General features: G+C 40.3%; 1 protein-coding gene across 2 annotated transcripts; it reads right to left on the minus strand.

Annotated features, from left to right (window-relative positions):
- Positions 1-39799: 39799 nt before the first annotated feature.
- On the minus strand, positions 39800-60448 carry rnpc3 (RNA-binding region (RNP1, RRM) containing 3). Of its 2 annotated transcripts, XM_080050185.1 has the most exons (16): positions 60360-60448; positions 59519-59675; positions 59374-59421; positions 59112-59221; positions 58853-58942; positions 49904-50015; positions 49153-49221; positions 48032-48174; positions 47394-47519; positions 46885-47027; positions 44552-44737; positions 43117-43211; positions 42825-42883; positions 41896-42028; positions 40121-40198; positions 39800-39949 (listed from the first exon to the last, which is right to left on the minus strand). In XM_080050185.1, the coding sequence occupies exons 2-15, from the start codon at positions 59669-59671 to the stop codon at positions 40130-40132; spliced, it is 1536 nt and encodes a 511-aa protein (XP_079906311.1). In that variant the 5' UTR covers positions 59672-59675; positions 60360-60448; the 3' UTR covers positions 39800-39949; positions 40121-40129. The 2 variants fall into 2 exon arrangements, with proteins under 2 accessions (XP_079906311.1, XP_079906312.1); XM_080050186.1 differs by lacking the exon at positions 58853-58942.
- Positions 60449-62254: the final 1806 nt, after the last annotated feature.

Here is a 62254-nt window from a genome sequence, read left to right on the forward strand (position 1 = left end):
GAGTAAGAAGACTACCTACCAATGTTAACACGAACAATGAAATAATAAAAAATATTTTTTTTATAATAAAACAAAAACTGCAAACTCTTTACAATCTTTCTTGGCCTCACAAAGAAAATAGTTTTAAACAAAATGCATCTTAAAAACCTTATTGGTGCTGGATTGTTGCTCTTTTCTAAGTGTTGCAGATTATAAACAGATTATAATGGCTTTGAATGTTGCTGGGGGCCATTGTACAGAGGTGAGAGAAACAGATTTTTTTTTCTTAAAAAAAATAATTTAAGGCTTAAGATTGTCTTAACATTAACTAAAATGCTCTTGTAAAACCAATAACATGCTTTAAATGACACAGATTTATAAAGGTAGGTTTGTTTGATTTTTGTCAGCCATTACTATTGTGCAACCAGTAACAGTTGTCAAGAATCACTGATATGAGAAGCAGGACAAAAGACTGTCTTCCAATATTAACTGCTGTTATGTTTGAAAGTAAACCTATTTAAAATTGTAGATGTTATTAGGGATTAAGAATAGAATGTCTGGAGCACAATTATCCCCTTTAAATGAATGAATTAATTAATTTAAATGTATCATTATGTCAAATATATGACACTTGTTATCTTCTCACGACCTCCAAAACAGAGTGTCCACAGAGAAGGGTTCAATCATTCATATGCAATAAAACCTATTAACAATGTACTTTAATGATTAAAAATTGTATTTTTTTCATCAAAAGCAACACTAAATAATCTCTCATATCAATAAAAACTGTTTTTCTACAACACATCCATGTTTTATAAGGTTTCTAAGTGGTGGGACACTTTTTGTCACCACCGTCAGACAATCCATTAAAATGTAATAAAAGCAGGCAAAATAAGGGCCAGCTGTAAGGACCTCTTGTCACATTCTACCTCTGCAGAGTACATTAGAGTCAGACAGGCTCTGATATGTGTTGTAGTTTTAGAATATTTTTCAGATATAGTTGTCAACTCCGTCAGATATGTGTCAACTCCGTCAGATTTATATAATTTTTTTAAATAATGATATTTCATAGTTGTTGAGTGTTTGGTCATATGCGAAAATCTAACATGAGAATGTGTTTTGAAATTTTAAACACATCTTGATTGCTGTTAATTTTAAAGTAAAAATTCTATTACACAGTTCAACTGAAGAACGTAGAGGAAAATCGATATAAAAAATTCATATTCATATACATGATTTTGAAAATATTTTTTGTGGCCTCTGTCAGTCTTGGTGAATATTTGTGATCACTATACATCTCATGGGTCTAGCATGAATTGAGGGAAAATTAATTTGTGTTTTTGGTGTCTGACGGTGTTGACACAAAATAAGGAATGGCAAGGTAAAAAGCCCATTTTGATAAAAAGGACAAAAGCTGGGATGTTGTGTCAAAGCTTAGCTCAGTAGCTTAGTATATGTTGGATACATACATGTTATTTAATTTGCCTAAACATAGGGTTTGTATTTTTTCAACATTGCACCCTGTTTTGTCCCATTTCTCAAGAATCACCGATATTCTTATTTTGATACAGTACACAGTATAAGTGCAGAAATAAAACCATTGAAGTTTATTTCCTAGAGATGGAGAGCAAATAATATTTTATAAAATCAAAAGCACATGCCAGCATTATTTTCTGTGTGAGACTTTTCAATGGAAGAGGCCAAAATTCACTTTGGGCCATATTTGCCTTAAAGGTGAAGTGAGCGATATATTTAGGTTAATATAAGTATTAAATCGCTCTATAGTCATACAGTGATCACTTATATACTGTAGTGTGCGCGTTTCATACCTCCGATCTCTCCGTCACCCGCTCTGGATGTAATCGGCAAATTAAATTGTTCGGGGATCCCGAAAGTAGTATCCAATCAGAAGAAGTTAACGCTACAAACCGGCACCCGTCTCACTGACGGTGCACCTGCAGAGCAACAGATGGGTGAATGTTTATTCGCCTACAATGGCGGGGCAGGTAAAAAATCCTTCCCAATGTCTGTTTTGATGGTTTTTATCATGTTTTATCACACTAATGGATCTGAGATGATGCTAGATGACTCGCTGCTTGAAGACCGCAGTGCATTAATGTGGTGACGTAGGGACGAGCGAGGGGACTGCTAACTGCAGTAACTGACAGGAAGTTAGCTAAACAGCACCTTTAATTTGCCATCTGTGTTTGTTTAGAAGGGGGTCCTCTGGATTCAGATGAGAGTGTCTACAAATATTCCTCAAATTCCTGCTTTCAAAGTGATTGAAGGCCCAGAGATGACTGACATGTTGGGGGGGGTTGATGTGCAACCATTTTGCATTCACACAAAAGCCAGCAGACATTAACCCGTGTGTTGCTTTCCATCTCTGACTCAACTGACGTTTACACTAACAGTTGATATCTAGGTAATCACTGATCATTAATTTAGAAAAAAATACCAAAAAGCAACATTCATTTGCATAATACAGCAAGGACATAATTAGCAGCTAAAAAGCTGTATTTTTAAATGAAACATCTCTTAATGTCATTATAACATTTAGAGTACCTCCAACAAACACAATCACACAGACTCTGACTACAGGTCTGTGAAAAATTGACTGGTTTCTATTTTCAAGTTTCAAGGTGAGCACTGTCGTGGAGGCATCAGGTTTCTTATTACTTGGCTTAACAGGCTCCCTTATTAAGGATTCTAGTTGGACGCATCTTCTCGGAGAATCCTAATTAGTGTGACTTTAACAAAAGACAGAGGATTGTGCCATCTGCCTCACATAACGAGGATTCTTCCCTAATTAAAAACACCTAGGAGAGCAGTTAGGAAATAATACCTGGTTAGGTTTCTGAGGTTAGGGAGATCTAATGAACATGAAAATGAGTAAAAGTGCTATAAGTTCCCCTTTTATAATGGCAGGTATGGACTCTTTAGGTAAACATATATGCATGACAAAACTATTTTCCCTAATTAGGTTGTTAGACACCTGAAATATATGATAGACCAATACTTCTGGCCTGGGGCTTGGACCACACACATGAATTGAATATAAAATATAAACATACATAAATAGAATAGGAAGGACACAGGAAATCCTTGCTCGTTAAGGGAACCAATCAAACAAAAAGGCCGATAAAGCTATTGAATCCAAAACATATTACATCATCAAGTGACTGGTAATAACAGGTTATTGTATGCCTGTCTTATTACACAATGGACTGGCCAACATAATTCTACTCAGTGAGAAGCAAAGCAAATCCCTGCAAGTCCTTAATTGATAGTCGAGGCTAAAACATTTTCCACTTGAAAGGGTAATTTGTTAGAAATGAATTTGTCACAGACTGCTTAGTCCTCTGTGCATGTCATTATAAGGGGGAAAAAGTGTCAGAAGCTATCGGGCCACATCGGCGATCAATTTCACACAAAGGGTGTATTCACACATGCCGTGTTTAGTTCGGTTGAAACAAACTCAGGTGCACTTCTGCCTTCGGTGCGCATCTTTCAGGCAGGTGTGAATACAGCAATCGCACTCGGGGGCGGACCAAACAAGCGCTCCGAGACCCAGCTGAAGAGGTGGTCTCGGTGTGTTTCCAAACGCACTCTGCTGCAGTTAGTTTGTGGTATGAATTTGTCCGGACTCGATCCGACCCAAATGCAGGAAGCACTGTGCCTTTTCTTTGTTTTCTTTTTTAATAAATTGCCGTCAGCTTCACATTATGGGAAAGTGTTGTTGTCGCCATTGTTAGGACGATAAGTTGTGGTTTGACCGGGAGCCCAGAACAATGTATTACATTTGATCGAGAGGACGCGTAAAAATGCTAAATGTGTTCAGCGATCAGATGAAGAAGATGGGAGCGTCTCCCGCACAGTGCCAACAGGTTCACGCTGCGCAAGAAGTGTGTGTTTTTATTTTGCTTCCCATGTACGGGACCGTCAATACTATCCCCGTGTCAGTTTGGAGCTGAACTGCGCCGAATTGACACCCAGCTGATACACAGCTTAATCAGCTGAGTGTCGGCAAGAGCCTATTTTTCTCGCGAGCCGCACGTCCAGCAGCAAAAATACAGTAAAAATTATATTTCACATTGTAGACTACAAGCCACATAACGTGGCATTGCCGTAGGGCTACATATTATAACCATATGAAACAACACTAATTCGATTTTTTTCTTCTTTATTTATAGGCTAGATGTAGGCCTTTTTATTATTTTTAACCCAATATTATATCAATTATATATTTCACAGTTTTTACTTTGTTCTCCCTGCTTCTCTCCACCCCAGAATGTCTGTCCAATGAATGAATGACCTCAGATCATGTGTGGTTTTGCTTCGTAATGCTAGTTCATTTACAAAAGGGGCAATATGAAAGTGGACCACACCAAACAAAAAAAATCTAAACTCCATTTGGTCTGGACCAAAGCAAGTGAACTAGCAGACTTTCCCTGTGTGAATACACCCTAATTCTACATATTTCTTATAGGATGACAGGAGGGGAAATAAATCTCACATGGTATTTTGTTGATAATAAAACCACCAGGAAAGGTGGCCGACCAGTTGCTGGTTCGATCCCCGGCACCGGACAGGAGGGTGTTAGTTGTAAGAGGCTGGTATTACGTCTACGGTGCCCACCATTTCTACCTGTGTCCTTGAGCAAGACACTTAACCCCAAAACTGATCCAGAAGCGCTGTACTGCGGCTGACCCTGTGCTCTGACCTCCTCCGAAGTGTGGTAACTTGTGAGGGGATATGTGAAAAGACAAATGTCAATGTAACCAACCATTGACTAATAAAGTAACTTAACTTAAAAAGGTACACATGAGCATGTGCTACAAAGTGCTATTAAAATCCACTCACTGTAAATTGAAAAGATTTACATATTGCCCTAAATAGAATATAATAACATTTTCATAATAGCCATCATGTTCAAAAGGCATTTTTGTTTGAGTTATCTTTTATTCTGGCTTAAATTCTACCCTGCTGCACGCACGCACACACACACACACACACACACACACACACACACACACACACACACACACACACACACACACACACACAGAGCTAATGCCCTCCAGACACAGGTTTCATTTGAGCACATTCATTACCTTTTAATTGCCTCTAAATTGCAATGTGACCCATCACATCAATAACACTATCTTTGTAACAAGAGAAATGAACCTCAGCGGGGTGACACTGTGTATGCGTGTGAGTCTGTGTGAATGCAATGCATGCAAGCAAATAATTGAATGTATGATATTTGTGAGTGGGATAGGTGTGTTCATGTGGAGCAGTTGAATTTCTAAAAAGATGGACACATTGTGTGCAAGGTACAGAGAGTAGCTGATTATGTGTGTCCCCAGCTGGAGAAACTCAGCGTGTTTTGAAAGGAGCAGATATTACCACGATGAAGTTGAATCAAAATGTGTTTCAATTTAATCCAATCTGATTGCACACTGTTGTGCCATACCTAAGATATCCCACAATGCTGATCTCAGACCCTGACCTTCAGTCTATATAGAGGCGTCATCCTGCTGGCTGAAATCCGTATACAAGAAGATTTGATTAAAAATCATTGACAATCCCCAGGAATTTACCAATATTATATTCAACATATTATCTCACTAGAATGCTAGACAGTAGGATTTGTTGAACCAAGAGAACTTCTGCAGAGTTTGCACCTGGCTGGGTACAGTCATACTCCTGAACTAAACAAACAGCTCTCAATGGGCGTTCGAAGGAGCTATGCTGTCCAGATGTCACATTGCTAACATTTTAAATTCAAGACTAGTCTGGACCAAACCACTATTTGGCCCACTTCACTTCCTTCTTAAGATTCTTGCCCCAGTCACAAATAGGCTTTCTCTCAGGCACGCTTGAGGCGGTCTTAACACGATGACGACAGTGAAACGACGGCGGTTCATTGGTCTGATGGGTTTAAGGTCTACCCAATTGAGTGGCAATTTGATCTACTTCCATTGATCAAGGCTCTTCAAACACGGAAATGACAACGCTGATTCCAGACTTCCAGACTCTTAAATCAAATTGAGATTGACTGGCAATAGCCAGGCTAGCAAGTGTATGCAGCATTGCTAAACTATCATGGACTCCTGCCAAGTTCCACCAGCCACATCCTGCGTCTGTCTTTATCCAATTACATTCCCACATGGTCGAGCCATATAAGTTGTGTTTTATTTTGATAAGACGCAGTTCATAGAGTTGATTTATTTTTGAATTTTTCCTTGAGTTTTTTTGTTTTGTTTTGCGACTAAGCAACCAATGAAATGTCCTCCAACTAATGACCTTTCTTTCTGGTCGACTAACATTTGGACGACTATAAAAGGGGCAGCCCTGAAAATAACCCTTCATTTGGGACAGGCGACTATCGGAAACACGTTAAGTATTTGTCACACAAAACTCTCTCAAAAAAAAAATCCAAATTATCTTGAGAAGCTTGTACAATAGCTCATGATCCAAAAAGTCAATAGGTTCTAGCAGCATAAGTTAAATGCAGGTAACTTACACTCACCGGCAACTTTATAGGTACACCTGTTCAATTGCTTATAAATATAAAATATAATGTAATACAAATATAATATAAAAATGCATTTAGGCATGTAGACGTGGTCAAGACATCATGCTGAAGTTTAAACAGAGCATCAGAATGGAGAAGAAAGGGGATTTAAGCGACTTTTAACATGGCATGGTTGATGGTCCATGGCAGGATGAAGCCATGCTTTCATGTTGTTTACACCAAATCCTGACCCTACCATCTGACTTTCACAACTGAAATCGAGACTCATCAGACCAGGCAAGACTTTTCCAATCTTTTATTGTCCAATTTTGGTAAGCCTGTGCGAATTGTAGCCTCAGTTTCCTGTTTTTAGCTGACAGGAGTAGCACCCCAGGCGTCTTCTGCTACTGTAGCCCATCTGCTTCAAGGTTGGTTGTGTTTTGAGTTCAGAGATGGTATTCTGCATACCCTGGTTGTAACGAGTGGTTATTTGAGTTACTGTTGCCTTTTATTATCATCTTGAACCAGAATGTCCATCCTTGTCTGACCTCTGACATCAACAAGGCATTTTCGTCCACACAAATGCCACTCACTGGATATTTTTTTCTTTTTCGGGCCATTCTCTGTAAGCCCTAGAGTTTCTGAAATACTCAGACCAGCCCTTCTGGCACCATCAACATTGTAATGTATAAAGTCACTTAATCCCCCTTTATTCCCCATTCTGATGCTCGGTTTTAACTTAAATAAGTTGCCCTGTCAAGGTCCACATGCCATTGAGTTGCTTTCATGTGATTGGCTGAGAAGCTATATGTTTTAACAAGAAAATGAACTGCTGTACCTAATAAGTGAGTGTATATTGTGGCAATAGGCACTGAGTTTACAGTCCCTGAAGCAATCCCTCAAATCAAGCTCCTGCTGTGTAGACATCTACTCAGAACTCTGGCCATGTTTGGTGTTGCTAGCCACAGAATGAATTAAGTCTAAAAGAGCCTTGTCTGAAGAATGTGGCGTGGTCTGAGGGTTTTTTAACATGAAACATAACCGGAGCCCCTTCCTGTATCTAAAAAATTAATGTTAACTAAGGTGCAATTAAGTGGGAAAGCAGTGTCACCTGTCATTGAGAGTCTGGTGGGAAATCTTCAGTTAAGCTCTGCTTTTCTTTTCCACTCAGTCCGTCAGCACTCATATCTCAGTGTTTGACACTGTGGTGACAGGCAATTGTTCAGCATAGACCTTTAAGGGATATCTTTGGTGTCAAGATTCTGATACTTTGATGCAATCTTGTAAACTACATTGCAAGTACATGGTTTGCATTTATGAAATTTAGTTTGAATTTTGCACTATTTGAGTTAAGGACTTTGTGCTTTGTGAGGCGATTCCTCACAACTTTCCAGATATCATCTGTCAAAAACTATGTCCTGTGATATGACATCCTTCTGATGAAGACTGATTTTTTTTTTAAAGTATGTTTCCAGGGAATACCTCAGATCAGATAGTGAAGAGAACAGATTTTTGTTCATGAAAGCACATACTGTATCTGCAAGAATATTTGTACTGTATGGGTGCGTTTGATTTGCGCTCCCTAACTGCATGTTATTGGCACCTGATTTACTAAGTCAGGAGGTAATTGCACAGTCAATGGGACACCTGTGTGTAAAGCCCCTATCTCACTAGGCAGCGACTGTGTGCGACAAGTTGGAGACACAAAATTGCGAGAAAATATGCACATTAGCAACAATTGTCACTTGCAGTCTCACTGAATTGGTACTTACGACACATTTGCGAATGTCCTGGACAAAACTTGCCGGGAGCTCTCATATATGTCTTGCGAACGTCTGGAGAGCGTCGCTCGAACGGAATGTCAGTCTCATTTTTGTCTCAAATCAGTTGCAATTTATTTCATATGTCGCCAAACCCTCACAAAGTTGTCTCACTCTTTTTGCACTTTCTGACTCGCGGAGACTACATTGAGAAGGGTTAGCAACTCACACCTGCGACCACTCTGAGACTATTTTGAGAGAAAAAAAATTTGCACACATTTTTTTAACATGTTCAAAATTCAAGCGACAGGACTGCAAGGCTCTGCGAGGAAAATTTAGACCCCCGCAAACGTTTCAAGACAGTTTAGAGACTCCCTCACGAATTCAGTCTCCAACTTGTCGCAAACAGTCGCAGCCCAGTGAGATACAGCCTTAAGATTTGCAAGCTCAGGAAAAGGTGACAATTATTATAAAGTACTGCAATAGCAGATAGCAAACATTTTAAAATGGTTGCAATTCAAAATTAAACACATGCATCTCCTAGGGCCCTGATACTACATCTATTTAATATAAATTCAAATGGGGTATTTTCTAATAGTGCTTTTGTAAATGAAAAGAATAATGGTGCTTTTGCCAGAATCGTCAAACACTACTGACTGTGAATTAGCTAGTCTTGAATGATTAACCTCGGGCTTATATCTAATTTCCCACAAGTACATCCTGAGACCTGCAATATCCAGATGGCTTATATGGATAAAAAATAAATTGCGAAGGCTTCTATTTTAATGAAAGTTAATCTCACTGTCTTAATTTTACAGAGAGCCAGGTACCTTGTCATCATGGCATCAAAAGTCACACAGTGAAACCACATGTCATATGAGGTCTTTAATTTCAGGAGTCCTAGTCATTCACTTGGCTCCAACTCGTCTCTAGAAACTGAACAGCAGAATGACTCGAGAAAAGTGAAGCCCACAGCCCTGTAGATCCACCAGGAAGAGGAAATGGACTCATCAAAGCCTTCGAGCTCTTTGAAGGTACCTTCCCAATACCTTGCAAGACACTGAGGGCAAAATGAAATACATTTCAATAATCTCACTCCTCTATGCAACACACTGCACCGGATGCTGGCATCATGTAAGACTTCAAGTATTTGCAGAAAATATACTAAATGTTAAAAAAAGAGTAGAATAATCTTGATGATTTGCGTTTCACAGGCTTTTGTCTTTAAAGTAACGTGCAACTGTTTATGTTTATGTGAAAAATAAGAAATTTTTACAGATTCCATGTGGAATTATTTCACAGAAAATGTTGAGAATCTCCCCTTAAAGACACGTTGTGCCCCATGTAGAGGTGTTGATTATGCTAGCACTCAGCAACTGTTAGTATCTCATTATTTTTTTGTCTAGCCCTCAGGTTTAAACAAGATTGTCTAATATTTCAATCTTTATGACTTCAGTTTCCACACTTAATTACTCCGGGCAGTAGTCCCCTTCTATATCCATCCATTCTCATAGTTACTCTGAAATCGTAATTTGGATCTTCCCGAACTATGTGACACACACACACACACACACACACACACACACACACACACACACACACACACACACACACACACACACACACTGACTAAGTAGGGAGTTGAATATTTTATTCATCACCATTATTCTCATCCTCCAACTCTGGAAAAAAATTGCATTGCCGGAATCAGGAATCATCCATGAACCAGGGAATGTGATAAAAAGGACGTTATGTACAGTATATATAGATGATACATTTCTATACCCGGGGAAAACAGCTTTTTGAATATTTCATCGAACAGACTTCACTTCTCTGGCTAAAAGAAATAATTCCCTTCCTTCTTCGAACACAGTTCCAGATCAGTTCATTGCTTCATCATCCTTGTAATGTGAATGTTACTCCATACATACTGTACATCGGTTGAGTAAAACATGTACTGTTCCTTCTTCGATTTTAGAAGTAAAGTAGAAGTCAAGACTTCACTTTGCTGATGGAAATTGCTGCGAGATTGTGGCAACACATCAACATCAAACAGGTGTTTATAAATCTGCTGCCTCTTGGCTCAGTGCCTGATTTCCATAAAATGATGCATTAACATTTTCAATGAATATTCAGACATTTGTTATACTCACCTACTTGGTCGGTCTTGTTAGTTATTCAAATTAAATTATAAAAAAATGCAGAATGGTATTGCATCCCTAAGACAGTGCAGTGTCCTGCACATAGGCAACATATGGTATTGGGACCAGTGCTCATTCAAGTGGTTGATTGATTGGTGCAACGTTGCCATTGGACTGTCAATCACACTTTTGCTCCATTGAATGAGAACACCAAAATCAAATCAATCGAAAATATTAATATTCATGACAGATCCATGTTTTTCTTCAGTTTTTTTCATGTTGTCCTTGTTCTCCATCTCACCAACTGCTGGGTTTCATGTGAATGTCAGGATAACGTACAGTTCGACTCCTAAGTACTGCAAGTTATTTTGATGGAAGATGCTTGTTATGCATGGTTTAATTCATCCTAGTTTTCTCATTTATCCTGCACCAATGGTGCCAACAATAGCAGATATTGTAACATAATATTTGTCGAAACATGATAGAATTCTGTTTTGTTACGATTCAATTAATATAGGCCTATTCCAAACTATTGTTCACTGTGTGAGTATTTGATGGAAGGGTGGAAGGAGTAGTTGCTTGAATGACACTACATGCAAATTCACCCGATCGGTCTAGTATCATGGCCTGCTAGTGGCATGCACTAGCAGGCCATGATACTAGACCGACATGAGGCAACCTGTGACAGCTCCCATGATTACACAGTACAGTGATTATGCAGCCCTATGCCCTGTGAAATGCTTTCTTTGAGGCCTTGTAGCCTAGCACAACTGAGAGTCACAATACCGAATAACTTACACCTGAATAGTCTCTCTCTCTGGTCTGTTGTGACAGTAGACAACATTTTGCAATTCTCATGATGGGTCTATTTGATTAAAATAGTTCCCTACTTTTACGCAACAGCCCCACCCCTCATTGAATACCTGTGCACATATGGCCCTACACTGGCTTGTATGATACAGCATGAGGTGAACTTAAACATCCCCTCGTCTAGGCTTTCTGGGGAATTTATGTTCACGTTATCTTGCACTGCATTTTTTATGTGTGAAATAAGGTGATGAGAGAAAATAATCTGCAATTTAATAAATAACAAAAGGCTGCATTTCTTGCCAGTCAGTGATTAACTATCATTCAAGAAAAATATGTATCATTATCCATACAAGGATGTATTGCCTCAACGCAGCATGAAAGCCAAATGTGGCTCTATCCTGCTTTAAATTTAGCTGAGAAGAAACAAAACATTGTAATATTTTTTTCAAATTAGTATTAATTTGCTCAGAAATACCAAAACAAATACCAAAAAGACAAATAAAAGGCTATTCCAATTGGTGCTTGGTGTAGCCTGTACTACTGTGGCTTTAAGGGCATGAAATCAGTGCCATGAAAAAATGCCTTCATGCACACCTACTCGGGTGTAGCGGTTAGAGCATCCTCCCCATAGAGGCTCGGTCCTCATCGCAGCACACGCGGGTTCAAATACGTTGTTCTCTGCATGTCACCCCCCTCTGTACCCCATTTCATCTCTGTCCCTCCACACTGTCAAATAGCCTATAGCATTAAAAAGTGGTAGGAGATGATAAAAATTTAGATTTTTATTAGTAGTACACTATAGTTTGTATTGAAAAGAAGGTTTAATTAAGTACTGTTCCCTAAATAAGTAGGCAGTTCTCCCTTGAAATTATGTAAAAGGTAACACAATACACACACAAATGTATACTGGATTTACATTTTAAGGTTTAAAAAATGACTGACATACAAATTCCGCCTCATACATTTTTCGTGGGCTTAATTGTATATGTTGGCTTCATCAAACATCAAATTCTTGGTTATCTGTTTTCTATATTTAAAATAAAGTTGTTCATGTCCACAAATCGAGATTCAAATAGGCAGAATAACAAGTCACAATTGAATGGTTATCAGTCTTTAAGGCCCCAGAGCCAGTACAGTGGCACTGTTTAACAGTTATAATGAAAAAAATGCATTCAGAAATGGTTAGATGCAGTTTTGTTGCATTCCATTTTCCACCCTCCATCCCCATCCCTGTGATGGCAATGACTCTACTTTTTTCCCTGCCTTTGGGTTCTACTTTACCTCGTCACTTGCCAGCAAAAAGAAGATAAGAACATTTAGAAGGAAAAGTACTGTCGCCTTGAATGGTTAACATGGGAGCTGTAAAGACAAATGTTATCCATCACATTGATTAAATTCCTCTTAGATGGTGTCCTTGGCCAAGTAAGTTTGTGGGAACTGTTTCAGTGCTAACAGCAGTCCCAGGGAGAGTTGGTGGATTAATTAGAATTGTACCAAATGGCCAGTCTAGTAGGAGTAAATCTTCTCCCTGTTAAAATACATGTCCCGCTTTCTTCCTGTATTATTTACACTTACAGTGTAGCTTATTTTTTTTTAAATATGAATTAACCATAGAGAGGTATGCTGAGAGCATGAAGCCTAATTTCAGCATCACAAACACACTATCTCATATTGTTACACACATTGGACCTGCAAGAATAGGAGGAAGCTGTCTAGATATAAAGCATATACACAATATGTAATGTAGAATTTCCCAGCTGCTCAAAGCACATCTGAACAGAAAAAAAACTGTTATAATTGTTACACTGCCAACTTCCAATACCAAAATAATAATAATAATTACATAACAGGGAGTTTTCTACTAATTAAAGTTCTGGTACAACGCACAAGCCAGCTTTGGCTTGTGACGGAATACAATCAGCTGCTGTTAATTCATCTTACTCATATTCTCGGGAATGGTTCAAAGAAATGATTTCCTTTACACGATTAGTCGCTGTGCCAAACTCAGCGCTAGTATTCCAAAAGGCACATCTTATCGCAACCCCAATCTCCATTTTAAGTGGCCCCAGGTTACGTTTATATTGAATTAGCTCACATCAAAGCAATTCCACACGACAAGCCTTTTAAGATTAAATACTGCTATAATTCACTGATTACAAACAATTTACTCCATTGGGATACTGTTACCTTGATGAAAAATGATAAAGATCCTATTTAGCATTGAAAGGATATTGTAAAAAAACAGCACATTTGAATAGAATGAAATATGAAGCTGAAAGCTGGCAAAGTGCCAGTGATTGCAAGGATTTAATCAAGAACATTACATTTACCATGTAAAGCAGGCAGCAAAGAGCCAGCAAATGAAATCACACACTGTGTCATAGCTTGCTAGGCACAGTGCAAAGATGAAAGATGAAGAGTTAATGACAGTGGGGAGGCATTTAAACAGCTGTGTTGTCAAAAAAGAACAACGACACAAAGGAAGGGTCGGCATCAAAGATGATATTAAGGCTTGAACCACAATGACTTGATTTATGGTTGTAAAAGGCAACGATTTAAGGAAAACCATGGGCAAATCGCCTTTCTCAAAAGGCAAATGGTATTAACTGCCAATGAGAAACAAATGCAGATCGATGCGTACATGACTTCCAGTACTGTCTTCAGAAGATGGATCACTCAGCTGTCTAATCGGTGCTTTGGTATGAGCCTTGAATATTTGTCAGAGTTGGTTATACCACGAGTCACTTGGACAGTCGGCATCAGTTGTTGCAGGCATTCAGTGAGATTGATTCATTTTGAGGGAAAATTGGGTTCCACCAGTTGCCTAATCTTGATAAATGTGACGGTTTGAGGGAAGCCGAAGAAAAGAGCCCAGACAGATTATTACAGATGAATATTTTCTGATACTGGTGGCAAATACACATATACATGTTAGGAACAAAAACGTACTTGGATTAGCTAAGTACCATAAAAAGCCTTGTCTTCTTTAGCTATTCTCCTCTTCCCTTGTCATTAAGCTGCCAATCAGAGTAAGGGAGTGGCTTAGGATCCCATCAATCAAGCTGATTGGGAGTGTCAGGAAGTAGCTGCTATAAGCAACTAAAGGTTGCGCCTGTTGCAAACACCATTTAACTGACACAGCATGTTTAGCCAGCATGATAATTAGTGCAAAGTCCTTGCTCATCTCCTCTCAAGCGTCAGACTCACTATAACACAAACTGCAAATGGCACAGAATATGGTGCAAATAAATGGGTTTCAAATGCCAACACTGATCCTGCACGTACTATTATACTATACTGAAAGATATTCAAACTAAAAATACTAATATTTTGTCCTAGTATTGAATAAGTTCAAAACTGTCAAACACATTACTGCTGTCAAATGAAAACTGAATATAAACAGCATGTTTTTTCTGACAGGAGGATTTTGGCTTCTTCCTCCCAATAAAGGATTCTGATATCCGGCATTGCTTGTTAACGTGGGGAATCGATACCAGCTAACAAATGTTTGCAAATAAATCTGTAGGGTCCCAAGACTTTATCAACATCCAAAAAAAGCACTAATTCTCTCTGCATGCACACACACTAAAAGGGTAGTGCAGTAGTGTCATTTTTGAAATACTACCATTCCTTAATACAGCTAAGTTAGTGAGCCAGCTTGCGATCATGTAATGTATATTACACATAGGCTTACACAACGTAAACATCCTTATTGTTTGATTTTTCTTCCATGTAATTAGGGCAAAACACTATAATTAAAAGGTGCTCTGAGTAATTTTCAGTTTGTGTTCATTCATGGGCCCCCTTTGGACAAAAGCGGTAGTGTTTTTACTATGCCAGCTGTTGTTCCTGGGTTAGCTTACCAATGACACAGGCATTAAGCAAATAAGATACAAATAGCATTCTTTGCACTGATGGTCTCATTTGCTGCTACATATAATGTATCAGAGGAAAAATTTGACTGTTTTAGAAATATATATAAGTTCCTCGTAGCAACTTAACTTAATATGAAGTGGTAAACCTAATTGCTCAATTAAAACAGTCCAGCCCAAATAAATGCAATGTCGCCAGCAACCTTTGTTTCAGGTCATTTCCCCCCTTTCCCTCCCCACATTCCTGTCTACTTTCTAGCTTTAAACAGTCCGTTAAAAAAAGTAAAAATGTCCCAAAAACATATATTTTTTTAAAGTCTAGCACAATAAGGGAACTTCTCATCCGTCCTGAAGCAGTTATGAATTGGACCACGAGAAATAGCATCCAAAAAAGAATAGCAACATATCAAATACAGCATTTCCTAGTCTAGAGGAAAGCTTATTAATGGTCAGCTTAGACATTACAAATCCTTTATCCCTTCTGAAATATGACTTCATGGCAAAAGTTATGATCAAAAGCAGTTAGTGGACTGAGCTTTCAGTGTGTCCCAAAGTGTGCTCCAGTAACCGGCCACCAAAATCCACAAAATAATTGTATATACACATAGAAAACACTACATAAAAGCAGACCATGAGTAATGAAAAATAGACCTTGCACAAGTCCAGATCAATCATGTTACATCCGTTACTGACAAAAGATGAAGTGAGATTGTGCAATTTCGATTATTGTGGACAATACTGCAATGCGATATAATAAATAAATAAATCAATAAATGATAAGTCTACTTGCTTGTTTTTTTAATACAGGAGGTAATTGATAGGTATGGAATATGTATTACTAAATTGAAAACATAAATATAAAGCAGCATTGAAAATACAAAGCATCTGATGGGCTGATCAGAGGAGAGGAACGCTTGGATTCACGCACACATTTATTTACAGCAAATCACAGCCTTTTGTGCCGTGTGTCCATGCACAAGCTAACATCGCTAATTGTGAAGCACTACTGCTGACGGGCAAAGCGGTCGGTCGGTAGTCAGGGCGGGGGGCGTGCTTTGTCTAGGCAGCCGCCTAGGCTGTGCAGGAAACACTGATTGAGACTATTGCTTCTCTGCTTTTATCTTGGAGCAATAGGAGTGACAGTGAGTATGGCATACTCAATGCAAATAGTAAACTTTCATGGCAAACCTGGATAGATCAGCTCACTTTTGCCTGATTATAAATGAAAACAATGCCACTAAACACAGTTTTAAGACACTCATTTCTTCTCTTATCAAGGTTAGAGTCTAGGTAGTTTCATAACTGTAGGGCAGGTACTTCAAACAGTAAAATCAAGATTATGAACAGAGCTTACAGCCACAGAGGGAGCAGGTTTGCATTGATTACCAGAGTGGCCAGCTTGAGTAGAGAATATGACCCGAGCCCCTGAGCCATCTCTACATCACTCCTTCCTCCCCTCTCAGCTGAACCAGTGCTGTCTGTCTCCCCGAGTTGTCAATAGACCCTGATGGGCCTTTTAGACACTTATCAATATTTAACCAGCCTCCCCCATTGACTCAGCAATCACTGCCTAATTGATTTGAGATTGATTATCATCAGCACCATAATGGCAGCGTCGGTCAGCGGCAAATGCTGATAAAAAATCCTTGGTGTAAAATGAAATTATCTTTTCATACAACGATTGTGTGAAGTGTGTCTGTGTGTTTGTGTCTGTGTGTGTGTGTGGTCAAAGTGACTGCACCTTGTCGAAGTAAAAACCTTTCAGACGTGTGTAGTCATCCTCCTCCTCAGCTGCTTCCAGTAAAACATCCTCTGATGTTAATGGTGGAAAGAATGGTGCGGATTTCAGCTCTGCTCGGTCTTGTACACACTCTGGAAGGGTTTTCCGTCGCAATAGTGGAACCTGGAACCTCAGACACAAATTCACACGAGACAGGTTAGTATGCATTTTACCAAGAGTGAAGAGGCATGGTCATACAAGGCTTTTAGAGGATTTAAAACACAAAACACAGAGGTGTTGGAAAACAGTTGTGTATCAAACAAATTAAAATAATTAGGCTATATCATATTCTCTTAAAAGAAAAGCGCTGTCAAAGCTGCATCTTTTGGCTGTGAAACAGCACTTTCCCAGTAAGCCAATAGTTATGCCAGTAATGGTCAGAACAAACAAATCAAAGCTTCCTCTAATGAGTGTCTGCGAGTGTGTATTATGTGTGATCGAAGAGCAATGGAAACTCCTCAAATGCAATAAGCGGCAGCCAAAGCTTTAGATGTTTCTATGATTTCTGGACAGCATGACTGCTGACATCTGTAATTTCAGCCTAAATGGCTTTCCCTTCCCATGTCTTTATTGTGGATGCAAAAGTAGAACGATTGAATAGTTTGTGCAATATTTCAATTCATTTTTGTGGTTTTGATGCAGAAGCAACTGATAGTGTGACCACAGTACTTTTAGTTCGTTTTCTCTGGTCTGCATCATACCAGAAAAGATTAAATCAACTGCAGCTATCCACACTGCCTTATAAAAATTGAAGATATAGTGGTAAATATGAATCACATGGATATTATGTGGTACAGGGGTAAAATAAAACACAACCACAACATGTTTGCATCACTCAAAATCTGAAATATTTCAGCATATTTAGTGCATTTTTCCTGAAGCTGATGGGCATAAACTATTATTATTTCTATAAGTTTAAATCAAACTATATTTGAAGACTAAGCATAAGTGTTAGTTGCTGCACTTAACTTAATAGTAGGCCTTCTTCCATTTAGTAGGTTTTGCTATATTTACATATTGTGTGTCTACCATTGTTGCAAAGCTGTACTAATACAGCCTGATGTGGGCAACCGACTTTCACATACTATGAAACACTCTCATGTGCAAACACATATCCTCACTGCACTTGTGAACCTGGATGAAAATTAAGATTCAGTTTAAGACAGATGACCGTTTAAATGTGGAGTCAGCGATTCTGGAGAATGCTTGTAGTCAAAAATGAGTGAATATCTCCTCATGTCTGTACTGTGTGTGTGCTGAAGAAAGAAATCCATTGTTAATACACAGCCTAGGCTCCCTAAACTGGTATAGAAAAATTGTATGTAAACAAAGGGTCCCGCTGTAGCTAGCAACATGCCTGTTTACACATCCCAGCAGATTGTTAGAAATTCACAGAATTTTGAGAAAAAAGTGATTTTTGACAACAAGAATTATCCAGATTCGCTGACTGCGACTTCAAGTCACTGCCATGCTAAAAATATCAAACAATGAATAAGCTGTAAGCTTTATTACAGCCCATTACTACAAAATATTACTTATATATAATATAATTGTTTTTGCAGCATTAGCAAAGGTTAGGGTACATAGGAAATGTGTTGAATTCTGCCTCCCTTATTCACCCATGTTCTCCCTGACACCTTTCTTCAGAAGCTGCTGCAAACAATAAGCAAAATAAACCAAAATAAAATAATAAAATTAATGGGGTAATTATCCTGTCACAGGCAGTTAAATTTTGCACCAAGTTATTGCTAGGTGTTAGCTTTGAAACCATGCTATGTGTTTCAAAGCTAACACCTAGCTTAACACCGACCACGAAACCAAATAGGCTACAAACAAAGAAGCCTACCAATTAGGGGGGAAATCGTCATAACTTTATTTAAGGCAACATTACAACCAAACAAAAACTGTTATTACATTGTATAATGTGCAATGTCGAGTTTATTCACATGAAATGAAGAGGGAAAGTTACCTCTGAACTCACCCAGCTGACAAATCCGAACACCACAATGTCACGAAGTGTTAAAGAGAGATTGGAAGGACTCCTGCAGCAGGAATAGGTGTAATTACAATTAATTAAGTGTCCATTTTAATTAGCTTTGCAGTGGTTGAATGTAACTAAATAGGCTACCTTTACTGGACTGTACTGTGTTTAATCTGTGAGGCATGTAGCCTACTCTCTAGTCAACATACTAGCCTATTTATGTTACTCTTTTTACTTTTACTTTAGAATCTGCTCAACTGCTCAACTTAACCGTAGGCTACTAGGCCTACAGCAGTTACCATCAAATATTGTGTGTGTAAAATCTAAAGCTGCAGTTTTAAAGATTAAACAACCGCATTTAAATTGCTGGATTTAACTCTACTACTGGATTAAGCTGCATACACATTATTAATAACAAATTATAATGAAAATATAATGTACACCTGTGCGTGTTGTGCCTTTACGTCAATGACATATTATAATGACAAGTTTAGCCTACTTTGCTGCTTTTTAAAGAAGACATTTAAAATGTTGTATACATACAAAATTTAAAATGTCTACTATGCAGCAAATTAGGCTAAAATTCACACATCACATTAAAGAGGCCATTACTATTTGTCTTTTATAATTTATTTATTTGGTCAAGGGAGTCCAAGAGATGAGGCAAAATTGGAGGTGACTTGTAAATGTGTAAAAATGCTGCTCAGTGTTTTTTTTTTATTTATTTTTTTTACGAGCATTTGTCTAATGAAGTCTAAATGATAAAGAACACACGGGCCATGTGTTGTCAAACCTAAATCAACAAGTTAAATTGAAGACGTTCCACAAATCAAGGGCAATATCCCTGCCAATCAATTCGGCAGTACTACAAAGCAAAACAACAATAATCTCTTGTAAGCATCAAAAGATTAAATAACAGACAGCACATTAGCACATGATGATGATTGAGCTTATTTCTTAGTGCTGAGTGCATACACCGGTGAAGTAGGCCTATATGATATTTACTCACAGAGCAAAAGGTGAGGAACAAAGTAAGTGCTACTCATTGCTCCTCTTTGAACATGACAGCTTAGAAGGGGGTGGCTGTGAGGACCAATGCAGGTCATTAGCCTGCTAGAATTCCTTCAGCTAATTTATTTCTGAAGTGATTATGACTGCACGATGGGCTAATTAGGAACATTTTACAAAGACTGTTTGCAAAGCATTAACTTCCACTGATTAAAATACGGAATCCTTGATGAGTGCTCTCCTGTGTGTTTGACGGAAGACCTCGTCTTATCTGTATGCAAATTCAAACACTACATTTACAGAATGGTATTTTAAGAATGAAGAGCACTGTGCATGTCTCAATTACTGTAAAAAGATCTTCCAATTTTGGATGAGTAATGAGCTTTTACAAACAGGCAATAGTGAGCGCGTCTTCCCAACTGTCAAATCTTTTGTTCAGACACTTAAAAAAAAAAAGGCTTTTTATGTCATGTTACTTTTTTTGTCCAATTTTTTTTCTTGTCTCTGACCTTTTCTGCTTAACCTATCTGCTTACGCTGATTTGATTTTGTCCATTTTCCTCTGCTATCCCCACCCCCCATATTTCCCTTCTCCTGCTGTCCTTTACTTACGCCATCTTTAAAAGTCATCTCAGGTTAGATGGAATGTCACATCGCTCAAGTGTGCCCTGTGGGGCAGCTCCTGTTATTTTAAGGGGTCATGTACATTTATCCAAGCAATGAATAAAGGAGCACCCAAAGGCTGGAATAAGAGGCCTGAGCAGAGCCACGGATGAGAAGAAGAAAAAACATTTACTTTGTAGGTTTGAAAAAAGAACCTTTCCAAAAAGGTAACAAGGTCAAATATGGCCTCCACCTGCCATTAGCTGACTTTTGGCTTGGCTAAATGGATTGTTGGCTGTCCACCCAAGAGTGGTGCGATTATTTTTTTCAAGGAGTGCTCAATCTGTTTGAGTGCTATCATATAGATGTGTGCGAATGTTTCCAGTGGGAATAAAACCAGATCCAGACCATCACAGCACACTAAAGCTCCACTAAAATTCACACTAATTAAATTCTTTAAAGGTCAGCAGCAGCTCCTTAAGCTGGTGTGACACCTATCCAATTGTATAAGGGAAACTCTGAAGACACAGATTCAAAACTGTTCTTTCTGAATAAATGCCATCTGAGTGCCTGTTTCTATCAGGATTTGAATCTGCTTGACCCCTGTTTGGTTAAAAAAAACACTGACATCAAGTTGCATCATTTACAGTATGTAAACATTTGAATTCACTCTGATATGTAGGCTACTCATGTGCACCCACACTGAAGAGTGAAAGAAGGTAAAGCATTTTTCTCTTGTTTGACCATTAGCTGCTGCCTGGAATGCTTGCAGTGGGTGTAGTGCTCATTAAGCGGTGATATAAGGCACAATTTCATAATGACTAAAGATCTGTTGTCTGGTAAGCACTAACAAAACGATTGATTCCTAGGCAGAGGAAGAGGCGAGGCCAAGCAGAAAAGGGAGAACGTTATAATGAGAGCGTGAAGGAGGGAGGGAGGGAGGGAGAGGCATTTAGTTGGCAGACAGTTTCCTGATTCAGCCAGGCTGGAGAGCAGGGTTAGCTGTCTTCTTCCATGTACCTCATCTATCACTGCCCATTTCTAGGAGGCTCGCCCGTTTCCCCACACCACACACACAGATGGAAGGGAGTGAGAATTCAATCTTTCCTCTGCCTCACAGTCATCTGCAGAAATGCATTCGTTCACCCTTCGCGGCAGGGCCCCAAAACCTGCCAATAATCGTCCACCGGGGCGAGAAAGAACCACTGCAGGTAGCAAGCTTTCCCCATCTGATCTATTTCCAATCTGCAAAGTCCCACAGGTAGATTAGGGACAAGTTGCTTCCAGGAGTATCCCACTCCTGCTCTCGCGAGGAGGCTGCTCTCGCGAGGCTAGATTGATGACTTCACAAACCAATTAGAACTTGATCTGATTGGGCATTTTTTAACAGGCTCCTCCCCACTGAGATTGGAGGAAGGCCGGACTGATCTGCGGGAGAGAAACACGTCAAGCTTGCTGGAAACAACCCAGTGAGAGCGGTCAAAGTAAAGCTGGTTTGAGATGATAACCTGCATGTCACCATCTATCGATCTAATATCATGCTGAGAAACTGTGGGCCAATTTGTAAAAAAAAACATTATCTGTGATCAAGATACAACTAAGACAAATCGTCTCGCAGCAAGTTGGCACACAGCAAGTGGACAAACTGGGATGCAAATACTTTCTGAAATGATATGGCTCTGTGAGAAGAGAACGCATTAGCATAATCTCCAGCAAACTATCGTCATCAAGATTTAATTTCTATATGTTTTAATTTGTGTATTTATGTTGACACAGGTTTTCAAATGTTGGTGCAAGCTGTCGTATCGACATCTGCTGCACGTCAAAAAAAAATGTTGGCCTGAGAGCTATTGAAAAGGGAAATCAATATGAACATGTAGTCTGACTCTCTACACTGTGAAACAACGGGCTCATCATTACTCCTTCCGCGCAGCACATCTCCCCACATAAAGACGACCTTTTCACCAGCACTGTCTGAATCAGGTCAGAACAAGGGGACCATGATCACAACCATGATCCAACCCTTTCAAACAAAACTATCTCCCTCTGGTGAATGCCAACACAAGTTTGCTGACATCCAGACTCTTCTCTCTCTCTCTCTCTCTCTCTCTCTCTCTCTCTCTCTCTCTCTCTCTCTCTCTCTCATTCATTTGCATAATCCCTGTGACACTCCGATTAATAACTCCAGTGTGATTTGCATATCTATGCCTGAAATTGAGGACAGACATTCACACAGTAAATACAGTCCAGCAAGAAACAAACTGTCGAATGTGGTATTATTGGTGGGGGCGAGGGATCTCCGGGGAGGAATATGGAATACATGTGGAATATTTGTAGGTTGAATCAGACACAAGTGACCACGTGCACGCACGGACACACACACACACACACACACACACACACACACACACACACACACACACACACACACACACACACACACACACACACACACACACAGATACACACACCCCTTTCAGGGTACTTTTAAACTCTCCATCGACAATCCTTTTCCTAAGCCCTTGGCCCCAGCCAAACACTGAAAGGCTGGGAAAATGGAGACCTTACTACTCCAGCTGTTCCTGGTACGAACAGTAGTTTAAGAAGATACAACCCCCCCCCCCCCCCCCATACAATGACAGAGGCAGAGCACTGGTTAAACCGTTCCTTGGCCAGTGGATTCAGGATTAGGGGTGAAAGGCTTGTATTTGCTTCAACAGTGCCCCCCAGTGGCAACAAAGATGGGCTCTTCATGACTTCTGCTTAATGTACCATTAGATCATTGCACTCGGCATATAATATCAACTAGTTCAATGATCATAAAGCAATTGTATAGGTTTCTGAAAATGTGTACTATATTGTGTATATTGTATATTACATCATGTTTTATGATATGGAGCCAGTGGACCGTCTGACATGAATAAAATTCAGTTTAATTACATGCATAATCAATCAAGACATAAATGTCAAAAGCGCTCTTAAACCAATACTCATAAAACACTTTTCAAATTTCATGCAAGTTGATTAATTAATTGGTTTCAATGGAGAGCTTAAGTTTACCAAAAATCTAAATGTTTCAGTTGATTCCCCTCCTCAACATAACCTAGTGCTTGTTTATTTGGGAGATTTTGTCTTAACCTCAGGCAACTTTTGTGATTCAAACTGAATACATTTATCATCAAACCCCCATGAGTGAATCTCCCCACAACTGCATAGGCCCGACACGCTTGTGTTGGGTGAGTGAGTTGTACATAAGCTTCTTCACATGCACACAAATCCTCGCTGCCCTAGGACACCAATGGCTGGAAATGACAAGCCTGCAATGAGGTAATGACATTTCCTCCTGCGTAATGTGGCCAAAGGCATCTCGCTCTCTTTCTCTCTGTCTTTATTTCTCTCTCTCTCAGTGGTCGACAGAGATATCTGGCCAGACGGGGTTGAAAAGCCCCGCTCTAATCAGCAGGTACAGCTTTCACTGCAGCTCAGGACCGAAGCACAGAGTAGCAGCTAAATAATTGAACAGGTGCAATATGTTGAGGCAGGGTGGGGCATGGAGGAAAACTCACCCAGGATGTCTGCAGTGTCCTCTGCTTGGGGTAAAAGTCATCAAATGTTGGTTTGGGGAAAATGTCAAAGTACTTGTCTCACATTGTGTGGTCCAGAAACATGCTCCCTTCCGCTCGATTCCCCCATAAGGCACCGGCTGTGAGCAACTGCCCTTTTATTTTTTTCTAGCATTTCTCAGATTCTCCACAAAAAAGGTCCATTCACGGCACATTTTGGAAAAACGGATGATTTATCAGGGTTAGGGGAAACAAAAGCATTGTTTTTGCATTTGTAACTTTCCTTCCAGGTTGGTCATCTAGTCATTGGGTTGCCATGGCAACAAATTTAGATGTCATGCTGGCATTTCACCCTTGTCTTACCTCATGTGAACGACGACTTCACGGCTATACTGATTCCGGATTTCACGGAGAGGGTTGTCAGCGGTGGGAAGTGAGGGAGAATAAGTGAGTGTGTGTGTGTGTGTGTGTGTGTGTGTGTGTGTGTGTGTGTGTGTGTGTGTGTGTGTGTGTGTGTGTGTGCGTGCGTGCATGCGTGTGGGTTGATTGACCTTGGGAGACTGTCCCCAGACAGGGTTGAGAGAGAGGGAGGGATGGATTCAGTCTGCTGTATAGCAGGTATCCAGGCCCTTGGCTTACACATGGCGAGTGCCACAGCTGCACTCAGCTGAAACCGACGTGGTCTATTTGTGAAGGCAAGGCGCTGCCCTCTGACACAAACAACAACACTCCAGTGTACAGCTACAGGTATCTCTGTGGACAGCACATTAGTTCAAAGCGGCTCAAAGATGAAGCGCCCAGGAGACTTGAAAATCCGGGAGTGAGAAAATAATGGGAAAGTTTCCAAAGAAAGACGGCTTAATGCAGAGAGTCAAAACAAAGAAAAAATGCACTATGTGCTGCTTAATTTCACCTCTCTCATTTTATTCCAAATGAGCCACACTGTAGGAATCAGATTTCAGTTTCAACTCTGAATATAATAGTTTAATGCACCTTCAAATATCGGAAACCTTTCAAAATGTGCGTTGCTCAACATCCCCTTATTTTGAATTTTAATATTAAGTCATTGTAAGTTTGAAGGTCTCTGCCCATGATCCCATTATTGTTTTACATTTTCATACTATGTTGAGGAGCATTTTGACGCTTTTTTAGCTACTAAAAAGATGGAAAAAGGAAATGTAATTGCTCCCTGGATTGTAGTCACTGACAGCATGTTTCCCGGGGAGTGAGGTGCTCACACACACATAAAGCACTTCTTGTCTAGTGCTTCAAGTAAGTGTCCCCTTTTTCCATATTTACTGTGTTGGCTTGAATGCAAGACATATATTTTCAAGAAATGCATTTTAGAAGTCACCAATTACGCGTCCAAGAAAAATACTGGCTCTCACGGAGATGGTAAATGGCACATAAAAGTTTTGGTGCAAGTAGTTATTTTCTTAACCTGAAGAATTACACATCCAGCATCTGTAGATTTTCACTGGGACGCCACTATACTTAAATAAATAAATCTGTGTCAAAGTCTTCTGTGCCATCTCTCCCTCCAAAAAAAGTTTGACAATCAAGAATCAATCAATCAACTGGGGCGTTATGGCAGAATAAAGCGTTTCCTCTCAAGAATGCCCATCAGAAAAGGCATTGTGGTGGAAACCTCCTGTGGGCCCACAAAGGTGTCACAGTAAGCAGGGGTTGTCATAGGCATGTCACTGCTGGGTGGTTTGAAAGCATGACAAATACCCTCTCTCTGGGGGACAGAAGGAGGACGAGTAGTGGTGAGAAGGAGAGAGGGAGTACGTTGACGTATGTGTGTGAAGACCTTAACTCACTTTAACCTGTTGCATCAACCCCTTGTCAATCCTCCAGACAAAAGATCTCCATCCACGTAGCCTACGCTTTTCCACCTCCAGGGGTGATGGCCATATTATAGCTTGACAAGCTGTGCCAAGGGGGAGAGCCAAATCTTTGCCTAATTGAATGCTTTGACAGTTTAGGTTCACTCACACTCCAACCTATATGGAGACAGATTGTTTGACTGAATGGGATTATTGTGGGGTAGAGATTCCATCACAAAGTCATTTTGGCAGACTGAGGGGTTCAGATTCAGTGTCACTTATAGATGACAGGAGAGCGCCTTTGACACGGCTGACAGCTACGTCTTAAAGGCAATATCCACCTTGAGGAGATTTAGAATAGGCTCCTCCTTCATTTTTCTGTGTCTTTTTAAGCTGCATCTAAGCTTCACAGTTTTTGGGCTGCCCGAAGTGGCAGTGACTGATGACATTTGAAGTCAAATCCAACACATTATTAATCTGTCCACTCCTCCTCTTTCATAATGCTGAAGCCATATAATTTCGGCAAGGGTCGTTGATTTCTAGATATTAGTCTTCAAAGACAATTTTGTCTTACAACTCTTGTCAAACACACAACGTGCAAAGGCACACATTCATCCATCCATCCATCCATCAATCCATCATCATAGCCCAAGGCAGTCTTATACTAAAAAGTATTGTTGTTGGTTATTATTGGTCATTTTTTGCCTCAGAAATGTGGACTCAAGTTTTGTTATATTTGATGAAAGAGCATCGTTTAATCACGTTGGTGTTCAATTGTTACGGGCACTTACCTCCCGGACTGTACTGACACAATCATTTATTTTAGGTTAAGGCAAGACGTCAAGCAGTTGTCAGTTTGGAGACTTTTGGCTATTTTACATCCTTATACTATTATAAATAAATGGTCTAAAACATACATCTTGGTATTTATGTTTCTATACCTTGTCTGTTTGAGTCTGTATATTTATCGGCCATTATCTCAACTTTAGTTTATTTTCTCAATACTCTGAACCAGAAATCTCAGCTTCTCTTAAGCACTTACATCAACTAAACTTTACATAATCATTATTAGCACTATACTGAAGGTCAATACAGAATGATGTGTTCATATGATTTTAATTGTATGATCTATGATACATTTTCATCTTAAAAACATAGAGAATGCCTCTTTAAGACAGAAGGTCTTTATAAAAAAAAGAAAAAAAGGCTGTATCTTAAATCTGTCCTTTAAAAACTCTGGACACCAATATGTTGTAAAATGAATTAAAGATTTGAATTCTAAAGATATGCAAATGTAGGCATAATAACGGCAAAGTTCTATAGTTGAATTTTTTTCTCACCTATTCACCTGCAGTGTGTTTGGCGTCTGTGTGTCGCTTGGTATGGGATTGATGCTTTTCCCTTCTGCAATACTACTTTCTGATACATGGTGATGCTTTCCAACTTATTTTTTGATCAATTATTTGTAATACCAAACCCCTATTCAGATCTGCTCCCCTGACAGCAACTAGAACACTGGCTTATTTGGGTCCATATACAATGTTTAAACCCTCTCTCTAAGCAGCCTCAGGCCACGGGTACACTTGCATTTCTGGACCCTGAAATTGGCCTGCCACCTTGTGCTCAAATTCAATGTATTACCAACAAACTAACTACAAAGAATGAGCCTTAAAAGTACAGCGACATTGATTATTCTCGTATGTCATCTTTATACAATGCAAGCCAAATTATACAATGTATTACCGTCAGGCTAGTGAGGCCTGTTCATTTGCAAAAACAATACAAGAGTTAAAAATGCAAATGGTAAATTCCAACAGAAAAGAATATTCCATGAAAGATCTTAAAATGTCCGAAACAATATAACTGAATAAACAGATTATCCAAGCCCCACAGATAAACGAGGCATCATTATAATTTCAATAAAAGAATAATTATATCTTGTATCACATGAAAGTACCATCTACAGCAAGAATCCTTCTCCTTGAGCCAAGCATGTGCTATTCTGGGTGTGCTGCTTCTTCTTTTTTCCTGTCAGTTTTGATAAGAGACCAGTGGAATAGATTATGCTTTTCAGGGGTCTCAGGGGGTTGGCTCGGCTCCATTTAGAATTCATTTAGTCAGATAGCCTCCGTGGATTATCCCTGTTTTTCAGAGGCCTGCATTTCTGACAGGTCATTATTGTACACCACACTGGGACCTACTGCAGAGAGCACCATGTAGTGACCCACCATGCATCCCCAGCTCTGCGCAGCAGTGTCCATGTACACACACACAAACTATCAAACATGCCGGACAGGGGGTATGAGATGCCCACTCGTCTGATGTGCCTGTAGTTCAGTGGTATTCAGAATGGCTCTCCATGATCATTACTGATGCTTTGCGAAGCCAGGGCCAAGGAGAGGACTCCACTCACACTTACATACAGCATGTTCAAGCTGGGAGCAATAAGCAGAATGATTGTTGGACAAACCTGAAACCTGCTTTTAATTAATAGGAAACCTAAGTCAAAATGGAAAGAAGGTGGGAACTGAGGTTGACATCAATGTCTTTCATACATTTTTCCATAAGAGCATAACTACTCTGTGTTTCAGTGCATATTTGACATACTGTCTGTGGATGCACCTATGCTTGTCTTTCCAATCCGTTCCTCAAAAAAGTCAGGTTTAGGACCATGTGCAAGTCAAGTATATTACAATGCAACGTTGTTGTTGGTTCTTTCCAAGTGGCCCACCCGCTCATTAGTCATTATACGAAGAGATCAAAGGCCAAGAAAAAATCTCCACCAGAAGTCTTATCTAAAATGCATTAACCATCAGATACATATGTGTATTCCCATTGGCAGAGCATCCAGTTTTAAAGTAAATGCTGAGATGATATCTCAACAAAATAATAATTGTACCAGTTGTATGAGAATGTCTTGTAACTTATCATTCGGTGATCCATGTTGTGCCTAGTAACAAGAATAATTGATAATAATAATAATTCAAAGGTAAATGATACAGAAGATTAAACGCACGGGAGCTTAATGTTCTCATGAAACGATGACTCTGAGAAATGGTCCGCGTTTACTTTTTTCAGCTTTGCAAATAATTTTTTTTAAATTACACTTGGAAAAGCAGACAACAGGGACTCCACTTTACCTCTCATAAACTAAAATGATGTGGGCTTTGACAAAGACCTGACCTGCAGTAGCTGTCTGACAGCGAACTGGGGGACAGACTTTGCTGGAGAGTATATGTTTTCTATCTCCACAAACTGGAGCAGGATCAAGAACCGCAGCAAACGGCTCGCCATGTCCCTGAAGTAATGGGCAACCAGTCCTCCCCACAGCGCGCCTTGCTTTGCTGGCTTTAGCTCCTAATTAATAAAACAGCAAAGAACCAGGATTTATGTGAAGGCTTAATGTGGGTGGGGGGGCATACAAGTAGGGCCTTTCAATGTGCCCTGGAAGTATTAACAAATTATCTGACTCCCATTAAGGAGCATTAGAAGAGACTTTCCAGGGCACCACACAGCTAATATTCACAGCTAATTGGTGTCTTGGCCGAATGTCTATCAAAACCGTGATAATAGAGCAGCATTACACAGTGCTGCCATAGAAATGACAAGCTATCTAGACGGGATTAATGTAAACAAGTGAGACATTGTTGATGATGAGATTCCTGGCTGCAGAGGGAATATTCACTGAAGGTGGAGTGCAGAGAATTAAGCGGTGAGAAAAACTACATTGGCCCATTGAAAATTGTGTCACTGAGTACACATGGAGGCGCCTGTTGAATGTTGAAAGGAGTCCAGGCGGAGGCTCACTCCGCAAGGTCACTGTTTCTGAATCTTCCTGGTAATTATTCTTGATACAAGGATTAATATCTAATTCAAGGCGCAGGCCCAGGTGACTCTTTTGTTATTAACTTTGCTACAGTGGGGAAACCTTTCAGGATTATTTCAATTCAGTGATTACTTTTTGGCCAAAGAGCTGATTGCACACAGCGCTGGTAGGTTTACTCACCACATTGATTTCCCTGCCAATATTGAGGGTAGAGCTCCCAAGACATACAATCCCGCTCTCTCCACTATGCTCTCTGTAAATCTTATTAGAGATGGAAGCCGGTGGAAGCTCCTTCCCCGCACGATACTGGGGAGAAGCACAAGGTTAAAAGTATAGAGACAAGTTCAACTGAGGTTGTAAAGATTTGCTCTTCATCTAACTTCTGCCATTTAATTAGGAGGGAGGGAGTAAAGCACATAAGACAGTAAGCGATTGTGACCATCTTTCTCAGGTGATAAACAGAAGATTGTAGCTGTCCGACTAGCAATGAAGGAGATCATGACACACATTATGGTAAATTGACAATTGACATTTAGCTCTGTTCAACTTAATCATAGTTCATTATCCAATACTGAAATTTACAAATTCCATTTTCAGAAAGTAATACAAAAGAGAAAAGAAGATAGATAACACTGGTTAGGCCTACATATTGCATGCTGATTTAAGTCCTTTGTATTAATGTTTGTTAATTTGAGCCTGTTCTATGTTCTCTGCTTTCAAAGTGTCTACTCTATCCCTTTTCCCCCATTGTTATCTTTACTAAATGTTAATACTATAGCCTACCTCCATGACTAGCACATAGCGTACAGCCTTATCTCACTTCCTCTTACGCATATAGCATTAAAGCCTAGCTAACATTAGGCAAAGGTCATTCATCCAGGTACACTGCTTGTACTCTACATGACTCTGGCTCTAGCTAGTAAATTAATATGCAACCATGTTTAATAATTAAGAAAAGATTGTGAGTGTCCTACAGAAAAGGTCCAAACAATGAAGACATGAACAAACAAGCCATGCCCTTGACAGACCATAGCAGCCTCTTTTGGCTCATTGTTTGGTTGAAAGGCCTGCATTAACTATAAATGCTACACTCTAAACACCCGAAGGCAACTGTCTCAAACAACATACCGGACGAACCCAGTGTTATGCTTTTTTTCCCGGTGCAAGAAAATAACAAGAGACAGAGACTATGTGGCGAAGATAGTAAAATACCTAGATATTCTGTCAGAAGTAGGTGGAGAGCAGAACATACAGCTAAAACGAGAGTGAATGTTGGACTTCCATTTGTCTGAAGGCAGCCGTTCGCTGTCACATCAGCCATAAAAACTTAACAAGCCGCTGATATGTGGTGGGTGTGCATGTCAGTTTGTTTTGATGCTTTTCTGCCCCACAGTGGTCAAAAGTTGATTCATGCGGCTGTAATAATAAGTCCCACATGCAACAGAATAACACAGCGTTTCCACACTAGGGATAGGCTATATTTGCGCTCTTTACACTCTCCAAAATCGTCAGCCCTGTCGTGCACTGTAACTACAATCCCCAAAACAAGCCAAGGACAGGGTGCAAAATGTGACACACACACCAACACACAAAATGACTGAGTCAGGTCCCTGTTGGATGTTAGCTAATGATACCATCTCATGTTAGATGGATAGCCAGGCGGTGTCTCACTTCAGAGACGAAGGCCAGCTTGGCCATATTACAAGCACAACAGCATCACCGCGCCACTGTTTGGCATGCTGCTCGGCCTCTGCGCGTTAGTCACAAAGAGTCACCCGGGGAATACTTTCTACCTCCACTGATCACCGGCCTGCACCTCCTGGCCCTGAGAAATCAACAGACAGGATTTATAGATTTACCTTAGATTGGCTGTCCCGCATTTGTACCCCCATAAATACTTTCACAGCTTTGCTAATGCCACTGTTGGGAATAAACAAGGTTATGGTGGACAAGATGAGGCTGAGATTTAGTTGGCAACTCGGACAGCGCAGGGCAGAGCAATGAGGAAGGAGATGTAATGAAAGAAAAAGGGAGGAAGCAACTTGCATTGGGGATGAACACTTTATAGCTAAGCAGGTTGTGCTTTTACATACCGATACAGGTTTTACAAAAAGATCTTGTGATCACACCCTTTCCACTGCATAACTTGTAAAGGAGTGGTCCCCCCTCCTCAGAAAAAGCACAACCATTGATACCTTAAGTGGGACGACTGGACAATTTTTCTGTCACTTTGTGTAGACCTACTCATTAAATTGGGGCCTAATGTTAGCAAGCTAATATGCAATTAAGGTTAATAAATAACCCCTCCTGGCCTATATCAAAACTGATTACCTTGGTCAGAATTCTCATCAAAGACATTATAGATGAATTATTCAAGCACATTACTTCACTTCCGTTTAAAATGCTACTCATTCGGACAACTTCATGAAACTTGCAAGGTTTAAATCCATCAAATATGCATAGGCAAGCCATCACCTGCTCTATAATGAATAAGCATACCTTAGAATTGACACATTTGCTCTCGGAGAGACTTGTCAGACTGACGGCCATTCATACACTCTGGAGTTGACGAAGCATTGCGTGTCTTTCCACTATTTGCTCCTTCAAAGTCAGCAAATGCTGACAGTTAAGTTGGTTCAGGAAGGAACATTCACTTAGGGACAGCTACTGCTCATACAGTTCCAACAGAAGTCAACTAAGAAGGACAAAGTGATGGTTTTCAGAAAAAGCTCATGAATGCCATGATCTAATGTGTCCTGTTCTGTTTGCTTAGATTTACTTTAGTCTCTTTGAGAGAAATTGGATGAATTGCATGAATAAGCACATAAGGAAAACACCAATAAATGTCTCAGCAGGCCACCAAGGCAGCTATAAAGCACCATGGGGCAGGAAAACCCCCCTCGCACGGCAGGTACTCATTATTTAAAGATGAACATTCGCACCGGATTTGTTATTGATGTGGCTGGAAGGCCCACAGGGTCAAGGGGATATAAAGCATTTTGCTTTTGATAACTCCTCAGCCTACAGTGTACAGAATGTGATTATAATTTACCTATAGGAATTAGGGCTGTCAAGCGATTAAAAAAATTAATCTAATTAATAACAGGCTCTGTGATTAATTAATCGAAATTAATCGCATACTTTTATGACACTTTTATACCTGTTTATAAACAGCTGTATAGCCTGCTACAATTTGTTTCTCTCTCTCTCTCTCTCTCTCGCTCTCCGTCTCTCGTAACTTCTGTCTCCACAACAGACAGCGCTGCACTGCCACAGATGCCTATGCCGATTCATTCACCATCGTCGTACTCATAGGCAAAAATATTGACACACACACACACACGGGGCGGGTGTCCGTTTACGCGGGAGACGAGACAGCTAGCAAACAAAATTGAGACACACGGAGGAAGATTGAGAGATACTGTTTTGAACCTATATTGTTGCACCACTGAATCAATAATGCACAGACACTGCGGAGAATAAAGTAAGATGTCTTCCTACCTTCTTATTTTCCCAAAGCATCCCATAAACCGTCCATAGAGCCCTCGGCCCCGCCCTTTCCTCTGCTTCTCTCTTACTTTTCTCCCTTTCACCCGTGCGGGCTGTGTATGCAAGCTACAGGTGCACCACTTTTGCACCGGGTCAAAGGGCATTATAGAAGTGCGATTAATCTGCATTAATTTTTTTAATTGCGTTAATTTTTCTGTGATTAATTAATCGAAATTAACGCGTTAATTTGACAGCCCTAATAGGAATGTATTTATATTTTCACATCTTCTAACTGTGGTAAGTTATTAAACAGAGTCCTTGGCTGCCAAGTCAAATTCTAAAGTCTAGTCTCGGACTGGTAACGGTGAAAATAAATAAAAGGTGAGTGTGTTTACTTTTTCTGTCGAGGGTTAATTGAGAAGATTGATTTACTTGTCATGTTTGGATGCTAAAAATGAAGCTATACTCACTGGAAAATGGGGGCAACTACTTTCTCTGTCCAAAAGGTAACAACATTTACCTTCTAGCACCTCTGAAGTTCAATCACTATAACACTTTAGAACTTGTGTCGTCTTAAGAAATCAAATAAGAGTATTTTTCAAAATGTCAAACTATTTATCTTATTATAACATTGTGTACGGTGTTTGAATGGGATTTCATAAGCCCCTATATTACAGACCTTGCCTCTCAGTAGGCTATAATGCTTTAACAGTGATACGCAAATGTTACTCTATATTAATGGCTGCGGGGGCAGAGGCAGAAGGCAAATAATTACACCCTCTTCTCATGATATAAAGAAGATGCGAAGAATATGACGTATGCACTAGCAAATTAGAAAACACTGACTAATGGGACATAAAGCTGTAAGAAACTTAACATGTTGAATAGGCAATACACGCTGGTAACGTAGGTTTATGCTGACATTCAGAAATATATTGTGTGTGTATTATTTTTGGAGCAAATGCTTTCAAATATGTTACCATTTAAGTGTCAGCACAGATTATACAAACCCAGAGTTTAATATTTCCACCTCTTATTCAAAAGAAATGGGGGCTTATACAAAAAATGTATTCTTTGTTATTTTAGGCCATAAGACAGGTGGCGAAAGAGAAGAATAAACTGTTTCCATTCATAATGTTTCACTACCACTGTAAGGTTGACACAACTAGTAAGGTTATTATAAGCGTACTCATAATAACTTGGGTGTGCACTCTGTGGCAAAATACACCATACAGTGCAGTAGAACTCACCGACCGATAATCAGCACCTGCTATTTGATAGTTTAGAATGTGCATGATTGATATTTTTTTATTTATTTTTTTAAGATATTTTTTTTGGCATTTTTATGCTTTATTGATAGTGTAGAGACAGAGTTGAAATGGGGCAGAGAGGGGAGTGACATGCAGAGAACGACCGCAGACTGGAATCGAACCCGGGTCCGCTGCTGGCTGAGGCCCATGGGGGGGACGCCCTACCAACTGAGCTAAGGGCGCCCCCATGATTGATATTTTAAATGGTACTAAAATGATAAAGAATGAAAGTGTCCATGCTTTCTGCATGATGCCGATTTTAATGGCCCTTTTAGACATTCAAGTTGATTCATATTTGACTAGGAAAGCCCATTAAGCTGCATGTTATAACAGGGATTTAAATAACCAAATCCATTAGTTGCTTGCATGTATTGCTGGCCAAACATCAAGCAACCAAAAATCACTACTTTGCTTAAAATACTCTGGCTGAGACAAACTTATGAGCCAAATTACCAACACGTGTGCATTGAGAGCATATTTAATAGAACGTATTAACATTTTTGAGGCAAAAAACACCTTAATAAGTCTAAAAAACACTTGGTTCACATGTCATCTGTTAATTACAAACGCAAGAAAGAAAAAGTTGTTAAAACGGGCAATTTTCTTTTAATTATCTTCAAGAATGCAGTACAAAAAAAAAACATCTTCACACTAATTCTATTTCAGCTTGCAGAATTGGGCAGCAGGCTATTTATAGCTGGGGATGAGGCCACATACTGAGAATGACACTTACGTTTTGTAAAAGTTCGACCCGTTCCACACTAAACTGAGTCTCTCCGGGTGTTCAAATGAAGCAAAGTGTTTGTTCAAGCAGAGCACTTAGGTCACTTTAGTATGAGCTGATTGGCAGCGGCTGTTTCTTGCATGCCTCCCAATCCCTGGATCCTCCCTAGCTGCGAGGCTGACTAGTACTTGCAAGCAGGTGTGCAGCTAAGCCATTTCTACCAGACACTTCTCACAAATGCACAGTGGGACATGCTGGTTGAGGAAGTGGATTTATGTATCTCCATTTGAACAATTCCTTACATTTTACTCAACTAATTTAAAGATCCTATAGGTTTATGACATGGACACCATTTTTAATTCTTTCAACTTCTGCAATTTTGGCATGCTGGATGTCTCGCCATACAACAGCACCCATTAGACACGCCACTGTGGTTGCTGAATTGATCCGAAATTGACCCAGAATACAAAAGTGACTTGATTTAAGCTGCAGAATGCGTTTTCAGTTTTCTCAACATAGTAATCTTTAACTTCCACTCATCATTAGAAGCAAATGCAATATAATCTTAAACTCTGTAATTGGATGTTTTCTTTGTAAAATGCACCTTGGGAGCTGTAGTTAACTCCTACTGTGAAGCTTTTATGCCCACAGGGTTTGTGCCTTTGACTATATATGGAAGAAACAGGTATTTTCGGATGCAGTTGTTTATCATTTTTGCCGATAATTCAACTCATGGGGATTTTAATGTGTCTTTTCAGGGAGGATAAGTTCTCCCAACAGAATCCCTGTTACTTCAGATTCTTTAAGAGCTATACCGTTAAGAGCAAAACCTTTCCCACTGAATATAACTGTATATCCAATTGCTGCGAACGGTCAATTCCCTATGTGAAGTGTCTCTGATTGGACACTGTGTCCCCGATGTGACAAATCAAGACAGCTAAACTGTAGCAACGCGACACACAGGCTCATGGTAACCAAGTTTATATGGGGGTGGACTGACTCACAGACTGACAGTGTGTTTTAAACTAGCTTGTGGGTGCATTAAAATTCAGTTTCAGAAATCTGTTTTGCACCAGATCCAAACAAAGACTTGTCAATACAGCAGGTTAACGCAGAGGTTGGCGTCCTGATAGGAGGCATCTGGAGATGCCTTATGGCCAGGGGCATGTCGACGTTGCCTCGAGCGTTTCTGGTATTTTCTTTCACATATGATTATGAGTTAACATTGCTATCAATTAGTGAGAAGTAAAGCTGATCCCTGCAGAAAGAAGAGAACAGCTCCTCCAGGGTTTTGCAGGCTTTTTTGTGAGTGTTGCGGCCAAAAATGCCTGATTTTGCAGCAGCGTTCTCAAAAAGGTTTCAGTGAAAGTTGAGATGTTTTGAGGCTTTATTTATTTTTTCAATAACATTGCAGGAGCAAGTGAATTTTACAAAAATAGTTGCAACTATTTTTAATGTTCTATGTAACTTTAAGTAGCCTACTTGCTAGAAATAATAATCTTAAAATAAAAACAATTATATCCAGAAATGTTGAAAAATTCCATCAGAAACCCCATCCTAAAGACCTCAACACTTCATGCCCTGTGTAGGTCGACATGATGCACCCAGCAACCCATGCATGGGCTCCATCCAGCACAAACACACCTGGCTGAACCAAAAAGTAAGAAATACATTATCATGTTATTACTCCTGGGTAGGGGCTGCAGTATTAAACGGAGCCGGAGCCTGTGTGTGTGTAGAGGCAGGGCAGAACATACATCTTTATCTGTGTCCACTTACAAAAGGTTATCTTTCATATTGCTCAAATGTTGCCTGATAAATGTCCTGGTAACTCTCAATATTTCCAGTGCGGGTGGCACATTTGTCATCGTTGAGATGGCGGGCAGAGTAGGGCACAGATGGGAACCCCCTCCCTCGCGCTGGCGTTGACGTATGAGCTGCAGGTGGAACCAGATGAGCACGTGTGATTGATAACCCCCTCGGTGTGCCTGGATCTTAACCAGAAAGAGGCTGAACTTCTGAGCAGGGCTGGTGTATGGGACTTAATGAACTACAACAGATTTGACAAGTTGATTACATAGAAGAAAACTCAGGAGGAATACAATGGATTCGCCCAAGCACACACACCGTAATCTGAAATGTTCCCGTTTTTTTGGAAACCATTTGGGCAAATCAGCAGATTAAAGTTTGTTTTTCTATTATACAGAAATAGATTATGTAATTATTCAATTATGGAGATTTACCCTCTCTGGAGGATACAACAATCCCACCCCATTAACCCACCATTGTTGCATCTAGCCCTGTTCAATCAACCAGTAGCTACACAGTCAAATGCTTTTGCACAAAGGGTATGTTTTACACTGTTCGTCGTCACAGAATGCATTACACTCTTGACTCAAAATTGGTGGTCTGCAAAATGGCTTTGTATTGAAAGATCGATTAAAGAAAACAGAGGGGATTGATATTCAGGATTATTTAAGTAAGGATAAGAATAGTTGGTCAAATTAATCAAATTACATGAAGGTTTTCACAATTCAATTCAAGATAGACCAACTTTCTTTTCCCCCACAAAGTCAAATTCCGAACAATAACATGTAACAACCAAGGCTACATGAAAACATATGCTGATGATATACCTGGTTAGCCACAGAGCAAGTGGTGGCTTTTGTCTTGTCAGTTAATTAAAATTGCCTTGTTTGGTTTCATGTTAGTGATGTCATTTGCATATTCATATAAGGATAAAAAATTGAGCAGTTCCATTTTGAATCTTGAAACCCCAGAAATGAAAATTTGAATGTAACTTGCACAAAATATACAGTATGTGGTTCAGAAAAACTGTGCAAAGACTGAGGAAATAGTCAGATAAAATAAACTAGGCTACTAGACATTCCATGTGTGCTCTGAAAAGTATTTGCAATTTAAGTGGGTTAGCTGTCTCAAATTCGTCCTTTAACAGTAACGCAAGGAATCTAGGCTGCACTTTTATAACATGCATTGTACATAACAAAAAATAAAAAGTTTATGTTTTAGACACAAATTTAGAAAAGCATTTAGCGGGCGTATGCCACTTTGCACCTACAAATGTACAACTTGGCTTGTGAACAATTCTGAGACACAAATGCCAGTGTGACTTACCACTTCAGAATATTTAGGGCACAATTTCATTATACAACACGCTATCAAATTGTGCAGGCCCTTTATCCTTTGCAACAGGGGAACGCTGCATATCATTTTCAAAACATTTTGTTTGCCTTTGCCCTGATGTCCCTTATTTTTATTTTTCAGAGCATCCACATAATACACAGACCTTGCACTGGCTGCACTGTGTTACTGGCATCTCCAACTTATTTATGAACAATCCTTGCTCAGGGAGGCAAAGCAAATTCTAGATGACCTTATACACATTCTGAGCGCAGAAATCTGGTTTCTGCCCTCAGGTTCAGAACTCAAAATTGTGGTGCATTACGATAGTGTGACTTGGTTACGTATTACTTGGTTTTACTAGACCTGTGTTATTACTACTATGAAATAGTTTTATTATTATTTATTACCTTGTAGTGTTTCAAAAAACTGTCACTCAAAATGTGAATTTAAGATCTTTGCATGAGTGCATATACTGTATTTAATTTATGCAGTGGCTTGGAGCCCAAGACAAAGTTCCCTATACAGGACAATAAAGTATATCTCATCTTATGTGTGTGTACCATTTTGTAGAAAATTAAAACATATTTAAGTGTACAACCAAGCTCCATCACTTTTAGAAGAACACACACCAGCATAGTTTGTAGACTTAGTCCAGCTTAAATATGGTAAGATAGATGTTTTGCCTTTGTAAGGGCCTGATGCATGTCATCAAACTTAATCAGACCTGACCACATTTTGCCAGTAGTTTACTACAGCAGTGGATTTTCTTTCTCTCTTTAGACGTCTTATAGATCAGACATTACAAACGTTATGATTGCTGTGATCGACATGCACCTAAGACCCCTCCTGGTTTTGCTTACGTCAAAAGAAGAGTCTTCATTTATGAGTGGAGAAGTTCACCATCCAAGGTTTAATCTCTATAATCACACAGATGGGGCCAGCCAGGTATTGTAAAAGGTAAGCTAACCCAGCCCCAGCAATTTCCCACACACAGCAGTCCGTTTAGTTTGTTTGCCGTCTCTTCAGGATTGTTTTTTTTTCTTCCACTGTGTTGACAGCCTACCATCTGCTGCAGAGCCAATCTAGATCTCATATACCTTCACCAGTCTGTATTTACTCAGGCTGTCAGGACGTGAAGTTTGGGAGTAAAGATAATCAGTTAAGATAGTTTTAGTGAAGTGTTCCCACAAACGATGACATATGCTTGAGACTGGGACTGGATGAAAACATGACAAAAGTCTTTTTTAATAAAATAATATTTATTCAGTAATAAAAGAAGAAGAAGATTCCATCTGACGACCATCACCTGAAATCCAGTCAAACAAGGTAGAGAACATTGTAAAGAGAAGTTTGAGACTCCAAAATAGCACATGTTTACATCAATTATTTCGGAGCGCAGAAGATGCAGTACGCTCCAGAAACAAAAACTATGGTATTCAGTCCTTTTAAATTGAGAGAAAAATACAGGTCAAGTTGTTTCAAGTTCCACTTGCGCTTCAATAGCTACAAATAAACTGCCCCCATTTTCTTTAGTTTTTTTTTTCTTCCAAAGGATATGTCAGAATAAGGATACAAATGGTTCAGCTGGGCCACAATATCGAGCATTGGCATCTTGGATAAAAAGTGTGAACACAAATGTGAAAAGAAAAAACACCATTACAAGGAAAATAAGACTTGTTCTATACATACATCACAGGTACACCACAGCTTTACCAGAAATCAGTTTTTAGTTTTAATATCATCCTTTCTTCAGATCACCACATGCTTCGGTGCTCCACTCACCTGTTTAGTTTATCGTTGTTTTGGTCCTCTCTTGGGATCTGTGGTATCTTGTTTCGGTCTTGCAGATCTGGCAAATTGCTGGAAATGTATAGTTAAGGTTTGTAAATAAGAAACCGTTTTCCTCCAATGGTAAAACCGATACCACTGATTATGCATTTCCTCGACCTAAACTTGTGGGTTATTTTAAGTCAGGGAAGTTTAGCAGAAATCTAAACTGATATATAGTCCAACAAATAAATATGATCTTCATCTGCTCCCATTACTATATTTCTACTACTATGATTATATTTTTTTTACACCAACAAATGTATATCTTTCTTTGTACAGATGCACAACACCAAAAGCACAGAGGAAGTTTTACACATAACGGCAACCTCACTACCTATCGCAGAGTGATAGTTTAAATAATGCTCAGATATTGTCATGTTTTTTCTCCCAGAGGTCCGTGCAGCAGCTTTAAGCCACAGGGAGCCTCTTCTTTCTGACACTTTCCAGCTCAGATGAATTTAATTTAGCCAAAGGTCGCAGCTGTTTGCTCACAAATGCCAGAAGACTTTTGGCCAAAAGGAGACTACACAAGAGCTATGGTGTCTTGCTTTCCTGAGGCCGGCTTACTTCTCTCAGTGACAGCTACTGTCATTCACGTGGATTGATAAATTGTTGGCAGATGTGACAGGTTAAATAAAGGGGCACTAGCCAGATGTGTGAAAGGCTGACACTGTGGTGCTCTGTGTTAATAAATCTTACTCTTTAGATTACTAGCATTTTGCACTTTTTTTTTTTTTTTTGCCAGCTAACTTATTTAGTAGCAGGTGGTTTCAGGATTCTCTGGCAGGTGCCATACTGTGGTCTCAGGCTAGCACCGTCTGCCTATACCTGCTTAAAAAGACATCTGTACCAAAATGAACCTTAAATCGACTTTTGATGCTCCAAATAGAATCGATTGAAACACTAAAAACAATGCAAGTGCACCTCATAACACAGGTTGAGTTCGATTGGCACACTTGCAGTGGTAGATTTTCATTATGCCAATTGGAAATCAAAAAAATTAAAAACCCATGATATTCCAGTTAGTGAAAAAGTCCAATTTCCAGCTTCCAAACGACGTGTTAAACAGCAGAACAGTGACTAAATGACAACTCTGTACTGGGGTTTGGATATATTCCAACACAGGAGTTGTTGGTGATAGAACTGCAGTGTGAGCACTTTAACCTTACCTGGAAATCAGCTACATGCAGGAGAGCATCTTCGACTAAATGACATTGTAGACTTCACTATTCATTATTTGAACTAAAAGTCTAACGCGCTGTCGCCAAGATAATTGCTTATGGAGTGCACATTAAAACACCATCAAAATCGGTAGCCTTGTTTGATTGGACAAGTTCGAAGGTTGATGTGCAAATTATCGGTGTTAGGCTGAGGAAGAGCAGGTGGTGGTTCAGGCCTGCCAGAAATTAGTCCTGCTTTTCCTGAGGACCAAAGCCTACAACACATCTGTGATGGGAGCTGTCCACTAAATAAACACCACACCCCTTTCTGTATGTTCAGTGACATTTGATCTCTTGCACAGGAATATGCCATCTTAATTGGTCACTAATGAATTTTCCATATTACAACATATTTACCAAAACTGATCTATCCATCCAGCCATCCAATGCTACACACGCCCACACTTAATAAGCGAACCCTAACAAATGAACATATCTCCTGGATTTCCACTCCTTATAACATCCTTGTCCTTGCTTCATGTTTGGGAAAGAGAGATGAAAGGATACAACGACGAGGGGTTTGTCAAAGAGAACATAGCCGTTGGTTTCCCGCAGGGCTTTCTCTGCACCGTGCTCACTGGGGAGTCCTACGAAGGCCTGGCCTTTCATCCGCCCCTCCTTCATTAACACAATGTCAAACCTGAGGAGAAGGAAGACGGACACATCATTATAACTGCAGGCTTGTGGCCCGAGTAGAGTCAACATTAAACTGTGGCTATTGAGAGCGTCAAGAGGTGCTATCTGCTTCTGTGAAAACTGTGCTTGGCAATAGTGTGTCAATGATGCTAAAGAATCTGTAGCCCCCCCCCCCCAACCAACTGATTTTACTGAACCTAAACCAGAATCCTAAATTAAATATGAAATCTCCAGCAAAAAACAGTATGCAATGTCTTTAGTTTGCGTGTGACTGATTTGCATCCATAGCTTAATGTGAAAGTAGCCTAGTCAGCTGTTGTGTTTGGGTGAAAAAAAAAATGCAGTTTTATGGGTCTAGATAGAAGCCCTATGATCTGGACACATTTATCACGATTTATAGCATGTTTAATCAGGGTAGAAATAATCCTTAAACAGGAAAAAGACACACTTTAGAAACTAAAGGACAAACAGTTTCCCTGCATCTTCCTGATTATCAACTTACATCTGCATTGAAAGTCTGCCCTCCTAATCAACATAAACTTGGTTTGACTCAGGTGGACTACTTATTCAAAGTAGTGCTGATGCACACAGCCACACAGACACAAAATATCCCTCATGATCTCTACGTCAAGTCAGATCCTTATTAATAACACAACTCACAGTCAGCATGAATTACTAAAAACTCTCAAGAGATAGTGATAAATTGCTAAGAGTCAGAAATAGCTTGTGATGGTAGGATGGCCTGAAGTGTCACGCAAGCCATGTGAACATGAAGTAAGGTCATTCCGTTTTTTACATACATGTTTCTCTCGGCTTCTGACGAAGGGTCGATGTATCTCCCATAGATGTACTTCAGGTCCTGGGAAACAGATGATATATCCGGTCAAAGAGCCAATACATGATTATGAATATGAATGCGTTGTTGATTCTATTGTTTATGCAGACGCGATACGTGATGTGGGATTTAGGGATTAACATCTCATTTTAAGGAAGATAATTGACGGCATACTACAATGGTCTTCAAGCAATACTGTAAATGAAAAAACTCCAGGAGAAACATCATGAACAAACAAATGCTGTGAATGCACCTACTTTTTCCTCCACTTGCTTTGCGATATTCTTCACGTACAGTCTGCAGGTTGGCTCGCCAGGGTCATAATTTTTAAACACAGACATCCTTTTTATCTCTGTTTCAAAAGAGAGAAGAAAAAAAACTTGATGCAATGCGCATTTCAAAAAACCAGGTACAAAGCATCACAGAGCAGGCCAAAACCTACAGAAAGGTAAACTCAAACTTCCTGCAACTCAATAGCGTCGACCCAAATGTTTAATTTAAGACAGAGTGGGCCAAAGGATTGGGTGCAGAGTGATGTGCCCAGACATTAAAGGAAAGCTTATATGTTTGATCCCAACACCTGCCAGCCAGTTCACTTCACACGTGACGTGGGACGTATTCTATCTCAGCTGATGTGTGTTACATAGGAACAGGAAGCATGTCTGAACACGGTGGGTCAGCGCTTCTACTATTACTTTATCATATTATAGAATTAAGTTAGAAATACAACTATCCTTTAAATGTGGATCCAGGTGGTGTATGCTTTTTCGAGATGAAAAGATTTTTTTTTTTACAAAAATGCAGCTACAACTGTAATAATAAGTTTCTAATAAAGTGAAATGTAAATAAATAAATGTATATTTTTTTAAATTTTGGATTTGCACCTAAAAGGTATTTTGAATTTTTGTACTAAGGTCCTTAAAATATCTTAATAATTTATTTTGACATCATACCAGATTTTTTCTAGTTTCTTACATAATCTTAAAGTCTAATGGCGTTAACATGCTTAAATCTGCATTTACTGTTTAAATGCAGCAGACAAAACCGTCATATCATCATCATTTAAGCTGCTATTGCGAGTCTGTTAGCAAACGGTTGCCTAATGAGGCATCCAGCAGATATTGAACAACATTTTCCAACACATTTGCAAACATAAAAGGTTTTCAGATGACGACTGGTTTCCTTTGTAGGGTTGGATTTTTCTGCAGTTGGCACTTTACCTTATTGTGTTCAGCCACGATGGCTCTCACTGCTCACTCTAACTGCCAAATGATTCTAATATGCATTTAAAAAAAACCACTACTGCAGCTTTAATTCTTCACGCATCTCTTTCGCACAGAACAGGATTTGTGTGAGGGAAGGAGAATGTTAGAGCTGTTTAAAACACAAATTCAAATGCTTTTTTGAAGTTGAGATGCTCACTGTTGTATGTACGGCAAACAATATACGACACCAATACAAAACAAAGGGTTTTGTTTATTACTTTTTACCCTCCCCTTTTAATGTTTTTTTGGAAAATGAACGTTACGTTTTTTTCCCCCTTTTTCTCCAGTCTCTGATCACCAGTTTAAGACTAGTTCTGCCAGTCCAGTAAAGCCCAATTATTTCACTTTCCTGATGCCAACATTACTTGCTTGTGAGGGGACAATAATAACAACTGAGCCACGTCTAGCTTAGAAACGCCATGGTTACCGTCTCTGGACAGCCGTCCTTTCTCCAGCTCCTTCCTGGAGATGACGCCGGAGCTGAAGTCCTCTTCATCGTCACTGTTCTCCTCTGGCTGCTCTGAGGCCTGAGCGCTGGGGTACAGCTTCCCAAAACCCTCCGCCTCTGCTACCTGCTGTCCACTGCCAGGGGGGAGCTCCCTCTTGTCCGTATCTGAAGGGACACACACAGGGTTTGTACCGTTTTTTAAAAGTTTAAATTTTGAGTCAAATACACTATTGCCGATCACGTGAACACACAGCCGGCTTATTTTTTATTTTAATTATATACATTATTTTTTTGATTGACGTGATTTTCGGCAAACCACACAACATGTGGGTGGTCACGTGGTTTTAAAAAAATCAACAGAAGCCACCTCATGTGTATTTGAACCAATGACAGTGCATTCTATGCTGCACACGCCCCTCCCCCCTCCAGAACAAATACAGATGGAAGTTCTCAAAGTGTCTTAGAATTAGCAGATGGTGAAATAATCATTTCCACAATCTTTATCCCCTTCAGTGAAACAGATAGGCCTGTGATGAGAGTGTGGAGAGAAATCCTCTTGGTCACAATTAGTTTAAACTATTGATGTTTAAAATATAAAAAAGCAACAACACAAAAATAAAAATAAAAAAACCCACAACGGGATGATTATAAATTGATTGAATTTAAAATAATGATATCTTGATCTGGATACATACAATGAGTGCTTTCCTTTGGCAGAAATCATGTTTAAGAGGAAATTAGTTGCGTGCTAATTGAAAGAAGACGGTTTTAGGAATGAAGCATGGGCACACTCCGTCCATGTCACTTAAAGAACTGTAATCAAATCAGAATCCATTCCTGTTTTGTAAGGAGCAGCAGGAAGGATAACTAGGATAAGGATAACTCCGGCAGACTTTTGATTGTTAGAGTGTGTGTGTGTGTGTGTGTGTGTGTGTGTGTGTGTGTGTGTGTGTGTGTGTGTGTGTGTGTGTGTGTGTGTGTGTGTGTGTGTGTGTGTGTGTGTGTGTTGTGGATGGAATTACTAAGAGCAGTGAGCCTGTACAAATCCGAGAAAAAAAAAAAGGTTTGTCATCCGCATAAGGTATATGTGTGCACTGGAGCAAGAAGTGTTGGGAGGCTTTTCTGATACACTCTCGGCAGAGAACAAGATCTCTGCTTGCAAAATTATCCTCTTCCTTATCGGAAACCCCCACAACTCTCCTTTTCATTTAAATAGCTGGTTTATCGAGACCCCTACGCCGTCACTCTCCCTCTCTCTCTCTGCTCAAAACCAGACTAATCCAAAAAGCCACCTGTCATAGTTTATCTTTCCCCTGCCTTTAGGAAATCTTTTGTGTGCGACTTTGAGATCTATTTTACCTCTCAGGGGCTTGGGCCGGTGAGTGAAGTTGTAGCTAGAGAGAACGGAGATAAGGCAAACAGGGAACTGCAACAGGCTGACAAGTAACACACAGACTGTGGCCCCCAAATGACATTTCTGCTGTGATATACTGCTGTGTAACACTCTGCTCTGACTACTCCCATGGAAAGGAGCTCTAACTTGTGTCAATGGGAGTATCAAAACCAGCTCCTGCTCCAATGTGATAATAAACACGATGGATAGTAATGATCAAACCCCTAACAGAATTGCACTTTTTGTATGGATTCGCTCAATGCACGTGCAGACTATAGAACTGTTTTTTTGTTTTTTTTTACTAGCAGTTTCTGAAAGATATGCATTGGCAATCTTTCCCTGCCCAGTTGCATATAATCAATATCAGATAAGTGTGGGGAAACAGTGGACATTAATCTTAATTAAAGCTAAACTCATTAGCGGATTAATCGATTAGTCGATTGACAGAAAATTAATCTGCACCTATTTGAAAAATATACCATTTAAAGTGATTTTCAAGCAGAAATGCCAAACATTTTCTCATTCGAGTCTCTAAAATGAGTGGATGTGTTGCTTTGTGTGTGCGTGTGTGTGTGAGTGTGTGAGTGTGTGTGTAATAGTTGTAAATTGAATATACTGAGGTTGTCGAGCACCAATTGGACAAACAGACATTCCAAGGTTCTAACTTGGGATGGGTTCCCTGACGTTTCATGGATCAAGTGATTAACCCATTAAGATAATGATCCCATAATATAATTAACTGTTAGTTGAAGCCCTCGTGAACTCATTAAAAGACAATGAAGTCTTCTCTATGTCACAAAGTTTTAAAAATGTACAAATAAATATTGAGAAAAAAAAAAAAAAAAGATCAACAGACATCTTAGTGATGTAAATGATGAATGAATAGAAGGATTGAAATAGAGGAGGCAGAGGCCCTTACCTGTGCCCTCATTATCAGCCTGGCCCGGCCCACCTCCCTCCACTACGGCTGCCACCTCTGGAACCGAAATGTGGAATTCAATTTTCTTGTGTGTGGCAGGGTGGGGCTGCTCAAACACGTCGCTGGGCTGCAGCACTGGAGCGCTGGGGGAAACGGCAGAGAGACAATCAGCACAGCCCTCGACAGCGGCCTCCAAAAAAGTGCCGACAATAAAAATAAAATAAAAAGCTGGCTCCTGAGCGGCTTAAGAGGTTGGGATATTTTGTTCTGGTCAACGGGAGAGATTTCCCCAGTCCGCAAACGTGCAGCCAGGAGCCACTCTAGGCTGTGTGTGTATTTATAGTTTAGAAACATAGTGTGTGGTCTGTCATTAAGGGAGTGGGAGTGTGCGTGTGTTGCCTGTCTTTATGAGGAAGACTTATTTTCTCGAGGGTTTTGTCTTTTAAGAAAAAATATTGTCTGGAAATGAGCTATGCTGCGTAAGGACTGTGTGAGTGCCTTTGGTGTACCTCTGAGAGTCTGGCTTGGGAGCGTAGAGTAGATCCTTGATCTTGGGTTTCTTTCTCTTTGAAGCTGTTTTTGGTCTCAGCGGTCTCTTGCATGCTTGGTTGACCAGGCCCATCAGACGGACAATCCTGAAATAAAGCAAGCGCAGGGAATCAGGCAAAGAATGTCTACCTTCGACAAAAACAAAGCCCACCTATTGGAATTAACTGTTTCTGGAAAAGTATTGCTTCTGAATAATACATTTAAAAGGATCGTTGTCAAAATCACTTTCTGTCAAAATCAGTCAATATTTTCTCACAATTACTGTGTGGGGGCTGAATAAAATTCTGGCGTTAATACACAGCCTATACTCTGAAAAGTGGTGTGTAAACAATGGGACCCACCGTAGCTAACAACATACCCTTTTACGGAGCCCAGGCTGTGTATTAACACCAGATTTTTCTATTCAGTACACACACAGCATGGACAGGTCGTGGGAGAGACAAATGATTTTGACAACATGTGTTCTCCAGGATCACTGACTCCACCTTTAACACACTGGCTGGACTGGATACTGCACTAGGATGTTAAATTCCTTTTTTTCCTCTCATGGAAATGTTTATGCGTATTTTTCCCGAGAGTCCTCTGTAATGCTCCTCACCTCTCCTTGTCTTCGTCATCTCCGCTCTCATACTCCGACTCTTCCTCGCTGGAAAAATCCATCTCCTCCTCTGGTAAAGGCGGGTAGCTGGGAGGGAAGGGAGGGGGCATGGGGATGGGCGGCGCAGGTGGCAGGTACTCATACTGCAGGAAACAAAGCTTAAATTTACTAAACACCTCCGGGTTCTACTGACTGATTTCAGGGGGGGAGGGGTGATCCAAAAACTGGGATTCATTGCTTTTGCAGATTAAAGAAGAGATCAAAATCGAGTAGTAAAGCATGGCCGGCCACATAATTACTAGCGCAAGTAAGGGTAATCTATGTTAGGTCTAAATTGAATCACAACATTTTGAGACTAATGCAGAGTGTTATTTAAATATCACCTCAACCAATATAATCAAGGATGACTCTGGTAAGCAGTGTAATTTACAGGATGATTCATTTCACTTATTGATCTGATGTTGGTTTTCAAATGAATCATTTGGTTAATGAAATGCCATCACAATTTCCAAAAAGCCCCAAGGTGACATCTTTAAAATGCATGTAAAGAGAAAGGAAGACTAAAGATAGCGATTTTACTCTCATGTAAAAGAAAGGCAAAACGGTACATTTTCACTTTTAAAGAGCTGGAACGAGCTCATTTTGGGCATTGTTGCATGAAGAACTATTTCGAAGATTCATTGATTTTCAACCTTGTTGATAATATAGCTGAAATGAATGATTCATTTCAGCTCTGATACTTAAAGTCCTGTATCTGACTGATATTTTCTTTAACTTTAAGTTGCGTATTCAACCCTTCAAAGACAGCGATATCTCCTCACAATTTCTGATGTTTACATAATGCAGAAAAACAAGTGTGTCCACTGTCTGTCCACAGGGCTTTCAAATAGTCCTAATGCTCACATGTGCTTCTGTGTACAGTATGTATTGAGGAATAATATTTAGTTTGTCAAAATATCTGCACGTTTGAATGATTTCAGTAAATGTGGCAACTGTTTTTCCAGCGTTTTTTTAAGTGGTCTTGGGAGGTAATGAGTTGCCTACTAGAGCCCCCTAAAAACTCAAACATTGTTAACAAATTAAAAATCTGCATCATCCAACAATGATTTCTGCAAGCTTACCATGGGGGGTCTGGCAGTTACTGGGCCAAACGGACATGGTAAATTCATCTTGTTCATCAGATGTAGCACCTGTAAAAATTGGAGATGGGATGAGTATTACAACAGAGCGGTAGTTGTATTTAAGATCAGAACCCGGAGCGGGGTGGGGCAACTGGTAATATAAATATAGCCCTGCTCTCAAGCCTGTAACTCAGGTTCCATATAATGTAAAGCAGAGCGCAAAGCTTTTGCATTTTTCATTTAAAATACAAGGATGGAGGTGAGATTGAGGCTGAAGGAAGATACTGACGTTGAGCACGGAGGCGGCCTCTCGGCAACACACTAGCACCACCAAGACGCCAACGCTGGAAGTGGCAGCAGCAGAAAAAGCCCGCCTGCACGGCTCCCGGGGAAATGTTAAACCCATAACTCATGCCTCCCACTTAGGGTTTATTATTAATACTTCCTCCCCAAATTGAGAATTTAAAAGGCAAATGTTTGCTGTTTGATCTTTTAATAGGTTGGATGCAGTTAAAAAAAAAAAACCTCTGGGGAATTCCAGCATCTTATTTCCATTTCACAATATGAATCTGAGGGTGAAGAAATGCAGTCACATTTGCATTTCTGGACACATTCACACTTTCACCCCCACCGACAAAAAAAAAGAGTAATGTATGAATAGAATACAAATAAACGCACACACAGCCAACATTTGCATATCAGAGACATGCAGGTATTGGATAAAAAAAAGGGATATAAAAAATGTACTCACTTGAGTATAAAACTTGGGTACACTCATAAGGGCATGCGTTATATTTGTCAGAATGCCATTAGAAGGTGGTGGGTAGAAATATTTCAAAGTGGGATTAAATTGATGCTTCAGCCTGTAGGGGGGAAGAAAGAAAGAGAAAGAGAGAGAGCGAGAGAGAGAGAGAGAGAGAGAGAGAGAGAGAGAGAGAGAAAGAGAGAAACAAAATTACTTAAAAAGTAAACTTTGTGGCACTGACTCGCTGCCTTAAAAACAAAAGCTCCTTCACAACTCACATTTATTCAGAGACAGGAATATGTGGTCGGTGAGCTGTAGCTGGTAAAATTATTCTTTAAAAGTCCAGTCATTAAGAGAAATTGGGACCATGCCATGTCAGCAGCACTAAGGCTTTGTCCTCATGTAATGATGACTTTTATAAACCATGACTCGGCAAGGCATCAGAGAACAAATCTAAATCTACGCAAGCCTAATGAACAAAGGTGGGGAAACGGCTTATACATATTAATCTGACACTTGGCTACATGACAAAGAAATCCTTAAGGTCTGAGAGTTTAGTGTAATAAGTTTAGAACAGCCCACAGTGTAACTGCATTTGATAACTGGAGAATACACAAGTTAAGTGTTACTGTAGTCATTAACAAATAGTTTATCTATTTCACGGAAAATCATTTATTCATCAATTTTGTGACATGGAATTACATAGACCATGAGAGAGAATTTTGTTCCCCTGCAAAATGACTTGGCAACCAGAATACTAAGATTAGCAGAACCATCTACAACTTCCATTGTTGTCGGCTTACTGCTAGAAAGTTTGGTGGCCTCGACAGCTGGTTGGATACTTTAGCTGTGTCCCTGAAGGGCTTCAATACAGTTTTACAATGTTTACACAGTAACTGCTGCTAATCAAGGAATATTTTTGAAGCCAAAAAACTCTTGCACACTTTAGATATTAGGGCTGGGGAGTAGAGAATAATAATTAAAAAAAAACTCTGGATTGGTAGAGGTTTCTACAAATGGCTATGAATTGTATTGAGAGCATTCGGGATGGTTTAATGAATCAATTAATCACTACACCCGTAGAAAAACATTAAAATAAGGTCATTTCTCAAGGTTACTAACGACAATATTGCTTTCGGGCAGCAGCGTCGCTTCTTTTTTTATATCGCAGAATATTTTCTCATAAGAATACACATGTCTCTTAGCAGTATGTCAGCATTAGGACAGCGGGATTCCTTTCATTTATCACACTTAAACTTTTTCGAACCAATCAGGATATATCTCATTTGTGTTTGTTCACATTAAGGGCTTCCGATAAACAATCAGTGTAGTATTGATCGTAGCTGCAAATGATTAATAAAGCTAACAGCATCATATCAGGAGGAGGTGAAAACTATTGGCTGATCCAAGGTGTTTAGCTCGAGGCAGCATTGGAGCAAGGTACATGAAAAAAAACCTGGTCCCACCAACCAGTAGGACAGAGACAGAGGTAACTTGTCAGGCACTCGATGGAGGCCTGGACCTGGCGTAATTGGACACAGGGTGCTGACAGCTCTGGAATACTGCTCACAGACTCTCAACCAGGTTAATTATCAGATCGCCTCCAGGCCACCTCTACCCAACTTAACCGACAACTTCTTTGACCAGGTTTAGAAAGCATGTGTCAGGCTGGCATATATCAGTGATTCTTGAGAACCGGGACAAAAGGCCGTCTTCCATATGTAACTGCTGTTATGTTTAAAACTAAAAATATTTGAAATGGTAGATGTTATTAGGGATTAAGCATAGAATGTCTGGAGCACAATTATCCCCTTAAATTTAATTGTATCATTATTATGTCAAATATATGACACTTGTTATCTTCTCACAACGTCCAAAACAGTGTGCCCTCAGAGAAGGTCGGCCAGAAAGGTGTGACGGTGCGAGGGCCCGGTCATCGCTGCTCACAGCTTTAATTAGATATGGTACCCAACCAACACACTCGTAAATGATTTCACACAGTTGTATTTTCTCAAACAAATCTTGTGCAATTTTGATTATGTGAACTCTAAGGACAAATTAATGAATGTAACGTAGTGTCACTACTGTCAAAATACTGAATGTCATTACTACCACATCACCAAGACATTATTCAATCCCACCAATGACCCTGCCTCGCCTACTTTGCCTGAGTTACTGTCGGGTTGGGTTGCTTCTGTCACATGACATAATAATAACACAATGATGAATTCCAAGTGAACGGTGTGGAAAAACATTCATGGCTTAGTTGGGTATTATTACTACCATTTTTGCTGAAACTAAACATAGCTTGGGGTTCTTATACTGACTAAAACTAACTGATACAAATATATTTTGTCACATCAGTAAAATCTCTAACATGAAATGTGAGCTCAAACATTTGACAACATCCAATAAAAAATCCAATAGTTAAAATGCAGTGAAAATGTAAATGTTTAATTCAAGATTTTAAAATCAGATTTGAAATTATAAATGAAAGTGGACTGTGGTGCTCAATGGAACATCTATCATAAACACGTATTAACCAATCTGGAATTCATAGCAAGTTTAAAAGCTGTTTGGAATGCTATTAGTGTGGCAGCCATTTTGTTATTATTTGAATTACAGATTGTTATTTTGAATGTACTGATCAAAGGAAAATAGAATGTGTCATCAAAGTTACATCAAAGGAATATTTCCATTGCATGTGTACTATGACATCATCAATAAATTCTATGAGTAGAACCAGCTCTACAGCCAGTCAGATGATTTCAAACCTTTCAACAGGTGACACCACTTACAGAAAACAGAATCTTAAAAAGATAACAAAGGAAGACCACTGATTAAGACAACTGTTCAGTCCGTTCATCAGAGACCAACTACAATTGTTAACAGCAGCATTACGTTGAAACTTAAACAGCCAAAGAAAATGCAGCCAGAAAAACACTCAAGAGGATATGACAGGACCTACAGACAGCAAGGCACAGGTAGACCTCAGCAGAAAAACTTGAGGGAGTGCGATACAACTCGTGAAGAAGTTAGGAAGCTCAATGACCTGTTAGATAAAACAAAAGAAGAGTTGGAACGGCAGAAAAGCCTAAAAGAAGTTTTTATAAACAGAGAAAAAGAAGCAAACAGAAAGCTAGAGAGGCTGCAGAAGTACAGTGCTGCAGAAACTCTCAGCGCTGCTAAGATCGCTAATCAGGTGAGTGATACAACTAAAAGAAAGAAAAAGAAACTCCTGCAAATTGACTATGAGGAGCTTAAAGTGGCATATATCACCAGACAAGAAAAGCATACAGCTGAGCTCCAGAGTGAGAAGGAGAAGAAGAAACTTCTCCAAGAAGAATTGGATAGACTCAGAGTTACCCATCATGAGGTCAGCCAAAAGTGTGAAACTGATGTCCTCACTGCCAGACAGGAGGCTGACAACCTTAAGCGTGAACTTGAAAACAAAAGCAAGTCACATACATACCAGGTTATTGAGTACTGGCATGTGATCCACACCTTTCTAGCTCAACAGGAAGCCCTTCGTCAAACGATGGCCAGGGAAATCAATATCCTGCAGCACAACGCCTTTGAGAGGGAGTGGGTTTTCAGGAGAGAGATGGAAGAGTTGAAAGCTCAGCTCAACAGCCAGATCTCGCTCAACCTTGAGCTTTGCAGTGAGCTAAAGGCTGAGAGAGAAGAGTACCAGCCATCCAGACAAAACATTGCCACGATTCAGCAGAAGCAAGATGATGAGTCGTCCAAGCAGGAAGAGCTTCCCCCTCATGGACCAGCCATGGAACTCCTGGTGGAGGCCAAAATATGTGAAGATAAGCCATGTCGACACACTGAGTCCCTCCCCAATGAACCAATCCTGGACATTCTGAAGGAGGCCAAAGTATCTGAGGAGAAGCCGTCCAGGCAGTCCCTCCCAAATGAGAAAGACCTAGATTTTCAGGAAGAGGCCGAAGTAGCTGTAGAGAAGCAGGAGGACTCCCTCCCAAGAGAACCAACCTTGGATGGTCTGGATGAGGCCGGAGTATCTGAGGAGGATCCAAGCAGGCAGGAAGAGTCCCTCCCTAACGGACCAGGGCTGGAACTTCTGAAGGAGGCAGAAGTATCCCAGGACAAGCCGTGCAAAGATGAAGAGTCCCTCCCAACAGAACCAGCCTTGCGCATTTTGGAAGAGGCTAACGTATCCGAGGAGAAGCCGTGCAGGCAGTCCCTCCCTAATGAACACGCCCTAGATTTTCAGGAAGAGGCTGAAGTAGCTGAAGAGAAGCAGGAGGAATCCCTCCCCAAAGAACCAACCTTGGATGGTCTGGATGAGGCCGGAGTATTTGAGGAGGATCCAAGCTGGCAGGAAGAGTCCCTCCCTAACGGACCAGGCCTGACAGTTCTGAAGGAGGCAGAAGTATCCCAGGACAAGCCGTGCAAAGAAGAAGAGTCCCTCCCCAAAGAAGCAGCCTTGCACATTCTGGAAGAGGCCAAAGTATCCGAAGAGAAGCCATGTAGGCAGTCCCTCGCCATTGAACAAGCTCTGGATACTCTGCTAGAGGCAATCAAATCTGAGGACAAGCCGTGCAGGCAGTCCCTCCCCAATGAGAAAGCCCTAGATTTTCAGGAAGAGGCCGACGTAGCTGTAGAGAAGCAGGAGGACTCCCTCCCAAGAGAACCAACCTTGGATGGTCTGGATGAGGCCGGAGTATCTGAGGAGGATCCAAGCAGGCAGGAAGAGTCCCTCCCTAACGGACCAGGGCTGGAACTTCTGAAGGAGGCAGAAGTATCCCAGGACACGCCGTGCAAAGATGAAGAGTCCCTCCCCAAAGAACCAGCCTTGCACATTTTGGAGGAGGCTAAAGTATCGGAGGAGAAGCCGTGCAGGCAGTCCCTCCCCATTGAACAAGCTCTGGATAATCTGGAAGAGGCAAAAGAATCTGAGGACAAGTCGTGCAGGCAGTCCCTCCCCAATGGACACGCCCTAGATTTTCAGGAAGAGGCCAAAGTAGCTGTAGAGAAGCAGGAGGACTCCCTCCCCAAAGAACCAACCTTGGATGGTCTGGATGAGGCCGGAGTATCTGAGGAGGATCCAAGCAGGCGGGAAGAGTCCCTCCCTAACGGACCAGGGCTGGAACTTCTGAAGGAGGCAGAAGTATCCCAGGACAAACCGGGCAAAGAGGAAGAGTCCCTCCCCAAAGAACCCGCCTTGCACATCATGAAGGAGGCTATAGTATCCGGGGAGAAGCGATGCAGGCAGTCCCTCCCCATTGAACAAGCTCTGGATAATCTGGAAGAGGCAAAACAATCTGAGGACAAGCCGTGCAGGCAGTTCCTCCCCAATGAGAAAGCCCTAGATTTTCAGGAAGAGGCCGAAGTAGCTGTAGAGAAGCAGGAGGACTCCCTCCCCAAAGAACCAACCATGGATAGTCTAGATGAGGCCGGAGTATGGGGGGAGGATCCAAGCAGGCAGGAAGAGTCCCTCCCTAACGGATCAGGGCTGGAACTTCTGAAGGAGGCAGAAGTATCCCAGGAAAAGCCGTGCAAAGAAGAAGAGTCCCTCTCCAAAGAAGCAGCCTTGCACATTCTGGAAGAGGCCAAAGTATCCGAAGAGAAGCCATGTAGGCAGTCCCTCGCCATTGAACAAGCTCTGGATACTCTGCTAGAGGCAATCAAATCTGAGGACAAGCCGTGCAGGCAGTCCCTCCCTAATGAACACGCCCTAGATTTTCAGGAAGTGGCCGAAGTAGCTGTAGAGAAGCAGGAGGACTCCCTCCCCAAAGAACCAACCTTGGATGGTCTGGATGAGGCCGGAGTATCTGAGGAGGATCCAAGCAGGCAGGAAGAGTCCCTCCCTAATGGACCAGGGCTGGAACTTCTGAAGGAGGCAGAAGTATCCCAGGACACGCCCTGCAAAGAGGAAGAGTCCCAGGAGGCAAAAGAATCTGAGGAGAAGCTGTCCAGGCAGTCCCTCCCCAAAGAACAAGACCTAGCTACTCTGGAGGAAATCACAAACAAACCACCCACTGAACTTCTTGAGGCAGAAGTCTGTGATGCTAAGCTCCCAGAGACAACAAAGATAACTTCAATCTGGAAGAGAGTCCGCCACTTTCTGGGGTTGAGGAAACCTCAGAAGTGGAAAGAGTAGAAGATGTCAACATTCAACAAAGGCACCTGAGCTGACTTTCCCTCCAGCACCCAATAATCTGCTAATGGATTAAAAAGAATAAACATCAAAAACAACAAAATATGCAATAAAATTTTAATTCCTGAATATACGGTTGTTTTCTGTAGTAATTGAAAAGTTACATTTTGTTTTCCAATAAAAAGCTTTTATGGTTATGGGTAACGCACACTATGAATATTGAGCCTATTTAGAATATGTTTTGGCTAGGACAACTGATCAGGGCCAATGACCTGTGTTATGAACTGTGTACATACTGTTTAAAGCTGGGGTATGTGATTTCTGATTGGTCAAAATTAACATGAGCTGTACACTTTGACCAATCAGAGCGAGGCTCCGATTCTCTGTACTTATTGGCTGTTGGAACAGTCCATTCACTTTGGCACGACTTTGTAGGTGTAGAGCGTGTCAGGGAGGGACCATAGGGGAGGGACCAAAGAGAAAAAGTGGAGCGGTTGAGGTATTTGGATTCGAATCTCTATCCCAACTGCCATTTTCTCCCCAAATCCTCCACCCCAGCTTTAAGTAATTGCTGTATAAATATAGAGTGATTTAACATGTTTATTAACAAAACATATCACTTACTTCTCCTTTGATGGTCATTAAGCACAAATGTTCAATTACCCCAATTTGCAGCCTCTCAAATGTGAGGTTTTGCTACTTTTGTCTTTTTCTATATCATTATAAAACTAGAAAATCCCCCAGAGATTTTGAATGTACGGGCCACCCGGCGCCGACCGTTAGCCCTGCATCGGTGGTGCCCCTCCTGTCTGCCCGGTTCAAACGCTTCTACGAACCGCCGCTGCGCGCTTTCCAAACTCGAGTCCCAAGTTGTGGCCAATTGAAGGTTGCAATCGTGGCAAATCTGCAAAAAAATGGCCGCTCTTGCGAAGACGTTTTCGGCCATGTTTTTTTAGCTATCTTGCTAAAACTTTATACACATGTGTATGTTGGTACCTTAATGTTGTGTACATAATTTGGTGATGATAGGTTGGAAATCCATGAAGTAGATGTCACTTGACTGTATTTCAGGTCATGTAAATTAGGGAGGGAAAAAAAATCATGGCTGACCCCTATAGTTCAAGAGGCTTTATTGTACAGCACCATGAGCTGTACATGTGTAAGACATTTCAAGTCAATCCTCAGTGTTTCCCCCAGGAAATGTCTTAGTCAAGGTGGTCACTGTCTAGCCGTACAGGAGGCGCGGCGCAACTATTATTAGCCACTTGCTTGATTTCTTTTTAAATGCAGAGGTTATTGGTTGTTTTGGAACATGTATTTCCAAATTTAAAACATAAAAATAAAGCAGCATTTAAAATTCAGAAAAATTAATCTTGGCCTACACTAGCATGCTGTTTGAAAAATAATTCAATTATTGAAATAATACAATGTGTTTTCCCCTTAAAATGACTAATGCATTTCAAAGACAGTTACAGTGTGCACTTCTGTAAACTTACTGAAAGGTGCCTGGGCCATCACTCTCATGCATGTATCAGACTTTTCTCTGCGCTGTATGAGCCGATAAGTTGTGTTGCCACGGTGATGTGGAGTCTTAAACTAGTCTAGCTTTGCAGAGCACTTCTTTCTGTTCAGCTAAATATATCCCCATAGAACCGCACTGCGTTTATTATCGCCACCGGTTAAATGTCGGTTTGCTGCTGCTCGTTTACTCTCCCGCGTACATGCCGTAGTCACGCGCAGCGCGGCACGGTCGCGCGCGCAGAGCCCCCGACACAGAGCAGCTGATAGTCTGAGCAGAGAGAAACGCTTGGAGACATATGTGCACATTTATTTACCGCAAATCACGGCCTTTTCGCGCATTTCTGACCATGAAAAATCACACATCGCGCTTGCTAGTACATTAATTGTGCAGCACTAAAAATAAAAAAATTAAAGATTTAATTTTTTTTTTTTTTTCTTTTTGGTCGGTCAGTAGTCAAGGCGGGGGGCTGGTTTTGCTAAGGCGGCCGCCTTAACTATAAAGCGCTGGGGGAAACACTGAGAGTGAGTGGGAAAGGGGCGTGGCCTGTCAAACATTGCATTTTTGAATTATGGTTTTCGCATGTGTGGAGCCCCCTATGGGTTAATCTCGTCAAGCTTCAAGGGACATGCTACCATATGTGTTCTGCACATATCCAGAAAGGTGTATGATGATAGGACCTATGGTCAATGAGTTATGGCCAATTTATTAATAAGCCCCGCCCCTGCGTAAAAGTTTTGGTCACTAGCGGCCATGTTTTCAAGCTATCCTACTAATCTTTTAAAGTCCCCCGGGGCTTGGTGAGAAATTTGGTGTTGATACAGTAAAATTTGAGAAAGTTGTGATTAAAACCCTGTTTTTCAGTTTTTGTAATTTGCGGAAAATATTCCCAGGCGGACTTTTATGGTCCCAGAGGCTTTTTTGTTGAGCACCCTAACATACACCTGTGTGAGAAATTTCAAGTAAATCGGAGTTATGGTGTGAGGGGCATGGCCTCTCAAAGTTTTTTCAGTCTGGGTTTAATAACAGCGCCCCTTGTGGAAAATCAAAAAACTGAATAATAGCACACCCCGTGGGATGGCGACGCACGTTCTGTGAAATTTGTGCGCTTCTAAGTGCAACGGTGTGGGAGGAGATAGAGCTAGAAAAAAGGGAAGGAAGAATAAGAAGTCAGAAGAATAAGTATGGTGGATAACAATAAGTTACGGTTATTGAGGGCCCAAAAACTAGTCACAAATCAACAACCATTCACAATCAAAGCACACCAACGCTGTCCAAAGCTGCCTACAGACAGATATCCAACACTCACCCAAGGCTAGGCGCGATGCCAGTCTCTATGAGGGGAATGTCTGGCAATTTGCTCTCCTGTTTCTTCTGTACTTTTGTAACACTTATACCGCTGTAGGAAAATAAAAAAAGATTACAAAAAGGCATTTTGCAGGAGGTTCCACCTTAGAGCTTTGTATTGGATAACTGTTTACATGCGAGAAGATAATGAAAAATAGATGTTCTATCCCAAAGGGAGTAACAGTTACTCTTTTTTTATTCAAATGATTCAAGCAAATTACCTGTGCAACACCGGTGGGTCTTTTAGTACTATCACATCATCTTGGCCTTTCGCAAACTCTACAACAAGTGTGCGATCGAGAACCTCCAACTGATGGAGTCTGGTCAGAGCCTGAAAACAGACGTAATGGGAATTGAACAGATAGGACCGATTGAGACACAATTAGATCAAGTTCTACATCCCCTTTGAGTTCAAAATTCACACAAGAAAGACTTTGTAAAACAGCATGCAAAATACAAACAATTACAAAATGAATCGCTCACTTTTGCTGCCGATTTCTCACTTCTGAAGGTTGCAAAGGCTGCATGTTTCTGCGGAGGGGGAAATAAGGCCAGTTCAGAATGGACAGCAACTCTAACTATAGGTAAAGGCTCGCTAAGTATCGCTAAATGAAAACAAACGACCTACCAATCGACCCGTAGTGGAGAAGACCCTGACCGACTCTGCTCCAAAATACTTCAAGAGGTCCTCTTTGTCCTCCGGGCTGAGCTCAGCTGGTAAGTGGCGGATGAGCAGCGTTTTATTGCCGCTCTTCTGGTCCGGATCCTCGTTCTTGTCCATGTCCCTGTAGGACGGAAGGCACGGACAACAGCACAGAAAGCAAAGACCACAGACTTAACAGAATCATTGAGATACAGTATATAGTTGTATCCTTTCCACGGCATGCTGGTTTGATATTTAAAATAGACCAGCAAATAGAAACATCTGTCAATATGATGCTATCAAATACATCCATGTACGACTTGTATATCTTAACATTGTATTGATTTTGCTGTGTCATTTGGTCTTTCATATGAATGAAGTCGACAAAATATTAGAGACATCTTTCATGTGGGTTTATCGAGAAGACTGTATGAAATGTTGTAACGCCTTATTAGCGTAGTTTAGTGTATTAGTGTATTTCGTGTAGAGTCGACCAAGGGACCATTTTAAAAACGAATGCAACCTAATACAAGAATAAACCTCAAAGGTTTATTACATTTTCGAAGTCATGCTCTATCGGATATGCACACCTTTTTCCCTCAACTGGGAAGAGTTAAATTGTTATTATATAACATAAAACATCGTACTACAACATAATAGGTCCATGACTACAACCCCTGGGCTAGCTCCGATCTTAGCTCGCCACTGTAGCTGAATTAAACTGCAGCAAATGTTAATGTTGTCTTTTTCTTTTTACGTTTCTGTTTGCAACTCTAAGATTTCAATACAGCCAAAAGAGTAGATAGGGAATTATTTGAGCAAATACCTTCAAACTTGAGTGATATCTTTGTTAGCATACCAGCCTGCAACCTGCTGCAGCTAGTAAACATATCAACTTCCGCCCTTCTCTTCTTCTACCGGTGATTTCAAGTGGATTGACAAACATAGCGCTTTAGCGCCACTTCCTGGACTGGAGGCTGGGTAGGTTGAGTTACTTTGTTTTCTGAAGCACTAAAGATATTGAAGCAATTCTGCTCATGAAGTTGATGGTTAAAATTGTGACTTTTGTTCGTTTCGACCCATTCTATATTTTGCGTTTGTATTGAGGTGGGTTTGAACGTTTGCCACTGTCAGCCTTGATGATATTTGGGTACAGCACATGTGTCAAACTCAAGGCCCGCGGGCCAGATGTGGCCCTCGACACGTGTTGATCTGGCCCGCGAATCAATTCGGCCGATTTGAATCAATTCTGAAAAAAAAAAACGTTTTATTCTTCATGGAGCCTGTGCCATATCCGCACGTCACATACGCTCCCAACTGTTAGGAAACTTACGTGGCTTACAACTAGGAATGTCTGCTGAAAGTTCCACAGCTCATGATTTTAAGCCATGAATTGATGAACTTGCATCTAAGAAGAGCTGTCAGTTTTTCAATCCAGAATGCCTGAGAGCCTTACTGCATAATAGTCCTTTATAATTGTTTCACCAGGAACCTGAATGTTGTCTTTTCCTTTACAAAAATTAAGACATTTCCACCAAAAATTGATGCCGAAAAGGCACAGATTAGTGGATAAAAATCCACCAGAATGGAGGAAATTAAGTGTTTGACATTCAAAAATTTCAGGGGGAGCACACCCATACCCCCCACCTATAATTTGTCCCCCGAAAATGTTGAAGCGAAAACTAGCCATTGTACGCAGTTTATATACTTACTTAGATATGCTATTTTTATTTTTCGATTAAAAAGAAGGTATGTCAGTCTGGCCCTTAGTGTGATTATCATATCGTAGAGTTGCCCTTTGTGAAAATGAGTTTGATACCCCTGCTCTACAGCTTGGCGGCTAATTGTCAAACACATTCATGTGACTTGATTGCGCATCTTTGTAGTGCTAATGTGATTTGTGGCTTGTTGATATCAGGCACGTATGTCTGCCTCTACACCGTTTTGAAAGTTTTCTTTTTTGAAGCAATCACCGGAAGTTTTATAGCCTACTATTTTATCTTAATTGATACTAGCGCGGAGTGCGGTTGCCGCATCATGGCCACTATAGAAACGCTCGGCTACAATTAAAAATACAAGACTGCTCTAAAAAGAACAGAGTGAACAGCACGCAACTTTTTGATATATTTGTATACTGAAATTAAAACATATAGGCTATTAATGAGCAATTTGTATTGCACATCTTCATTTTCCATCAGTTTATTTTTTAGATTTCTGCTCGTTTCTTGCGCCACATTTATTATCGTAACTGTTGGTAAAGTATTTTTCTATTATAACTAGTAAAAAACATTTTGCAGATATGCACACTAAAAATAGTGCAGCACTGTGGATTAATAATGTCACAATAATACTAGTATGATTGTGAGTGCTTACCGCCCACCAGTGGCCAAAGTTGGAAACTGCAACACAACTTTAATAATTGTCATTTTGTGTAACTGCTAAGATAACAGAAGCAGCACTTTACAAAAAAACACGCTTGGAAAAACAGTGATCAATCTATTCTAAAGCATTTGAACTAACATAATCGTGTTTCTTTTACTCCCCCGCTGATGTCTGGTTACACCGGAGGACTACAACATGTAGCCTAATTCATCAAACTAGTCTTAATGGAGATGACAGTGTATTAACACTTGTGGTGAGTATACACTACTTTCAAAATACAATGAACAAACTGAGGCAATCAGAAATACACTATAATAACTATTACATTCTCATTTTATT

This window comes from Ammodytes marinus (assembly GCF_949987685.1).
Source record: "Ammodytes marinus genome assembly, chromosome: 21".
In the NCBI taxonomy this organism is placed as follows: domain Eukaryota; kingdom Metazoa; phylum Chordata; class Actinopteri; order Uranoscopiformes; family Ammodytidae; genus Ammodytes; species Ammodytes marinus.

Bases quoted from the DNA above. Each gene is read 5' to 3' on its own strand.
- rnpc3 (XM_080050185.1), bottom strand. From the start codon at position 59,671: ATGGACAAGAACGAGGATCCGGACCAGAAGAGCGGCAATAAAACGCTG. The intron at 50,016-58,852 runs GTGAGTGTTGGA...TCCCCCCTACAG, and splicing joins GGCATCGCGCCTAGCCTTGG to GCTGAAGCATCAATTTAATC. The intron at 47,028-47,393 runs GTACACCAAAGG...CGTTTCCCCCAG, and splicing joins CCCAAGCCAGACTCTCAGAG to CGCTCCAGTGCTGCAGCCCA.